The 60,948-nt window shown below is 51.1% G+C and overlaps 2 protein-coding genes across 3 annotated transcripts; both read right to left on the reverse strand.

Moving 5' to 3' along the window:
• Window positions 1-24,313: 24,313 nt before the first annotated feature.
• CPN2 (carboxypeptidase N subunit 2) lies at window positions 24,314-35,115 on the reverse strand. Its single transcript, XM_068545478.1, has 2 exons — window positions 35,057-35,115; window positions 24,314-26,248 (listed from the first exon to the last, which is right to left on the reverse strand). Exon 2 carries the CDS (start codon window positions 26,237-26,239, stop codon window positions 24,596-24,598), a length of 1,644 nt encoding a protein of 547 aa, XP_068401579.1. The 5' UTR covers window positions 26,240-26,248; window positions 35,057-35,115; the 3' UTR covers window positions 24,314-24,595.
• Window positions 35,116-36,211: 1,096 nt separating this feature from the next.
• LRRC15 (leucine rich repeat containing 15) lies at window positions 36,212-49,682 on the reverse strand. Of its 2 annotated transcripts, none has more exons than XM_068546458.1 (2): window positions 49,604-49,682; window positions 36,212-41,843 (listed from the first exon to the last, which is right to left on the reverse strand). In XM_068546458.1, the coding sequence occupies exon 2, from the start codon at window positions 41,836-41,838 to the stop codon at window positions 40,111-40,113; it is 1,728 nt and encodes a 575-aa protein (XP_068402559.1). In that variant the 5' UTR covers window positions 41,839-41,843; window positions 49,604-49,682; the 3' UTR covers window positions 36,212-40,110. The 2 variants fall into 2 exon arrangements, with proteins under 2 accessions (XP_068402559.1, XP_068402560.1); XM_068546459.1 differs by lacking the exon at window positions 49,604-49,682 and adding an exon at window positions 45,654-45,732.
• Window positions 49,683-60,948: the final 11,266 nt, after the last annotated feature.

Here is a 60,948-nt window from a genome sequence, read left to right on the forward strand (position 1 = left end):
AATATTTCCTGACCGCTTAAGTAAAAGTCTTTTGCATGGAGAAGAAGCACCAGGGTGCAGACAGAGATTTCCAAATTTACCTATGTATAAAAGACTTGTTAAAATACATATTCCCAGAAGCTCTGAATGAGCAGGTATGAAGTGGGCACAGGAAGTGCAGGGTCAATAGCAAAACATTTATCTCTTTGAAGTCTTGGTTCAAATGTCACTTTCTTGGTAACACCCGTCCTGACCATTATATTCAAAATGATAACCCACATACCACCTCCCCATTTCTCACCTCCTATCCCGGCTCTCCTTTCTGTCACAGCATTATCACCTTCTATTATACCATTATACTTTCTATTGTACCATTGCTACAGACTGAATGTTTGTGTCCTCTCACCCTCAGATTCATACCTTGAAGCCCTAACCCCTTGTGTGATAGAAGTCAGAGGCAGGGCCTTTGCGAGGTAATTAGGTTTAAATGAGGTCATGAGGGTGGAACCCTCAAGATGAGCTTAGTGCCCTTATGAGAAGAGGGAGAGACCAGCACTCTCTCTGCATCTGTAAGGACACAGCAAGAAGGTAGCCATCTGCAAACCATGAAGAGGGCCCTCACCAGACACCAAATGTGCTGGCACTTTGCTCTTGGACTTCTCAGCCTCCATAACAGTGGGAAATAAATGTTTGTTTAAGCCACCCGGACTGTGGTATTTTGTTACAGTCAAGCTGACTTAGACAACTATATAATTGACTTGGTTCTTATACGTGTCTTGGTCTCCCCAATCATGGAAGCTCTGTGAAGCTTCCTGGTGGCTCCCATGAGCCTGGAACAGCCTGGGTTGGTAACACCTGTGTAAAAGGACGGACTGAATGAGGAAGTGGTTCTAATGTAGGCGGCCCAGGGTACACTCGAGAAACCCTGGTGGAAGAAGAGCATGAGCGTTGGTACTAGCCAGACGAGAGTTTGGATCCCAACTCTATTCACTTCTGTGTGACTTCAGGCACTTTAGGCCCCCTGGGCATCAGCTTTCTCATCTGTGAAATGGAGGCAATACCTCCATCCTAGGGCTGCCACACAAGGACCCAGTACAGACCCTGCACACAGTACTGCTCCTCCAGCTAAATTCTTTCCTCCTTCCTCATCTTCTGGGTGGAATTTTGCATTCAGTGGCCTCTGAGCGGAAAATATGCCTGAAGCCTCCCAGGTAGGGGAGAAGAGCATTCGGCTTCTCATCCTGTGGAGAGAGGCACGGAGGAGGAGTAAATGGAGGCCAACCGTCAGGGGGAGTGGGTAAGTCATCCCTGCCGGCTCCCTCTGCAGCTCAGAGGACACGCGTTCACCTCCCTCCGTCCCCGCCATCCCTTCCCACCAGCAGGAATGAGCAAGCGCTTTCTGAGTAAACAGACCATAAATCACTAGCTGGGATCACACCGCGCCCCCCCCCCCCGCCCCCCGCCAAAAGCAGCAACATTCAAGACCTCAGGCAGAGAGAGCGCGTGCTTGGAGGCTGCGAAGTGGAAATAAGCATTCCTCGCAAAACGGCCCAGCCAGTTTCCCTGGGGCCCTTGGAGTAAGTCCCACGGACCCTGCCAGCTCCACCTGGAGGGACTTAAAATAGAGCATGGGAGCTTTGAGCGAGGTGGGAAGAGGATTTCCTGATGGTGATCCTGGAATAGGTGAACGAGGTTATAGAATTTTTTGCTCTGGGTTTTATGAAGCTGATAGGAATTGGAGGCAGAGACACAGAAAACAGGAAACGTCTACACACACACACACACACACACACACACACACACACACACATTACACACACATTACACAACCCAAAGAGAGAGAAAGCAGAGCCTCTGTCCACACGGAAAACTGGACAGTGGCGGGGACACACCACTCAGAGTCCAGAGCCTGCGTCCTAGCTCCACTCTGCTGCTGATTACCCGGTGACCTTGGGCCCGTCCCTCTCCTGCCCCCCCACCTCGTTCCTCTCCTGCCCCCCCACCTCGTTCCTTACCCACGAGACAAGAGCATGAATCTCCTTGGTCCTCCTCCAGCTGCTCTTTCATGAGTCCCTGACTTCCCGCTGGGCTCCGGGCAGATGCGCTGCTGAGGCAGTAGGGAAACTGGCCCAAATTCTGGCAGCAGGGAAACTGGCTGCCCCAGGCCCTTTTGAGATCCAATTCAAGGCTCAGACCTTTATTTTCAGAGGCTATGCTGGAAGGTGCAGGATCCATACTGACCTCCCACACCTCTTCCCTGGCTTTCTGTCCCCGGTGGTGCCTGGCAGGTGAAATCCCCTCTGAGCCCTGGGGCAGTTGTCTCCAGCCAGAGCCCCAGCTGGGTCTGCTGCCCCAGGGTCAGGCTGAGCCCTGGAAGGACCTCTGCCTCTGGCAAGGGGTCGATCATCGGGATTCAAGGAGAGATTAGTATTCCTCAGATTAAACCAAACCGGCTCCCTCTGGCACCCAGCGGTCAGTCCTTCAACGCTTCCTGATAGTGTTCAACCCGGCACCTAGTAGGAGCTCTGAGGGGCCCTGCCAGGGGCTTCTGAGGAATTAGCTTGTGAAGGGATCCGCTGCAGACCAGCTGTGTGACCCTGAGCAAGTCCTTTCCCTCTCTGGGCCTCGGTTTCCCCATCTGACTTGGCCTGGCTCCGTGCTACCTGCCCAGTGCTGCCGGTCTGTGTCCCTCTCCAACACCCCAGCAGCCTCTCCCCGTTCTGGGGCTGCAGGGAATGCCCACCTCACTGCTCTGTCATGGTTGGGAGCGGGCAGGGGTGTCAAATGGAAGGAACCAGGAATAGGCACTTGAGGTCAAGGTTCGAGCAGGAATCAAGCCTGCCTCCTGCTTCCCAGAATTCCCTCCCCTCCTCTTAGAATTATGAGCTGTTGAAACCCAGAGGGTCATCAGGCATCATCCAGACCAGAGGCGTTCAAGCTGCTTTTACCCACAAAGCCTTTCTCCAGATGAAATCTCACACAGAGGCCCAGAAGATCAAACACGGGGGAGGGGAGCAAGAGCAGGGGTGAAATGGAGCATTCATAATAAAGACAACTGTAATGGAGCATTTATGATAAAGGCAGTCCTGGCATCCTCACTGGGAAAAGCAACTCCAGGGATGTCCTCAGCCAGCAGGGGAAGCTAGACAGGAGAGCATTACTGTACCTGAGTGCACTCTCTCCTCCAGAATAAACTCCCACCCCTGCTTAAAGGAAAGAATTTTTTTTTTGAAACTAAAGTTTCATCAACAAGCAGAACTCACCTTACTCCTCCCCACCAACACAAACAACGTTCCTTACAAAGAGCACTGCCTTATCTGTCATATTAAACCAAGGCAATCTCTGGCCTCATCTCTTCCACTCCTGCTATGAGAACATATCAGCTTGAAATATCTGATCCACACACGTCAGATAAGAGAGAAGAGGAGCAGGCAGCAGGGCAGGAGCAGAGGAGAGCCAGGGAGAAGAGAAACTCAGAAGGAGAAAGAAAGCTAAGACTTGGTTCCTGCAGCTGACCTGGCAGATCCGAGGATCTGGCCTGGGGGACCCGGGTCCGGGGGATTTCCTGGGACCCTCAGGGTCCTGACAAGGCAGGGGAGGGGCAGGGAGCTGCCGGGGAAGATGGGAAAGGACATTGGTGCCCCAGCAGGGTGGAATCCGGGAGGGGCTTCCTCGTCATCCGAGGAGCGTGAACAACGGCTCGGTACCCAGGGTGAGCCTGGCGTCCTGCCTGGAGGAGGGGGGCAGCAGGGCTGGCCGGGTGAAGCAATTTGTACGCAGCGGCTGCAACGGCCGCCTCTCCCCAGCACGGAGCACAGCACTGACGTCAAGCGCGGTGGGGCCGCGGCCAGCACTAACTAGGTACAGATGCACGGGGGCTGGCCGCCTCGGCCAGGAGCCGCTCCCGCAGGCGCCCCCGCTCCTCCCCCCGCCCCGGAGCCGCTCCAGCCGCGGACTGGCAGGAGTCTGAGCCGCCCTGCGGCTGGCGTCCCAGGCGCCGCAACAGCGCACCCTAGTGGCCATAGCCCGGAGAGCGCGTCCAGGAGCCCCGCAGGCCTAGGTTGGGGCCTGACATCTTGGATACATTCTCTCATCGGGATCACATCACAATCATTTGCGGCGCTTTAAAAAATCCCAGTGCCCAGGAGGTACCCCATCTTAATTAAATTAGAACCCCTGGGAGCGGGACCCGGGCGCCAGTATTTTTTAAAACTCTCGGGCTTCCCTGGTGGCGCAGTGGTTGAGAGTCTGCCTGCCAATGCAGGGCACACGGGTTCGAGCCCTGGTCTGGGAAGATCCCACATGCCGCGGAGCAACTGGGCCCGTGAGCCACAGCTACTGAGCCTGCGCGTCTGGAGCCTGTGCTCCGCAGCAAGAGAGGCCGCGATAGTGAGAGGCCCGCGCACAGCGATGAAGAGTGGCCCCCGCTTGCCACGGCTAGAGAAGGCCCTCGCACAGAAATGAAGACCCAACGCAACCAAAAATAAAAATAACAAATAAATAAATAAATAAGTATATATATTAAAAACAAAACAAAACAAAACAAAACAAAAAAAACCTCTCGAGGTGCTTCCTATGTACAGCCAAGTACAGAACCGGTTCCCTTAAAACAGTGGTTCTACTGATTTGACCGTGCATCAAAATCACCTAGAAGGCTTTAAAACACGGATTGCCGGGCGCCACCCCAGAGCTTCTGCCCCAATAGGTCTGACTTCGTAGCTCTAGCAAGTCCCCAGGTGATGCTGAAGCTCCCGTTCCCAGGACCCACCTTGAGAACCAGGGCTAAACAGCCATGACTCAATGGGTGGACCAGCAACAGCACTGATAGCACCTGGGAACTTGCTAGAAATGAAGATTTGAGGCCCCACCTCGGATCCAGTGAATCAGAATCTACAGTTTACCTAGACGTAGGCGACTCGTTTGACATTAGGGTAAAGCGCTGCTCTAAACGCCATTTGGTCAGGCCTCATAGGATCAGGCTGTGCTGAGTGCTGGGAAAACCTCTCTACATCCTCCCCATAATCTCTGGATCAGAGAGCTGGATGGAACGTTCCAGATTACCTGATCCGATTCTCTTGCATACAGATGGGGGAAAGTGAGGCCCAGAGACGGGAAGGAACTTGCCTAGGGTCAATCGCTCTGGGCACCTCAAATTTCATATATTCATAAACATTCCCTCTCCTCCCCAGCGGGCAGCCCTTGTGAGTTATGATCTTATTCATCCACGGGTCAGGCACCTCATGAACTCAAGGAGGGGCCTGTGGAGGCCCAGGTCCTTCCTGTCCTGTCTGCTTGGGAGTGCACTGAGGCAGGGAGTGGAAACACAGGGAAACTGCAACAGAGAACACGGTGTGAGGGCGCCTGCCCAAGATGACTCAGGAGGGGCCAGGTTTGAGAGTTGAGTGTCAGCCACTGATTCCACCCATTGAGACTCACACCCATTTTTTGTTCATGATTATTCTTCTGACTTCTCAGGGAAGAGAGACAGATCAGAGGCCTATCTTACAGGCACCTATCTTATAGATGTGATACACTGAGCATCCTGTCCCCAAAGCAGGCTGGATGGCCAGCTCTGACCGCAGCTCAGGGTGAATTTCTATCCTTTTTTTGTCATTTTTCATGCAGGCACTCTGAGGGGCACACAGAGTCCGGGTGGAGAGACTAGAGAAACACAAATAAATGACCGTGAAGTCGGTATCACAGGATTGGAGGTTTTGATGTCCTGAGAGTTGAGGAGGGACGGCATTTGGAGCAGGTGGACATTGGAGGGATGCACAGCGTGGGTCAGGGGCCTCAGAGCGGGCTTCCTGGAGGCTGCGCGGCCATCACAGCCAGGGTAGGATGGAGCTTGGACGTGTCCAAATTTGGACCTCACACTCCTAACCACTCCTCTACCCTGTCCTCAAAAGGTACAGAGGTGAGACCCCACCCCATGTGCTGTCTGGGCTCTGTAAACAGGATGTCTGGCTGGAAAAGAGGCAGCTGAGGCTGAACAGAGAGGGGGACGGGGGACTTGAATTTAAAGTTGATGAGTCTGGGCTCTATCCAGGATCCCACGGGAAGCCATTTGAGTTGTGATGCAGGAAACAGACACTGATGGAAGTTTCGGGAAGACTGAGTCTTTCTAGAGTCCAGCAAATTGCTGATGTGCAAAGTCTTCCTACAGTCCAGCTTTAGGGCCTGTGGTGAGAGAATCACCAACGTTCTGTATAAGGTTATAGCAATTTTGAAGGGCTACATTTTAACATTCTGCCTTCATTTCCATTCATCCCCCCAAATCTGGGGGGGAATAAACAATTTGTAGTTAAGTAAAAATGGGTGGGTATTTGTTTTCCTCTTGTGGTCTTTTACATTCCCAGCTACACCACCCTATTATCTGCTTTACAGAAAACAAAGAAACTGAAATTAAACATTAACCAGGATCATTGAAAAGGTCACTGAAATGAACAGCCCTGGTGTTAGGGGAGGAGAGGCCCACTGAGTCTGGCCGATTGTTCAAACAGGAAAGGGACCTGGGCAGGCCCCATCGCCAAGGGCTTGGGAGGCCAGCTGATTCCAATAGCACTTTCCCTTCCAGCCAATAGAAGACTGACTGACCTCCTGCGTAAGGGCTAGGTGCCTGGGTAGAAGGAGGGCTCAGACAGGGTCCCAGCCCTGAGAAACTCACGTCTCATGTGAGAAGGACTCTTAGGGAGGCAGACCCAGGGCCATGGAAGGCAGAATGGGGAGTGATGTGTTTCACCCTAGAGGCGGTAGTATCTGCTGTAGGTCTTAGAAAATCAATAGACATTCACCAGGAGAAAAGACAGGGCGGTCCAGGCAGAAGGAACAGGTGAACACAGGTGGAGGGCCATAGGGTGCACGGTGGGAGCAGGGGGTGTGGAGGATGGCCAGGGCTGGAAGGTAGCATGGGACCAGATTGGGAAGGTTAGCTCTAAAGTCAGGCTTGACTGGGAACGTTCTGGGGACCTTGTCTAAAGCCCCCAGGCCACTGTGGGGAAGGTGGGCTGGCAGGGTGCCCTGGTGGAAGGCTGCTGGGGTCATCCTAGCCAGAGATGATAAGGACTTGCCCAGGGCTGCAGCAGATGGGAGGAGGTTTTTTTTTTGGGGGGTGGGGGGTGCTGGGCTCGAGAGGATTCCAGAGGCATAGTCTTCTGGCTCGGTGACTAGTTGGGTGAGGGGTAGGTGAGGTTGGTGACTGAACGCTCTGACTTGGTGCCATCCTCGGGTGAAGGAATGGTCTCAGTCAGGGGTCCAGCTGGGCAGCAGGAAGCACACTGGTATCTCAAACAGAGGGAATTTAATGCAGGGGATTGGTTGTATAGTGATGTAAAAGCTGAGAAGCTGCATAGGATGTTGAGGCAGCATAGAGGTTAGCAATGGGAAAAAAACCACTGGCACCATCTAGAGAAGAAGGGATGAAAAGAGGAGGCAGTATAACTAGAACCGGAAGGCCAGGAGCAACCCAGCCCAGCAGAAACCAGAGCAGCCCTGTGCAGTGGGAGTTGGGGCACAGAGGAGACCCAGGCCCTGCTGGAGACGCTTCCTAGAGCAGAGAGAGGGGAAGAAATACCCTGGTGTCTCTCCACCCACCTGCTATTGGCCAAGCCTACTTGAAAGCCCAGATACAGGAAATGCCTAGTGCAGGACCACTAGAGGCATCCAGGGTGAGCAAAGATGACGAGTGCAGATTTTAACATGGGAAGAGTAAGGGGCCTCCATGGAAGGGTATCTGGCATGCACCGGAAACACAGACTTGGAGTGCTGGAGAGGCAGGTGTGGAAGGATCAGCATGGCTCTGCTGGAGGTTTTCCAGCAGAGGCAAAAGCTGACTCATGCCTGAGTCACACTGTCCTGGCGCTGAGCCTCATGGGTGGGGCAGGGCAAGGTGGTATCAGGCAGGGCAAGGTGGTATCAGGTGGCTCAGTGATATGCCAGGCCCTGCATCAGGAGAAAGGATGCCAAGGTGGAAATGGGCTGGCCTGGAGAGGCTGTTAGACCCACATCATCATGCCCATTCTGATGGCGACTAGCTGTGTGACTTTGGGCGAGTGAACAATGGTCTCTGAGCCTTGGTTTCCCATCTGTCGAGTGGAGAGCATGCCTCCCCCATTGGGAGAATAGAATCCATACAGAAGCACTTAGTGAACAGTGAGGCTCTATCTATGCCAGGAAGGCCAGGGTGCCCAGAAGATGCCAGCAATAGCTGGGGCTCAGTGATGCCAGTGGCTGGGCAAAGGCATTTGGGTTGAGTCTGATGTGCTCCTGGGGACCCCTGAGATCACACACACCTGCGAGATCACTGGCAAGTGCAGGACCCAAGCTGGCTCCACAGAACACAGGACAGGAAGGGATCCTTTGAGGTCCCCTGCGGTTAGGGCCCTTGACGTGGGTCCCTGAAATGGTCCCTGTAAGTACTTTTTCCTGGGAGAGGGTCTGATTCTTGGAGGAACTGACAACCCCAGGGGCTCATGAACTGCAGGTTAAGCCCCTCCACGCTGCAGCCCCACCTCCCACCTGCCCGGCCCCTCACCAGCGGCCCCAGCATCACAGAACTTCTTGCAGTTGCCACCGACTCTCCATGCTTCTTCAAGTCCTCAGCCCTGGGTGGACGCTGCCTCTCCACCTGCAATCTCTCTCCTTTCCTCTCCTCTCACACATCTTATTTTCCCCAGTCTTTAAGACTCAGTTCAAGCATCACTCCCTCCAGAAAGCCTCCCCTGACCTCCCCAGCCCCCGTCCCGTCCCAGATGGACATGGCATTCGTATTCTCCAAAGACAGCCACTCGCATGTACTTATGCCATCCTGCAGGATCTCCTGGCAGTATGACGGACAGACACCCCTCCCACAGAGCGGTGAGTCTGTGTCCCCTCCCTTGGATCTGGGCGGGGGGGCCTCGTGACTGCCCTGACCAATGGGGCACAGTGATGCCCTGTGCCTTCAGGGTCCAGGTCAGAGAAAGGACAGCCCTCGGCCTGGTTCTCATTCATATTCTCTCTCTCCCCCTCAACACCTGTCCTTGGACCCCAGCCGCCACGCTCTGAGGACGTGGGGCCACAGGGAGAGCCAGTGCCCGCAGCCGGCACCCACGGTGAGTGTGGGCCTTCAGGTCATCCCCAGCAGGCCCCACTTGATGGTGTAGATGCAAACTGTCCCCACCACGCTCTGTCTGTGTGCTGGCCCGCAGACACCCACAGAGATAATAAATGATGACTGCTGCTTTAAGCCACTACATTTTAGGGTAATTTGCTGTGCAGCAACTGACAAAAATACTTGTCTGGGGTCCTGTGACCCCTGTGCTTCTCTCTGTCAGGCACTTTCCGCCAGAGTTGGAACTGTTGGCTGACAGCCCTGCCTTCCCTCCAGAGGCTGAGTACCCGGGGTGGGGACCAGGCACACTGCTTGCTACTCATGGAGCACCCCGCAAATGTGCATCCAACGAAACCCAGGAAGTAAGAAAGAGATGTTTGGGGGCATCAGAAATGAATTCCCAAGGGAGAGAAATATTTGAGCTACAGCTCTAAAGATGTAAAATATGTTTTTAAAATAAATGAAGTATTGGTGAGAATGTGTCCATTTAAAGCTTTAAGGTTTTATGAATTGGTCACCTTAGACCACGGTCTCTTATTACGGCACTTGCTGTGGAGTAAACAGATGAAAAGACATAAAGGGACCCAACAGCAATGACCCCCTTCAGCTTTTCAGCTCAGTGGCCTCATGGAACTACCAAGTGATACTCATTTCTGCTTCTCACACTGTGACTTCAGCTTGTCCTCCAACAAAAGGCAGCCTCCTTCTCAGGGAGCATCAGGTCCTCCCTCCCCACTCCCTGCTGGGGCTCTGCAGGGCCCCAGGCAGCCGCCGGGCCCAGGCCCCCCACCCCAGGCTGAATCCCTGGAGCCGCCTCCGCAGGGCCCCAAACACAGAATTGCTGCTCTGTTGCCCAGACCAGACATCTGGCCACTGCCTCTGGGTGGGCACTTCCTTCCCTGGAGGGCCCTCCAGGCAGAGATGTCATGATACAGACCTCACCAGGAGTGCTTTCCAGTTTTCAGAGCACTTCCCTCTGCCTCGTGTCCTCGATCTCCACAGGGTCATTGAGGCAGACCCAGCAGGGGTGACAAGGCCCATGGGATACAAGGAAGTGGCCTCACCAGGACTCTGACCTGGGCTTCTGGCTGCACACCACTGGCCCCTCACCCTGCTTGGGCCACTGTCAGTCAGGCTGCTGCTAATCACCGTGGTGGGTCCTGCTGTCTGTCCCTGGGGTGGACTGAATCATCCACAGACGTCTGACCATCTCAGTAACCATGTCAGTAAGCCCCTAGCACCCAGGACATTTCTGGACCTCCTTGACCCGCAGTGTCAGTTAAGAAAACAAAGCTCAGATAAATTAAATAGGATTAGACTGGTACTTCTGTTGCCAAAAGACACACACACAGCACAAACAAACCAAGAAGACAAACAAAAAACCTTTAGCGTATATTCCCCAAGCCAATTACAAAGAACCATTTTTGGATTACTCGCTGTTTGGGATTATTTGTGTTCCCTTGCCCTGTATCCAAAAAAAAAAAAACAAAAAAAAAAAACCGAATCCAGTTAGCCGTGCTGTGTCTATTTCACAAATGTCTGCTTATATAAATATTTAGGGGGTACAAGCACGTGTCCCGTGCACGCACACACACACCTCTCTCTGGATAAAGAGGTCTCAGGGTTAGGATGCATTCTGGAATCTCTCCTTCCACACCTCCCACGTCTGGTCACTGTCTTTGAGGCTGACATTCCTCAAGTTGAGGAATGGGCAGGCAGATGCTGCAGGCTGTGCGCCAGCCAGGTCAGCTTACGGCGAGCTGTCATCCCGTTTCTGACGCCCCAGCTAGGCCATAAATAACCGCAATGAAACTGCGGCAGGCCTCTGGGGCCCCCGCAAGGCGCTCCCCTCCATCAATCTCCCGTAATGACTGCTTGGCATTCAGGCTTCCGCCCGTGACCCGACCCCGGCCCCAAGCATTCTTTGGGGTGCAGCGTCCTTCCCAGGCATAGAATAGGTCAGCCGGGAGCACACAGCTTTGAGAGGTCCCCGCATCCTGCCAACATACTTTATGGATGCTAGAGACAGGCAGGAAAATTCTCATCACTCAGAAAGCCCCTCCTTCCAAGATGGGCTCGGGAGAGCAGAGCTACAGCCATCATCCACGTGGTCGATCTGGTCATGGTAGGTTCTAAAGTGCAAGTGAGCCCACACAGCTACAGCTTCCCTCACCATGGAACAGTAACTCTACGGGGAAAGCTGGCCTTTGTGCTCTTCGCAATGTGGGTGGGCAACAGCCAGAGGATACCGCTGCTCAACTGTTTACACTTCTTTTGTCCTGTCCTCAAGTGGCAATTATCTTTTATTCTTGCCGTTTGTTCTTAAGCCTGATTTGCCTCAACTATCTCACCACCCTAAAAACATCAACCTAGGGCATGTATCCAGAAGAGACAAAACTTGAACTCAAAAAGATACATGTACCCCTATGTTCACAGCAGCACTATGTACAGTAGCCAAGACATGGAAGCAACCTAAATGTCCATCGACAGATGAACGGATAAAGAAGACGTGGTGCAGATGTACAATGGAATTTTACTCAGTCATAAAAAAGAATGAACTAATGCCATTTGCAGCAACATGGATGGACCTAGAGATTATCATACTAAGTAAGTCAGAGAAAGACAAATACATGTGATATCACTTATATGTGGAATCTTCAAAAGTGATACACATGAACTTATTTACAAAACAGAAACAGACTCAGAGACAGAAAACAAACTTATGGTTACCAAAAGGGAAAGAGGGTGGGGGAGGGATAAATGAGGAGTTTGAGATTAACAGATACACACTACTATATATAAAATAGATAAACAACAATGTCCTACTGTATAGCATAGAAAACTATATTCAATATCTTGTAATAATCTATAATGGAAAAGAATCTGAAAAAGAATATATATATACTTATATATGTATGTATGTATGACTGAATCACTTTGCTGTACACCGGAAACATTGTAAATAACTATATTCCAATCTTAAAAAATCCACCTAAAATTACCTACCTGCCCCACCTCCTCTCTCTTTCTCGCTGGCACTACCCTCAACCTTTCTCCTTAGATCTTAGGACTGAATTTACAGAAGTAAAATGCTCCTAGGATTCCACCCTACCATCTCATTAAACAGTCTGTGTGTCTCATCAGCAACCTTATAATAGAATTTTAATCGTATATCTCTAGATAAGAAATGACAAATGACAACTAAAAAGTGCGTTCTCTCCGTATGCACACGCCACCACATCAGGCTTCAGTGACCACTGCGGGAGGCTGTCTTACAAGTCAATCCCCCTCATTAATACATGGGAAACTGAGGCCCTGTGGTCACAGGGCCCAGTGGAGGACTCAGGTCTCCTAGGGTCTTGTGCACTTGAGGGCAGGGGTAACCAGAACCAGCTCCTTCCCCCAGTGGATAGAGAGTAAACACAGCAAAACCACACCTTAGCCCAGCGCCGGGCTCACAGGAGGACCCAACTGTAGTGAACAACGGCAACGCTCCCAGATCCCCTGGGCCACCTTCACTGGTCCCGCGCACCCTTCCCCGGCCTCTGCGTGCTTTCACCCCTGACCAAGGCACCTGTGGCTCTTTGCAGAGCTGTCCTCCCACCACTGGGGCCGGCTGGGGCAAACTGGGAAATAATTTACACTCCAGAGCTTTCTTGCGGGCCGGGGCTGGGGCTGGTTCTCTGTCTGAGGTCGCATACTGCTAGACTTCCCACCACGTCCCTGTCACCTTCTCCCACTCTCTTACCAGCCTCTCCCAGGATCACTTCCTGATGAGAAATCACCCGCATCTGGGCCCTCACCTCAAGGTCTGCTTCTGGGGAGCCTGACCAAAGACACCCGGCAACATCTGGGGACGAGTGAAGGCATCGCGCCTCCAGAGAAGCGGCTGAAGGAGGCGGCAGTAGGAGTGGCACTGAAGTGTCCGGTGGGCTGACGCCGGGATTAACGAAAAGTCTCCAGGAGCCTCCGCTGAAAACAGCTCCCGTAGGCTCTGGCCCCGACAGGAGCACATCCGCCAGCACAGGAGCTCCCTCAACATTCCCAGGGACACTGCGAGCCCAGAGCCCTCATGAAGGACCATTCTGGATTGACTCGTCTTCTGGATAACTGAGCACACGCCCTGTTAATTGATAAGACGTTTAACATTTACTCCCCTTAGAGTTCGCAGCCGCTGCTGTAAACAGGCCGCTCGCAGCAGTCGCCTCCATCAGGGCCGTTTCTCAGCGGCAGCTTCCGGGTTCGGCGGGCTTTCCCTCCTCCGCCATCCTCGTGCCCACTTCCCGAAGCGGCGGCGGATGGGAGGTGGGGGTGGGAGCTGCTGGAGAAATGCTCCGCCTCCTAGAGTCGTTCTGGATGCTTCTCAGGCAGCCCTTCTGGAGTCAGCCGCGTTAGGCAGAGCAGCTTTCGCAGTCGTCCGTATGTTGGTTTTTCCTCCTTCCCTGTCGCATGCGCCTGCCTCCTGGGATCACCTCCCAATTAGACTGCATCCAAGCCCTTGCCCCAAGCTCTGCTTTCAGGGGACCGCAAATCAAGCCAGTGTTGTACGTAACGTGGACTTTTCCAGGCAGCTCGGGTCAACATTATCCATCAGGGCTTATTATTTACCTCCAGCTCTGCGCTGTAATACGTGTTGCCCTGGGAGCTACCCAAGTGCCCGCCACTAAATGGCCCAGCTCCTCCTCTTCGGGAATTCGTGTTTGATTCTGCCATTTTTGTGTCCCTTTGTTTGTTGCTAGCAAGTCTCCAGCAGGACCGCCACCCTCCTCCCAATTTACGATTTTTGCCTTTAATCTACTACAGTCTGGAAACCATATGACCAAACGTGATGGACTTGTGTCTAACATAAAAGTGAACAGACCCTGAGTGCAGGAATGTTTCCTTGAGCAAATGCACGCGCTTTCATCCAAGGCACTGGAAACTTATTTTGGCTGCTCGTGAGACATTTTTCTTTTTCCTGGTTAGAGCTCTAATTTGGAGAGTGTAGAGGTTGGATAGTGAAATTTTGTATGAACGAGTTCTTCTATTCCAGTTTAAATAGACGACGGGTTTGTGGGCAAAGGCAGTGGATCTAATAATACTTATTGCAAACGCCCTAAGGCAGCGGTCCCCAACCTTTTTGGCACTAGGGACCAGTTTCGTGGAAGACAATTTTTACGGGGGGGAGGGAGAGCGGGGGGCGTTAGGGGTTGCGGGGTGGGAGGTGGTTCAGGCGGTAATGTGAGCGATGGGGAGCCATGGGGAGCGGCAGGTGAAGCTTCGCTCCCGCCTCACGCTCGCTTCCTGCTGTGTGACCTGGTTCCTAACAGGCTGAGGACTGTCCCCGGCCTGGGGGTTGGGGACCCCTGCCCTAAGGCTTCGGCCTGCTGTTTATTAGGATATGCTAACTCCACAAATGCAAGTTTTAAGACTCTGAGGGTGTTCACAAGTTTGCCAGCTTCACAGATGCCAGAAGTATGATGTCTGACACACAGATTTTGGAGCAAAAATAGAATCCAACCAGGGATTGAATTAAAATGTCCTTGTTCAGCCTCCTAGGGTTCAGTCTAACCCCTTTCCTCTCCCAAGAAGTCGTATGTCCCCTACTGTGGGCAGGAGGAGGTGTGTGCCCACACTGGCTTCAGGTAATTCCATGGGATTCCTCCCATGGGAAGAGTTCTGTTCTGGGCTCGCCTCTCTCCCCGGCAACTTTCTCAGCCTCAGAGGCACCAGGGACAACCTGCGGGTACCAAGGCTGATGGCACAGCTGGGGAAAAGCCACCAAAGAGCTATACTTAAGGGACAGGCTGAGAACACACTGCAGCAGGTGTGTCGATGGTAAGCCACTGCAGCCCTGGGAGGGGCAGAGGGGAGAAACAAGGGGTCAGTGAGCTGAGTGTTTTCTGTGCTGCTGAGAACAGGGCTGGCAGAAGCATGTGGGTGTTGTTAGGGGAAAGGTTGATCGGGAGAGAGGGAGGCCTTGGCTGCAGAACCTCCCGGGACATGCAGTGAATGGTGAACGGGAGTTTCCTTCTTGGATGGGCTCAGCCCCACAGCGTGGCAGTGTGCTCCCTGCTGGAGAGGGACTAAATCTAGGCAGAGGGAAGCATATCCCACGGTGCCTCCGTCCCCGATCAGGCCATGGTTATGAAGACCGCAAAGACTGGTGTTCTGGGCAAGGTGGCAGTGACAGGAGGGCTAAAGTTTGAGGGTCACGGTTGCTCAGAGTTGATGAAGTGCCGTCACAGGGGTGGTCACTATGTGTGGTTTGAGGGCTGGAGTTCGCACAGGGGAGGCTGGCAAGGATGTGGCTGCAGGCAGGCGGGAGGCCAGGTGGTTGTCGGGTGGTCAGCAGGGCTGGCGCTTGATGTGCCTGAGGATGGTGCAGCCTCAGCGAGACCCGCTGTCCCTCTGAGATGCTGACAGCTGCACCCACCTGGGAATCCTCTGGGGCCATCTGGGAAAGAACCTCATGGATTAGAGCTTCGATGGGGATACAGAAGTCCCTTGAGGCAAGCTCACCACCGCGATGACTGCAGGGAGAGACTCCTCAAATTTGGCAAGAGAAGAAAACACGCCACCTTTAAAGAGGTGATTGAATTGGCTCCCACGCTGAAATCTGTGAATTTCCCAAATCCATGATTCCCCAAGGCAGAGGTGAAATCTGATTATGCGAAACGATCAACTTCTTGGTGAAGGGCGATTTGGCTGAACCACGGAGCTGGCAGGAGTTCAGACCCGGACCCCTGCTCCTGGGGGAGGGGCATCGCATAACTGGACCGGGAGTGTCGCGGCAGCCACTCGGCTCCTGGGTTCCTAGGATCTGAGGTCACCCCAACCCCGACCCTCTCACCTTTACCCTATTTCTACTGATGAGACTCCTGTGCAACCCCTGTCCCCCACTGGTGGTACCTTCAACCCCTACCAAAGACACTAGTGAACCCCCTCCCACCACAAATACTGACCCCCACGCAGGCACCCCCATCTCCTGGGCCCCCAGCCCCTGGCTGCTTTCCTGTAGCCCCTCCGCAGACCCCTCCCTGTCAACACTGATGGTGCCTTCCTGCTCTGGCCTGGCCCTGCGCCTGCCCTCTGCTGCCCCAGAGGATGGATCTTAACCATCCTCCTCATACCCTCCCTCCCCTCCCCCTCCGGCTGCCATAGGGGACAAAATTATCTATATTTTGTAGAGAGAACTCTATATCAGTAGGGGATGCAGGCTGGGTCCCTGTTGCTTGTATAAATTATACAGACCATGAAAAACAAAGCTGAGTTTCCTCCTGTGTGCTGGACTGGCCCGAAGAAGACAGAACATGGGAGCCACCCAGGAAGGTTGCTCTCCAAATTCATGACTTCCAGCTCAAGGAGTTTCCGGAAAAAAAATTCAGTCCCATTGTGCTGAACGTTCAGCTCAACATGGGACACTAGATTGTCCCGAATCCTGAGGGGTGGTATCCAATCCTGGTCCCTGCTAGCAGAAGGGCTTCAGTGGGACAATCTCTGAAAGGCTTTCCTGGTAAGGGCAAAGATCTCTCTCAACCATGGACACAAAAGTCAGCAGGAGCCTGGTCCCTTGAGCAGGAAGAAAATGTCAGTATTATTCCAGAACAGTTTCTCTAATTAGCAAGGTCATCAAACAGTCTCTTCTCCTCATTCCTTTGTCGTTCTCAGAACTGAGTTTCCGCTCCTGCAGCTGACAAGGTGAGGCCCCATGAAGCTCTAGCAGCCTGAGCACACCAGCCTTCCAGACCATCAGCACACCTGCTTCAAAGGCCTTGTAGGCAAATGCCACCTTTTTCAGCCTTGCAGGGTCATTAGTGCTCCCCACTCAACAAAAGGAATGTCTTTGACCATGAAGGATCTCTCTATGAAGGCTGACACCAGAGTCTCTGGAATTTCTATGAAATCCAGCTTGACGAGGAAAGCCTGGCAAGGCTGTTGTTGGGATAATCCATCCTACAGGAGTGGAACCAAAGCACACAGGCAGGCCAGCCACATGGTTCTGAGGAAGAAATAAAACAACCCCTGGTGTCAGCCATGGAGGGAACCTATCAGATGACGGCATCAGGAAAACGTCTTCTCTATCTACCAGGGGGGCCTCTGGCCCAGAGCCCAGCCCTGCAGGAAGGCGGTCAGGTCTACACTCCACACCTGTGGTCCATCCACAGCAGGAGGAGGGCACATCTTTCATGAGGGCTCCCAACCATGGCTTCTGTGAAGACCACACCCTGCGAGAAGCAGCTGCTTATGAGAAGTTGTGACTGGGGATGGTTACACTGGAGCTGGGATGACTGAAGGGCTGGGATGATTGAGGAGATGGGAAAGCTGCTTCCATTTCTGAAGGTCGCTGTGGGGACAGGAGTGTCCACTTGGCCAGGCCAGCAGGGAGGCCCATTTGGACGGTTGGAGCTGCCCAGGGAAGGTGGGCTGTGTCAGGAGAGAGTGAGCTGACCATCACTGGTCACAACCAGTAGGCAGTTCCTGAGGGGCCAGCCTGGAAGGCCCCGATGGCACTCTGCATGTCGAGGGCCCAAGGGCCCAGAGCTCTGAGAGCTTAGACTCTGGCTGGGCCCTCCTGCAGGTGCCCAGCATCCCCCAGGCCAGGTGAGCCTACCTTGGAGGGCCGGGGCAGGAGGTGAGACCTTCCACACACCCACCTGAAGAGGACATCAGTGCTCAAAACTTTCAGCCCCTGGTTACCAGATGAAGATTCAGAGGCCCAGGGAGGGCAAGTAACTTGCTCACAGTCGCAGAGCAAGGTTGAGACAGAGCGGATGCCACAAATGAGCCTTCCTAATCTTTTCTGTCTCTCCAAAGGCAACTTGAATCTCTACTCCCTTTTACAAAGCTTCTCTGCAACGGGGAAATGAGATGTACCATCACACAGTGTGGGAAAGGGGGCCACGGTCTCTGCCTGTGGGGAAAAGGTGCCAGGAAATAACTTCAAAACCTCCACTGACAGAGACTGTGATGGTTCATTTTACGTGTCAACTTGACTGGACTAAGGGATTCCCAGATAGCTGGTAAAACACTGTTTCTGGGTGTGTCTATGAGGATGTTTCCAGAAGAGATTAGCATTTGAATCCATAGACTGGGTAAAGATGGCCCTCACCAATGCAGGTGGGCACCATCCAATCCACTGAGGGCCTGAGCGGAACATAAAGGTGGAGGGAGGGCCAATTTACCCTTTTGCTTGAGTTGAGACATCTGTCTTCTCCTGCCTTTGGACATCAGAGCTCCTGGTTCTCCGGCCTTTGGACTCTGAAGCTTACAGACAGCAAATCGTGGGATCTCTCAGCCTCCATAACCGCGTGAGCCAATTCCTATAATAAATCTCCCTTCTCTCTCTCTCTCTCTCTCTCTCTCTGTATATATATATCCTCCTGGTTCTGTTTCTCTGGAGACCTTGACATCTAGCTTTTGCTCCTTCTGTTACTTTGGGACAGTGGAGCTCATCACCAACAGACCCAACGTCGCTTTTTTTTTTTTTTTTTTAAGATTACTGGCAACCTTTCGGTTTTTTTTTTTTTTTTAATTTTATTTATTGATTTATTTATGGCTGTGTTGGGTCTTCGTTTCTGTGCGAGGGCTTTCTCTAGTTGTGGCAAGTGGGGGCCACTCTTCATTGCGGTGCGCGGGCCTCTCACTGTCGCGGCCTCTCTTGTTGTGGAGCACAGGCTCCAGACGCGCAGGCTCAGTAGTTGTGGCTCACGGGCCCAGTTGCTCCGCGGCATGTGGGATCTTCCCAGACCAGGGCTCGAACCCGTGTACCCTGCATTGGCAGGCAGATTCTTAACCACCGCGCCACCAGGGAAGCCCCCCGAACACCGCTTTTAAAGCAAATAAATCTTAACACCCCCTTCAGTCTCCCGAAATAAATTTCGCAGATATCATCAGATCTCAAAGAGAATTTAAAAATCCAATGTTCTGACTGTCATAAACTAGAAACAAAAGGCAGTTTATAATAAAATAATATTCATTTTTTTGTGTAAATGCTTGGATAAGACTTCACCAGAGACTTGATGAAGTAGTTAGAGGCTTTCACCTACTAAATACTGAGTAAAGGATGAACTTAAGAGAAGTTGCTTTTCCTCTATACGCGACTTCTTGAAATAAGGGTTAAGAATTGCCAAGGGGGATTTTTTTCCAAAATCCTGAACAACTCTGAATAAAATTCCAAAAAAATAAAGCACAGTCTTCCCAGAATGTATATATACTAAGGGGCAGTCCTGGAAAAAGTGTGCAGACAACAAGGCAGAGACCACAACTTTGAGTGTATATGAACAGAGATCGTCACCGGCAGGATTTCACCCACAGCAGTGCCTGGAGGTTTGGAAGCCATGGGAGCCGCAAGACAACACACAGTCGTGCAGGATTCTCCCCCCCCCCCCCCCCCGCCCCCGCACCACCCCCGCCATGCAGAACATCACTGGGACAAATCTGAACGCCCGGCATGTCTAAACCTCCCGGGAGGTGCGCCCGGGACCTCAGCCTCCGCTCCAACTGCTCCCTGGGCGCGGGCATGTTCCAGAATCGCAGGAAACAGAAGCTCGGCAGGAGCTGCCAGCCGGGAAGCATCCATGTGGTCTGTTGTCCCTTCTGGAGCTCCCTGGTTGTGACTTCCCGGAAAGCCATTCTCCCAGTTGGTCACGCGGGGGCGCCCTGAGACCCAGAATCGGAACCTTTGCAGGTTTGTGAGATGTTGAACTGTCTGCGGATGCAAGAGATGGAGGCAGGCCGAAAACAGTGTGAGAAAGAATTCCTTACTGCACTAGTATTGTGCGAAATTGTCTATCTGTGGCAGCACCATCCACTTTTCCAGTATCCACTGTTAGCAATGAATAATTTTGTAAATGGCATTTCCAATCCTCCCAATAATATAATCTTGATATATAAACAGCAATGTCAACATCCTCCCAGAAACACCAATGAATACGGGTGAAACAGGTGCAATGGCCAAGAGATTGGCCAGTTCTTGCCTCCCCCCGCGCGCGCGCACACACACACACACACACACACACACACACACACACACACTTCTCTAGAAATAATAATAATAAGAGATAACATTTTTGAGAACTTACCACGTCTCATTGTTTTCGGTTCTTTCCATGAATGAATGTTTTATCTTCACCAGTAGTACTGTGAGGTGGGTACTATTACCCCCATGATAAACAGCATGGATGAGGAAACAGGCGCAGAGGGTTTCAGTAACTCGCCCAAGGTTACCTTGCTAGCAAGTGGTGGGGAAATCACTGAAGCACTGTGGACCATTCCAGGCATCAGGGCAAGGACTCCCATCTGCTCTGAGGTGCTTTGGAGGAACTAAGCCACCCTCGTACTGCAAGAAAACAAGCCAGCGTGCACTCAGCTTATTGTTTCTCCAAAATCTGAGAACACTGAGGATGATAAAATAAAACCAACATGCCAAAAAAAAAAAAAACCTGTGAGATATTTTGGGACACAGTGTTGTGGCTTATTTTGTTCATGAATTCATCCCAAGCATTACACCAGGTGGGTCTGATAAGGTGAGCATTTGCTCCACAACCCTGGGGCAGCTACAGATAGTGGGAAGACCTAGAACAGGACAAAATCGAGCCCTGAGTTTTCAAGCCTGGCTGAGCATTAGAATCACTGGGGGTGTTGTGTGTGTGTGTGTGTGTGTGTGTGTTTAAACTGATATCTGGGTCTCCCTAGGCCAGTTGAATCATTGTCTCTGGAAGTGGGAGCCTGTTGTCTTTCTTTTTTTCCTAATAAATTTATTTATTTATTTATTTATTTATTTATTTATTTATTTTTGGCTGTGTTGGGTCTTCGTTGCCGTGCGCGGGGTTTCTCTAGTTGCGGCAAGCAGGGGCTACTCTTCATTGTGGTGCGTGGGCTTCTCATTGTGGTGGCTTCTCTTGTTGCAGACCACGGGCTCTAGTTGCGTGCGGGCTTCAGTAGTTGTTGTGCGCAGGCTCAGTTTGGCTCGCGGGCTCTAGAGCTCAGGCTCGGTGGTTGTGGCGCACAGGCTCTAGAGCGCAGGCCCAGTAGTTGTGGCACACGGGCTTAGTTGCTCCGAGGCATGTGGAATCTTCCCAGACCAGGGCTCGAACCCATGTCCCCTGCATTGGCAGGCGGATTCTTAACCACTGTGCCACCAAGGAAGCCCCCTATTGTCTTTTTTAACTTCCCCCAGGTGATTCTAAGATTCAGTCAGCATTGAGAACCAACCTCCTTTGGCCCAGAGAGGAGCCACGATTTGCCAAAAGCCGAATGTTAAGGAAGGGGGAGCCAAGTGTCCTGAATTCTTTCCAGAACCCATCAAAAGCTCTACTGCTGCCCCAGACTGGGACCACCTCACAAGGAAACAGGCAGCAGGACCGAGGGCCCTGCGTGCACAGCACACTCAGAGCTGCCTCTTTGTCTGTGCACCTCGGTCTGGGGGGACGCTCAGCGCCCCCTGCTTCCTGTCAGCTCCAACCTCAAGACCCTAGCAGCCCTCAGTAGTCAGGGCCTGCACCACTGCAGGCTCAGGCCTGGCCTCCCTGGCCCTGAAGAGAACCCCCGAACCCCCATCTCCACCCCCATTGTTTCCCCACTTTCATCAGATGGTTGGGTCACCAAATAATATACCCAGTTAAATAAACTGCGAATCGCTTTTTTAGTATAAATATGTCCCTTGCAGCGTGTATGTGCTTATCCGTAAATCTGGCAACCCTACCCGAAGAGCACAGTGACTGATCTCATCCAACCAACTTGAAAGGGCCAGCAAGCAGCTTGCCCTGTCAGCCGGTGCTCTTTCCCCAGCACCATTCAGCACAGAGAAAAATTATTATATCTTAACCTAACAAAGAGTTATATCGGGAGGGAATATAATTAAGAGAAATGTCTGCTGGATTATCTTGTTCCTTTATCCCTGGCGGTAGACCCAAGGACTATTTGGACCAGGAGCTGTAGTTCAGACGGGCATCCATTTGATGGAGATTTGGGAAGCGCCTCCTGTGTGCTGGTGTGGTGATCCTTTCCCCAGACAGTGGACATCACAACCAGCTGGAAGCTAGCAGCCACTGCAGCCCAGCCTTGGGCCTGGGCAGTGAGGGCACAAACCTTGGGGGCTGGCATCACGGGACCCTCAGTCGCTCAGGGCCTCCTCCTTTCTGGGGAAGCAACGTTCCCCAGCCTTGGAGGACCTGGTCAGGATTATTCTTAAACCAGATGCTTTTGGGAACGGAACCCAGGGAATCTGAGAGAGAGTCTGTTCCTTTGGCACAGCTGCCAAACTACCTTCCATCACCTTAGAATTTAACTGGTTTGACACTCAGGAAGCATGTCTTTTTAAAAGGGCGTCACTGGACACGAGGGTGAAGTTGTACTTCCTTGTCTAAAGCTGGCATCTTGCTCCTCCCTTTCCCCAGAAATGCCCCTGCCCTTGGTCGATGGCTTCACTGTCCTCCCTGCCTCCCAGGAGAGAAAATTGAGAGTCACCCCAGGTTTCTCCCTCCCGCCATCTTCCAGCCCCACCCACTGGACCCCTGACTCCCTCACCAAACCCTTTCTTTGCCTCAGGCTTGCTCGTGTCCTTGGAGGAGTGGCTGCTCCAGCCAGCGGTACCTGGAGGCTCCCCTGGGCATAATCCAGCTTTCTAATATCCATGGGATTAATAGGTATGAAGTGATACCTATATTGTTTGAATTTGCATTTCTGAAATTATTTCAGTCTTTTAATCCATCTGTGTATGTGCTGTTCGGATGCTGAAAACTTTTCATTCTATTTCCTTGGCATCCTTGAGCTCTCAGCTCAAGCCAAGCAAGAATCCTTACTGTTTTCCCTGCCTCTTGCTCTCCTCAAACTTCACAGGCAGGAGCATGGCCCTCCTCTGCATAAAGTCCTTCAGTAACAGCTGGGCATCCTTAATGAACACGTGAACTCCTCCCTGGGCCTGTTGAGGCTCCAGCTAGCTTTCCAGCCTTACTTATCTCCCCATCTCCTCTCCCACCTGTAGCCTGTTCCAGAGGCCATGGCCCTGTCCTCACCCACTTGCCTGTCTCCATCCCTTGGCTCACACTCTTCTTGCACAGTCTCGAGGCCCAGGGATCAAATGCAGCTTCCCGCGGTCTGTGCTCACCCAGACCTCCACCTCCCCTGAACTCCCCAGCGCCTTCTTGGTGCCCACCCCGTCTTGCTTGTGTTTTCATCCCATGCATCCTTTTCTGATCTCTCCACCAGACTATGAGCTCCTGGAGGGCCTGCTGTACATCTGATTTATTTCTCCCTCCCATACCCCAGCACTTCAGCCAAGCCAGCCCACACTGCAGGCTGGGAAACCAGGAAGGGGGCTGGGTCATGGTTCAATCCAAGGAGACAAAGAGCTTCCCTGGGCTGGGAACAAGAAAGGAGAAATGGACAGAGGGGCACTCAGAAGCACTCAGTGACTGGTTGGCCAAGAGGAATAAGGGGAGGAGAGATTGAAGACCATTCCCAGCTCCTGGGCTTGGCGATTTGCTGGGATCCAGGAGGAGCTGGGGTCGGAGTCTGGTTTAGACGTGTTTGTGGCTGTCATGATAAAACACGGGGTTGCAGGCAGAGCAAGCAGATATCTCATCATGGAGCCAGAAACCTGAGTCCGAGATTTGGCTTAGGTTTTTGGAGATTTGAGGTCATCAGCGTAGAGGTGGCATCTGATCCCAAGGGCCTGCATAGGGATTACCCAGGGAGCCTGAATGACAGCCAGCCCCGAGGAGACCAGCGTGCAAGAGGTGGCTGGGTAAAACTGGGAGAGCAGCTGGGCTTGGGTAAGAGGGTGGTGTCCCCAGAACCAAGAGAGGACCATTTCAGTGAGTGAGCAGCCCACAGACGCCGACACTTAGAACTGAAGGGCATCGGTCCCAGCCCACCCAGCTCCCTGTCCTCCCCCCTCTCCTCAGGGAGCAGCCATCCCGTCGGCTGAACAGGCAAAGCGTTTCCCCTCCAGAGAGCCCCTGTCATCTGACTTCTCCTGGAAGCGCTGGAGTGGGGCACGAACGGCGTGAGTCCCCGGAATGCGGAGTCAGACCCCCGCCCCTCATCTTTCTGGTCACCTCTGCTTTTATCCTCTCCCCTATTTGTCTTTATCAATTAAAACCACAGTTCCAGGCAGAGAAATAGAAACAGACATTGGCTCTTGAACTGGATGTCAAGAGAGGGTGGCCTCCACCTTGTGGAAATGGAGCACTGGTAAGAGGGTATCTCAGGGTGGGGATGAGATTAGGGTGGGTATTAAATAATAGAGAAACACCAGGGGAACGGCATTAGTTTATTCTCCGGACCACGATGCAGCTTTAACGGGTGCTTTGCAGAGTTTGAGGAAGGCCCTGTTAGGTCTCAGACTCCGAGACTGGGGGGGATGAAGGAGGAGGGGGAGGCGGAGACTCGGGGGTCCAGCCTCCTCCCCCTTCCTCCACCCGGGAGATGCAAGTCCATCCCTTGCATCTGAAGAACCAAAGCTTCAGCTCCCCTCACCGGCTCTTGCCTGGTTGGGCCCGGAGGCTGTCTGCCCAGGCTCCCAGCCCATCTGCTCTGCACCTAGGGCTCCCCTGCCAGAGCCTCGATCGACACAGTGACCCTCACAGAGCCACAGCCGGACTTCAAGTCCCACTCCTGACTGGCATTGAACGTCAGTCCCGGGGAGGCCAAGCCCTGCCTGGGAGACAGCTGGACGTTCAGCCAGCGACACCGGGCCTCATCACAAGCCAGCACCACGGTGCCCTCGGGGGTGCTGTAGGTGCACCGGCTCCAGGTCGCCTTCTCCTTCATGGCCGGATCCCAGCCGCCCCCTGGCTCCCTGTCCTCCGGCCCCAGGGCCTGGAAGCCCAGGTGGTCCTGGGTGACCGGGCACACCAGCTGCTCCTCCCTCAAGGCAGGCACCACCTGACCCTTCAGGTAGGCGGGGCCAGCGCAGTAGGTCTGGCTGTTGAAGAGCCGGTCGCTATACCAGTGCAGCCACCTGAAGAGATAGGCCAGGTGGCAGTCGCACTGCCAGGGGTTGCCGTGCAGAGCCAGGTTGAACAGGTTGTAATTGGTGTCAAAGATGCCCTGGGGCAGCGTGGTCAGGAGGTTCCTGGAGAGGCTGAGCAGCTCAAGCGTGGACAGGTTCTGGAAGAGGGCTGGGTGCAGGGCCGTCAGGTTGTTGCTGCCCAGATAGAGCTTGACCAGCCCCTCGAGGCCCCTGAAGACGCCAGCCGGCAGATGGGTGAGGGCGTTGTGCGAGAGCGTGAGGGACCCGAGGCTGGATAGGTTGGCAAAGGCTCCCTCGGGGATGGTCTCCAGCTGGTTGTGGGACAGGGACAGGCTGACCAGGCCCGGGGAATGGGCGAAGAGGCTGGCAGGCAGCGTCCGCAGCGCATTGCCCTGCAAGCTCAGGAAGGTCAGTTTGCCCAGGGAGGAGAAGATGGACCGGGGCAGGTGGCCGATGGTGTTGCGCTGCAGCCACAGCTTCTCCAGGCGGGAGAGCCCCGCGAATGCTTGCGAGGGCAGCTCGGAGATGGAGTTGCCGTCCAGGAAGAGTTCCTGCAGGCCGCCCAGGTGGCTGAACAGCCCTCGGGGCAGGCCGGCCAGTGCGTTGTTGCTCAGCCTCAGGGTCTGCAGGCTGCAGAGGGGGGCGAACAGTTCCTCGGGCAGCTGGGCCAGGAGGTTCTGAGCGAGGTTGAGGGTCTTCAGACGTCTCAGAGGCTGGAAGAGCCTCACGGGCAGGGTCTGGAGCCGATTGCCCTGCAGCTGGAGGGACTCCAGGGCATCCATGTGCTGGAAGAGGCCCTCGGGCAGAGCCTCCAGCATGTTGAAGTTGAGGGTGAGCTTGCCCAGCGAGGTCAGGTTGGAGAAGATGTCAGTGCTGAGGTTGGAGAAGGCACCGCCAGTGATCTCCAGGTCCTGGAGCCCCGGCAGCCCCCCGAAGGCATCCGGCCCGAAGTGGCACACCTGGGTGTTGAGGAAGACCACCTTGGTCAGGTTGGGGCTGCCACTGAAGGTCCTGGCTCCCACCATGGTGAACGAGGTCTCCACGAAGATGATGTCTGTGGCGTGTGGCGGGATGTCCAGCGGGATGGCGGCCAGCTCCTCATCGGAGCAAAACACCTCCCGGGTGAAGCAGTCACACCCCTTGGGGCAGGGCTGGGTAGGCGTGGCCAGGAGCAGGAGGCAGGCCCAGCGTAGCCAGGCTCTGGGCAGCATCTCCTGGATCTGAGCGGGAAGAGAAAACAGAAGTGGCACCTTCGTCAAGGGCAGGCAGCCCGGTGACCAGCACACTGGTCAGAGAGCCAGGAGATGGGAAGCTAGTTTATGGTTTTGTTTTGTTTTGTTTTTGTTTTTTAATTAATTAATTAATTTTTGGCTGCATTGGGTCTTCGTTGCTGAGCGCAGGCTTTCTCTAGTTGCGGTGAGTGGGGGCTACTCTTCGTTGTGGTGCCCTGGCTTCTCATTGCAGTGGCTTCTCTTGTTGCGGAGCACTGGCTCTAGGCGCGCGGGCTTCAGTAGTTGTGGCTCGCGGGCTCCAGAGCGCAGGCTCAGTAGTTGCGGCGCACGGGCTTAGCTGCTCCGCGGCATGTGGGATCTTCCCTGACCAGGGCTCAAACCCGTGTCCCCTGCATTGGCAGGCAGATTCTTAACCACTGCGCCACCAGGGAAGCCCGCTAGTTTATGTTTTTAATTGTTGTTTTCATACCACCTCACAGCAGCCTTGCAAGGTCAATAGGACCAGAGTTCTAACCTTCTGACAGCAAGGGTGTCTCGTGGCCAATCCACAGTCCCACCCCGCAGGTTAGTGGCAGGACCAAGACCCTGGTCTCGTGGACTTGACGTGTTCTTTCCAGATTGGAGAAAGAGGTGGGACCGAGACCAAAAGGCATGGAACAGGGGTATAAAAGGAGACCATGGGTACTGTGGAATTTTTAAGATAGTATGTAAAATATGGGCAGATTATTCCTGAGTTGGAAATTTTTTAACCGTAACTCTTCCTGAGTTTTCAAATCTCAGCACATTGCAGAGCCTAATTATGAGGAGATCTTACCCTCAGCTCTTTGCACCGCTGAGGCTGAGAGCAGCCACAGGGACAAGACGGGCTCTTATCTTGAAATGAGTCCGCCTTCTCTTCAGTGCTGCTACCAAAATGCTCCCCTCCTGCCGGCCACCCCTATCACCAGCCTGGAGCCCATGGAACTTTCCAACACTGTGTGGACAGGCAGGTCCCAGATGAGGGGATTCCACAGACCTGTAGGTTTTTGTTTTAAATAAGGGAAGGGGACCAAATTTTTAGTTCACTAAATATTAATTTTTTTTAAACGCCAGCATCTACCACAGGTCACGAATTGGTGACACAGCTTAGAAGCACATTTTACTTACCACTCAGTCTTTTTTTTTTTAAAGATTGATTGATTGATTGATTGCTATGTTGGGTCTTCTTTTCTGTGCTAGGGCTTTCTCTAGTTGCGGCAAGCGGGGGCCACTCTTCATCGCGGTGCGCGGGCCTCTCATTATCGTGGCCTCGCTTGTTGCAGAGCACAGGCTCCAGACGTGCAGGCTCAGTACTTGTGGCTCACAGGCCTAGTTGCTCCACAGCATGTGGGATCTTCCCAGAGCAGGGCTCGAACCCGTGTCCCCTGCATTAGCAGGCAGATTCTCAACCACTGCGCCACCAGGGAAGCCCCACTCAGTCTTTTTTATGTCTGAACCACTAGCCAGCATGTAGAAACTGAGAAATAGCACATTAAATGTTTCCAGATTTCAGGATGATTTAGGGGCATTGGGTTCACATTCCCACATGACGAGATCAACGGGGCCTTAATTGTCCCATTAGGGGGTCTGTACCCCCCACGTCTCTACTGCTCCCACCCGCATCATCATTTACATGGCTTCTAGTGGTTCAAGTTCCGTGAGTTGGAATACCAGCTCCATCACGTTCTAGCTATGTGACCTTGGGCATGTGCTTCAATTTTCGTATCTGTAAAATGAGGATAATATTCGTGCTAACCGTGTTGGGGTAATTGGAGGATTAAATGAGTAAATATAGGTAAAGGTTTTAGAACAGTGTCTGACATAGTGTGAGCAATTAATAAGCTATGTTAACCATTGTTAAAGGTCGCAAACCACCATCATTACAGAAAAGATTATTTGAGCATCAAAAAAGTAGGAAGAACAAAATGCCCTTTAGCTAGAATATATTTAGCTTCAAAGAAAGAAAGCAGACAGAAAGAAGGAAAGGCAGAAAGAAAGAGAAAATCCTCATGCAATATAATCGTAATTTTTCTCAATTTACCTGTCCTCAGCAAGAACTCAGCTGGCTCCCTGTTGGGGAATCTTGGCCCCAAGCACCCGTTGCTGCCTGCCTCTCTGCTGCTCTCTGCTGGCTGCTTCTTCCACCGCAAGATTCAGCTTCAGCCAAAAGGCTCCACATGCAAGCACAGTGCTTACAAAAAGCCCCCTGTACCCTCTTCCCATTCAGACACTCAATAACTCTCAGTTTTTCCAGGAACTTTTCTGCCTAATCAATAGAGAAGGAACAATTTCTCCCTGAAAAAGCGCTGCCTCTCCCTTGAGGCTCCTCTGATGGCCACATAGGTAAGCCACAGCAGGTGGATTATACACCATGGTTGGGAAGGTCTATAACAGTGATGGTGCTTGCTGCCACTCAGGACACACTAGGGAAAGGGACAAGCCTCCTGGGCCTGCCACCCCATAGACCAGCATTACAGAGTTCAGCTTTAGCGTGAGACTTTATTCTCTTGATACTGCATGCACAGAATACAGATAAGAAGAAGAGGGCCTGGCTGAAGAAGGATGACGTAGCCATGGTCCCACCCATACCTGCTACCTGGGCTGTCCCTAGGCTCCTACACGAAACCCCTGGGCATCCTGACAGAAGCCTTCTCTGACTCCTGATATGTTTCTCTATCTTAGCACCTGGCATCGTCCTCCAGATGACGGGTTCTCACAGCTGTCCTTTCTGTGAGAAGAGGCGTGTGGTCCTCTCTACGCTCGTGTTGATTCATGATAGGGTCTGTTGAACTGAACCGTCCATGGCTGAGAAGAGCAGCTTGAGAGGCAGAGCTGCCCTTCCCTGGAATGATTCCAGCCCGGAGTGAATGACCGTAGCCAGGTGTGAGCATGGCCTTGAGCCCTCCCTCCTCCTTCCCCCACCGAGAGTAAGAGAGGAGCAATTCCTATTTGTAAAGTGCCATAATATTATCAACATGCCAGTCCCCTTCCTGCTAACCCCTTTGGTCCTTGGTTCTCAAAGGCAGTTTCCAGAAGAAATCCCACTAGAAGGGACATGAGGACCCTAGGGACCATCTGGCCAGCCTCATTGAGAGGGCGAGGCCAGGCCCCCAGGTGTCTGCAGTGGGGCCTGGGTTAGAACCCAGATCTCCTGGTTTCCTTGATCACTCCTGCTGGGAGAGCTGGGACCAAAGCAAGAGGCGCAGGTGAAAGGAAAAGCCTCATGGGGACACTGTGCCTCACCCGCCCCTGCCGTACCTCTAACTTCTAACCCACTGTCACTTGGAAATAATATGCTTTAGAAGTAATCTATAGATTCAATGCAATCCCTGTCATATTACCAATGGCATTTTTTACAGAACTGGAACAAAAAATCTTAAAATTTGCATGGAGACACAGAAGACTCCGAATAGCCAAAGCAATCTTAGGGAAAAAAACAGAGCTGGAGGAATCAGACTCCCTGACTGCAGACTATACTACAAAGCTACAGTAATCAAGACAATATGGTACTGGCACAAAAACAGAAATATAGATCAATGGAACAGGATAGAAAGCCCAGAGATAAACCCACACACCTATGGTCAACTATTCTATGACAAAGGAGGCAAGGATATACAATGGAGAAAAGACTGTCTCTTCAATAAGTGGTGCTGGGAAAACTGGGCAGCTACATGTAAAAGAATGAAATTAGAACACCCCCTAACACCATACACAAAAATAAACTCAAAATGGATTAAAGACCTAAATGTAAGACCAGACACTATAAAACTCTTGGAGGAAAACATAGGAAGAACACTCTTTAACATAAATCACAGCAAGATCTTCTTTGACCCACCTCCTAGAGAAATGGAAATAAAAACAAACATAAACAAATGGGACCTAATGAAACTTCAAAGCTTTTGCACAGCAAAGGAAACTATAAACAAGACAAAAAGACAACCCTCAGAATGGGAGAAAATATTTGCAAATGAATCAACGGACAAAGGATTAATCTCCAAAATACATAAACAGCTCACGCAGCTCGATATTAAAAAAGCAAACAACCTAATCAAAAAATGGGCAGAAGACCTAAATAGACATTTCTCCAAAGAAGACATACAGATAGCCAAGAGGCACATGAAAAGCTGCTCAAAATCACTAATTATTAGAGAAATGCTAATCAAAACTACCATGAGGTATCACCTCACACCAGTTAGAATGGGCATCATCAGAAAATCTACAAACAACAAATGCTGGAGAGGGTGTGGAGAAAAGGGAAACTTCTCGCACTGTTGGTGGGAATGTAAACTGATACAGCCACTATGGAGAACAGTATGGTGGTTCCTTAAAAAACTAAAAATAGTACTACCATACGACCCAGCATACACACAGAGAAAAATATAATTCAAAAAGACACACGCACCCCAATGTTCATTGCAGCACTATTTACAATAGCCAGGTCATGGAAGCAACCTAAATGCCCATCGACAGACGAATGGATAAAGAAGATATGGTACATATATACAATGGACTATTACTCAGCCATAAAAAGGAATGAAATTGGGTCATTTGTAGAGACGTGGATGGACCTAGAGACTGTCATACAGAGTGAAGTAAGTCAGAAGGAGAAAGACAAATATCGTATATTAACTCATATATGTGGAACCTAGAAAAATGGTACAGATGAACTGTTTTGCAAGGCAGAAATAGAGACACAGATGTAGAGAACAAACGTATGGACACCAAGGGGGGAAAGCGGGGGCAGGGGGTGGTGGTGGGATGAATTGGGAGATTGGGACTTACATATATACACTAATATGTGTAAAATAGATAACTAATAAAATAATTATAGTTATACAGAAAAAAAAAGAAATAATATACTTTAGAATTTTCCAACAAAGGGATGTAACTGGAGAATTCAGGACTTGAGTCAAAACTATGGCATCAGCAGCACAGAAAATCAAGTGTAGACAAATCAGCTTGGGCTCAGGCAGTGGCCGGTGGGAGAGGTGGGAGCAGCTTCTCTGATGTGGGGGGCTGAGCTAGGGGGCGAGACCCACCTGCCAGCTCCCAAAGCTCTCACACCTGTATCTTGATCCTCAGAGCACATCGAGAAATTTCCAGGACAGGGAAACTGGGGGTCCCAGAGCTACAGCAATGGGTCCAAGGGCACACGACTAAGAAGTGTGGGGCTAGGATCCGTCCTGATGGCCTGAGCTGTCAGCAAGGTGCTTGCAGTGACACCACAAGGCTTCTGGAACAGGAATACCCATCCTCACATTTTCAGGACCCAAGGTGAACATACACAAGGGACCTTGCCTACCGCCTGTCCCCTTCTCTTCCCACCGGACTCTCTCCGGTACTGTGAGTAGAGATCCCACCCACGGCTGTGTCCCAGCACCTCACAAGCCTAAGGGAATGCACTTCTGTGACGGGGTCAGCCTAGAGAAGATGGACCTCGGGAGGCATGCCACACAAGCCCTGGGTCCTGGGTACCTGAATCAGGATTTGAAATGGGGACACAGCCTCCAGATGGGCATGTCCCTTTGATCACGCAAACTTCTCACCCCTTGGGGGTGTCATGGTGGGAGGGGAGCCAGAACAGAGCCTCTAAAGTTCAGGGCAAGACCCTCTTGCCCCAGTCCACTGGGGCAAAGGAAGTGGTAGATGGTACTCACAGTGAGGGTGTGGAACACTGATAATTTCCAAATGTTCCGCTCCCAGCCCAAGACTTACTCTCACATCACTCTAGAATGGCTAAGAGTTTGTGCTGTGGTGTCAGACAGCCTCGGTTCAAATCTTGTCTCCGTCCCTTACTAGCTGTGTGGCTTTGGCTGAATTACTTAACCTCTCCGTGCTTCAATTTCCTCATCTTCAAAACAGCAAGTTTCAATACTACCTTCCTCAAGGGGTGGTTCCGAGGGTTGAATGAGAAAATGCGTTGAAAGCTCCAAACCCAGAGCCGTGTACACAGAGAGCACTCAGCTACATCAGCCCAGGCCAGCCCCAGCTCTGTTGTAAAGTAATCACAGGAGTCAGCTAAGGAAAAACTGGTGAGCTCATTCAAACACCTCATTTATGGGCCAGCCGGATGTCTCGCTACAGCACTTTCTGGCTCTTCTGGCCAAGGGAAACGGGTCACTGTTTTGTCCTTGGTTTAGTGGAGCTCAGATTCTGATGTGGCCAGGATGCCCTGGACTTGGGCCTCTTCCCTGAGCCACCCTCCAGAGCAGGTCACCACAGGCTCTGAAGACCGGGAACATCCCCACCTAGGTACTGTGAAGGATGGCAGCAGAGGGGACAGTGGGGCGGCAGCCAGAAGATTCCAGCTTGTCATCTGAGAAACCACCTCTGCATCTGCGCAGAGACCAGCAAATGCCCACAAAAATGTTCCATGCCTTCAGCAAGCCAAGGAAGCCTGGCTTTTTGTGGAGGAGGGTGGAAGGGGTGACTGATTGCGAATGGACTCTTTCCTCTTCTCAGATTACTTTTGGATTGGTACATTTCTGTACCACAGCCCATCTGTCATCCACCACAGAGCCAACCCTCCTTCCAGAGGGTGACGGGAGCCCAGAGCCCGGCCCGACACCCCCAGGGGACTTGTCCCTGGACCTGGGGTATCCACATCAGGATCTGTCTCACCAACGTGGCTGGATTTTGCCCCTCGGGCTCTAGTACATCTGGGAGCAGGAAGAGGGGCTTCCAAGGCTTATCTGGAGCCCCTGACTGCCTCACCCAAGTCTCCAGGACCCCAGTCTCCTTTCCTCTCAATCAGGGAAATAAGCCAAGTGGCTGAGGCAGTGGGACCTGGGCTGGCCCCCTCCCCAGCCAGCCTGCCCTCCCCACCCTGCTGCCCAGGGCATCCCAAGCAGTGAAGTAATCCCTCAGAGTCCAAGTTTCCACATTTGTAGATTGAGAACAATCATGATTAATAATAATAATAATAATAATAATAATAATAATAATAACACCCGCATTACCGTGCATTAGGGTCATTGTGGCAATTAAATGAAATAACTGGCCGTGGGTTTATGATACTCTGATATAATAAATTTATATTTGGTCTTCCTGGTTCCTGGCACAGAGCTCCAAAAACCCTTGGAATATCCTGAGTGATGAGAGGAACGTCTTTTGTTATTCGTAATAAGCTCTTTTCAACCCACACCTGAGTTTATGTCACTGAAGTGACTTTGATGGTCCCCTAGAGAGCTTCAGACGGTACACAAAACATTTGCAGTGGTTATCTCTGAAGAATAGAATTAATTGCAGGTGATTTTAATTTTTTCCTTTGGCTTAATAATGTATTTTCAACTTTTAAAAATAATAAATAGGTGTCACTGTTGTAATAAGGTTGAAAGTTATTATAAAAATAATATAGGGAATTCCCTGGCAGTCCAGTGGTTAGGAATCTGTTCTTCCAATGTAGGGGGCACAGGTTCGATCCCTGGTCAGGGAACTAAGATCCCACATGCTGCACAGCGCAGCCAAAAAAATTTAAAAATTTAAAACATTTTTTAGATCATGTAAGACACACAGCACAGTTCCAAGTACCTAATAGGGGCTTCCTTGATTCCTTTCCTTCCTTGCAATTACATTGCAGAGGCTCAAGGAAACTTTATCCACTGTCATAGCTTCCTGAAGGGAACTAACATTCTGAAATAAGAGGAGGTTGTGAACCGGGCACTGTCCTTTCTCCAAATGCTCCCCATGGGCCCCACCTCTAGCCCTCTCTCAGGCAGCCCCCTCCACTAGAATGCCCTTGCTGACCTTTCCCTGTTGCTACCATTCTCCCTACCTTCCAGGCCAGCACAAGTCACACGTCCCCCGGGAAGCCTTCCTGGACTGCGCCTCTTTTGGATCCTGCAGGTACTTGTCTTCTGTTGAACACGTGGGCCCTTCTGCTCTGCCTTCTAGTCAGTTGCACCACCTGACTAGGAGGCCCTGGGAGGTGGCAGTCCTGTGACTGCAGCATCTCTTACCTGGCCACGCACCCCAGCACCTGGCCCAGGGCTGAGCCAGAGAGGTGCTCAGGCCCTGGGTGCCGAACTGAACAGAATGTATTTGTGGCTCTCGTGAGCCTGTATCCAGGGTCTTATTCTTCATCCTGCTTCATGGATTAGGGCGCTGTCATTGCTGTACCCTGGGTTTAAATTCTGACACCGCTATCTACTAGCTGTGTGGGATTGGGCAGGTCACTCCCTCTGTAAGCCTCAGTTTCCCAATACCTGGTTATAACCCCATCCCTTAGTGTTAAAATTAGCACTCAGTTGGATGATAAATATGCTAAATTAGATGGTAAATAATAAAGCACTTAATGCAGTGCCTGGCAAATAATAAATGTTTGCTAAAACGTAGCCACATACATGTTTTATTCCTACTTTATCATCGAAACCAGGACACTTCTGAGAATAAAAGGAGAGCTCTTGATAATTATGCCAGGATGACAGGCATAAACAAGGGTGGGACCAGGAAAACCTAGACATATGGTCACACTACTTTATCCCCACCATCCACTAGAAGGTGTCTGTGCCCAGGGACTGGGACACCTTCATCTCAGAATCCCGCACCGTGACCTGCCTCCAGCCCCAGCCCAGCACCACCCTGGCTGAGTACCTCAGGGGCTTCTCCTGACCGGGCGAGGGGACACGGAAGGTGCAGCCTGCATGGAGTTGGGGACATGCTCTGAAACCTGGGACAAGTGGCCAGCCCATCTCCTGCCCCCAAGCTGGGATCCCAGGCCAGATTCCTCCCACGTCCCCACAGACCCCCAGAGCCCTGTAGTGACCCCAGGAAACCTACCACGAGGGGCTCACGGTTGGGGACCAGCTGCCCTGGCTCTTCCTCAGGAGCAGAAGGGCTTCTGGTGTGGTCAGTGGTCAGCATGAACCCAGCAGTCTTGGTGCTGATCAAAGTTCCAGGCAGTGGTTCCTCCCCTCACGTGGCCTGAGCATTCCCGGAATGTCACCAGGGTCACAGGACAGCAGAAGAGAATCTAGGCAAGGCCTCTGAAGATTACAAAATGACCCTGAACTGTTCCCATGGACGGATCCACGTTGGGGCCAGAATCCAGCTAAGGTTATGGTCTTGGCAACTTTAGGACCCTAAGGGCAGCCACTAGGCCCTAGAAAGTTTCCAGTAAGTTGCTCTGGGCTGAGGACTGGGATCGGGGCTGCACACCCACATCCCCTCCAGTGCAAGGCCAGACTGACCGCAGCTGGACAGCCGGCCACACGCACCAGTGGGCTCTCAGTGCCAGGAGAAGTTCTAAGAGGGTTGTGGGTTTGCTGTCCTTTTGTGTTTGTTTCTTTATTTAATGCTTATTTAAGTTTGTAAACCCTTTCTGAGTTAAGAGGAGGAAATGATATAGGGAGGTGAATTTTGGCCCAATATGGAGAGAGAAGCTTTAACCACTGGGATTATCCAAGGATGAAAGCAGTTGCTTGAGGAGGGAGTGAACAGCCCTGAAGGTGTTCATCCAGGGGCTTCAGAACAAAGTGAAGAGTGTGTGTGTGTGTGTGTGTGTGTGTGTGTGTGTGTGTGTGTGTGCGCGCGCGCGTGCGCACATGCATGCGTGCAGGCACTTTAATGAATGCTGAGTGAACTTCACTGCCTTTCTGAGACACAGAAGAAACTCCAGCCTGGGAGTCTGGAAGCCTGGTTGTCTTGCAAGCTCAGCCACTAGTTCACTAGGTGACTAGGGGAAATAAGATTGGGACATTTCCTGTCCCAATCTTACTTTCTTCATCTATAAAATGGGTTGAACCTATTCTTAAGGCCCCTTCTGGTCACAGTGACCTATAGACATCATTTTGGTCCCCGCTCACTTTCCAAAGACCTTTCCCAGCCTGGAATTGGTCTCTGTGGGGGGCTGTCCAGGTCAGCCTTGCATTCGTGCGACAAGCGTAGAATCAACAGTGAGATCCCCCAGCCAAGGCGCCCACAGTATCACACGTGTCTTGTGTATACCATTTATTGCTGATTCTGCACACCAAATCTGTTACAAGCAGCATCCAGCAAAGACAGACCCCCAACCTTGCCCACCAGGGCTCACACTCTATAAAACCTCGGGGGCCTAGAAAGCTCTAAATGCATCACCAAGCACCTGGGACTATTTGCAGTGATTCTTTAAGCCAGGCAAAACTGATCTACTTTTGAAGGCAGCACGAAGGCAACAGGTTTGTGAGAACAATCTCTCCTTAGGTCAAGGAGAGAGCTCAGACTGGGAGGAGTTTGGCCTGGAGGAGTGTCTGCCCCATGCCTCTCTGAACCACAGCGAAGACCTGCTCCCCAAGACCACCACCACCGGCTCCCCAGCAGCCCCGATTCAGTTCCGACTGTGGGATCTGTAGGCTGAATTCTTTGAGTGATTCATAGCTAAAGGCCGGGCTACCTCCAGTGTCTCTTTAGCAACTCTAGTTATCTAGTTGTCTCTAGCTGTCTGCTCGCCACAAGCTTCCTGAGTTTGGAAATGATTCCCATCACTGCACTACACAGACATCTGTGACAATTGTATTGTTGCCCAGGAAGAGTTCTGAGAAGGGTGTTGTGCCTTTAAATTCTAACGAGGAGGAACAATATACACTCAGCCCAACAGTTCCCTTGAGAGAAGCCAGTTTTTCTTTAACTGGTGGAGGAGTTTAATTTTTTCCTGTATTCACAAAGCTTTGGATCCACACAGTAGCAGGTGAGGTTCCAATGGCTAAGACTGCGGAGCAACAGGACAGTGACCCCCGTTTTCCTTGGTTTAACGATGAAAGCCCAGGACAGGCCATGAGGTCTTGTACAAAGCTTAAAGAGAGAAGGTAAACCCACAGCCTATCGAATGATGTTGCGGAAGACAAGTGGTTTTAGACCCTCTCACATGTACTACTCATGCGCAGGGGTGCTGTGAGGGTTAAAAAGAAAATGGCTCTTAAGTGCTTTGAAGGGTATCCATGCACAGTAAGCATTTTTGAAAAACAGGGGTTCTAGCGGGCTTTTATTATCTTTCCTCCAACATTGACCCTCCACTCCAAATGGAGTACTGGCAAGGGGAACTAGAGGCCAGTGAGCAAAGGGAGAAAGTGAACTCAACTTTTGGGGGACCAAGCAGCTCACTCCAGCCCCAAGAAGTGAGCAAATGCATCATCCTGTTGGAAAGGAAACTCCACCCACATTCTCTGGCAGCTCCCTGACCAGACAACGTGGTTCAGAAAGACCAAAACGCCTGCCAAGGAAGAGGAGGCCCAATGGCTCTTCCAGTCCACTCTGGTGGGAGAAAGGAACAGGCAAGCTCAGAAGGTCAGGTAAAGGGTCCACCACCCCCACCCAGGGTGCTCCTCTGGGGAGTCATCTGAGGACAGCCGCCCTCAGGCCAGCCTTTGGCCTGGAGACACGTGTGATATCCTGGGCCAGTGAGGAAGATATTCCAAGGGCATGGCCAATGCCATCAATACCCAGGGGTTCTGGGTTCAGCTTGGCAGTACACACTGGATGAAGAGGACTCCTTCCTCACCTCTCTGCCATCTCTGGCCCACTTGTACCCTTGCACAAGGAGACATTGGAGCCTACTTACAAGGAGCATCTTGAGGAATGCAGTGCCAAACCATGCTTCCTGTCTGGAGGAGACCAAGCCAAGCTGCCCCTTTGGGCCCCAGGATCAATATGGCAGGCCACCATCAGTGGAATGATGCCCATGACCCAAGTTCTGGACTCACATCCTTTTGGACCCTGGCAAGCCTTGATACATGTCCGCCAGGTGCTATAAATAATTTGAAAACATTTTGGAGACCCAAATTTACCTTGGGGATACTATGTCTTTTGCCTTAACAGGCCCCATCTCTCCCAGATTCCCTGTGACAGAGAGTGAAAAGCTACAAAATGCACAAGTTCTTACACACTCGTTTTGTTGGGACCTTTCAGCATCATGCTGTTAAGGCCCAAGGGGATTTCTTATTTGTCTCGTGGGGCAGAGGGAACTAGTAAAGGCCAGTCAGGATTGATCGCAGATTTCCAAATCCCTGTAGTGTTGGATGCAGCTCTTTCCTGGGCAGACACAGACACCTGAAATTCTCCATTTCACTGTTTCTACTTCTAAACTGGTATACCAGTTGTCCAGAGAAAGACATGCATTGTCCTGAGTGTACTTTCTTTACCAGTGTGAATATATATGTAGCAGGAAGGATGGCGAGGGCAGGTATTCATGTGACTGCAACTCTGGACCAAACAACTCAACTCTTGTAACCAGACCACAGGCAGGGAGAGGCTCCACAGAGGGCCCTGACCCAGTGTGACCTATCTGTGTACCCATGTTGCCTGCTGTGGATGAGGATGCTGAAGTTCAGTGTCTAGCTGACCGTAATGTCGATGGAGAATTTTACCACAACCAGAGGGATTGCTGGGTTCCATTACACTTGGCTGTCCAATTAAAGGATCTCATCTCTGAGCTATTTCACTTTCCCAAATGGAGAGTGAAAATTAAAAACAGATACAGGCATATCATGCCCATAAAAGGCCCAGGCAGAAGAGCCTCCAATGAGCAACAGACAGCTTGCTGGCAGGGTAGAGTGTGTGGTTGCATGGGCCTCTCTAGTTGAGATGCCTCTGACCTGGCCAAGCCTGGTGCTTCAAGGTCTGGGATTTAATACAATTTCCCATCCAGGCCAGAGTGTACCTACATCTTCTCCTCCAACCCTGGCAGCTGGGCCTTTGCAAGGGCTGGCTGCAGGTGGAGAACAGTGAGGGGCTCATCCTGACCCATGGGGAGCCAGTTCCCAGGTAAGTTCATGCCACCTCCACAAGCCCCAGTCTTCTCCAGTAAAAGCTCAGGATGGAGGATCCTGGCGATGTCTCGTTTCTTGATTTGGGTGCTGATTACACAGGTGTGTAAAGTTTGTGAAAATCCATCAAACTATACACTATCATGCTCCTGCTTTTCTGTACGCATATTACACTTCCATAAAAAGTTAAAAGAGAAGAATCCTGGGGGTGAACACAAGGACCCCCAGGCACCAAGTTGCTTTCTCCATCCAGTACCAATAAGCTGATTTTCAAGTTTTTTTGGGGGGGTGAGAAATTCTACATGATTTTATTCCTTAAAGGACTAAAATTTTCAAAGCAAAGTTTGCAGTTCAGAAATATCATTCTCTAAGCGGCTAAACTTGTTGCACCGGTGCCTTTCTTCCTTTTCCAGATAAAAATCACAAGAGATGCTGATGATAGTCCGGCCTCCAGGACCTGAGCAGCCTCATTTTTCGCTTCTCTCTTTCATAGCATCCTGAAAGCCAGGGCACTTGGCACTTCTTAAGAGATAGCTAAACGGTTTGAAGCCTTCTTCGAGGAGAGAAGTCACCTTGCCTTCAGGAGTAGGAAGTGAAGGGAGACCTTTCATTGAGGGGACAGGGTAGAGCCATGTCACAAACAAGAGGAGCAAAGAAGGGGAATCAACTTACATAATACTTGGGAGCGGGGCTGTCCCAGTGGAGAACTAGTCCCACAAAGTGGCAGGTGTGTAATAATTGCGTCTATAGAGGTTGGCAGGGGTGCAGACACAGGGAAGGTGGTGTTTGGAGGAGCGCTGGTGAGGCTTTAGAGGAGGGGCTTTCTTGAGAGAAGCCCAGGGATGTGAATTGGGAACACCGCAGGGTTTTTGCCACAGTGGGTTAGGTCTCCCTGTTGGTAAGAAGGCTCTGCAAGAGCCTCTTCTACAGGAGAACCAGGCAGGTCAGGAAAAGGTGGGGGCACCTTTCTCTCGGGGACCGGAGAGAGGGGGAGCAGGGGATGGCTCTGTGGACCCAGGGGTGGAGGCAGAACAATGAAATCCCGGATCCTCTGGGGTCCCGCCGTTCCCCAGCCCTGGCTCCAGCCTGCCTCTCTTAACACTCGTTGGGTGCCTTCATCTGCATCAGGACTGCATGGCTCCTCTTCTTGCAGCAGCAGCAGCAGATGCAGGCAGCCAGGGAGCAGGCCAGGGCAATGATGCCGATCACAATGGCAGCAATGGCCAGCCCGCTCTGGGTAGGGGTTGTGTCCCGTGTCTCACGGTTATCGATGGTCCCGATGGTGGTCAGACTGGTGTAGTCCTGCGTAGTGCTGGCGAATTCAGTGGTGGAGGAGATGCAGGTGGTGTCAGAGTAGCTGGGTGTCTTTGGTTGGGTGGGCACCACTGGACCCTGGACACTGGAGACAACAACATTGACGTCGATGATGATGAGGGACTGGCCTCGGACACTGGCTGGGCTGAAACACACCGGGAGCGTGTCTGTCCCCAGCCTGGCCTTGTTGAGTAGGAGCCAATTGTGGAGCGGAAGGATGTCTGAGTCACACCTCCAGGGGTTGTCATAGAGCCGCAGCTCACACAGCTTCCCCAGGTGATCGAAGACGCCCAAGGGCAGGTTCTCCAGCTGGTTGTTCTGCAGCTGGATGGTCATGAGGGCATTGGCGTTGGCGAAGATATTGCCTGGCAGCTGTCTGAGGCGGTTGTTCTGCAGGGAGATGTTCTGCAGATTGGCCAACATGCGGAAGACAGTCCCGTCCAGCTCCTGCAGCGCATTGGTGTGGAGGGACAGCTCCCGCATCTCCACCAGCCCATTGAAGGCATCCGGAGAGATGTAGCTGATCTGATTGTGGCTGAGGCCCAGGACCTGCAACTGGCGGAGGCTGCTGAAGACATTGTCCGGGAGGGAGGTGATGTGGTTGTCATAGAGCCAAAGCTCACGCAGGTTGTGCATGGGTCCAAAGATGCCCGGAGAGAGCTCCTTCAGGGAATTCCCGAACAGCGTGAGCCGGTTGAGCTGGGGCAGCTGCATGAAGATGCCGGAGGGCAGCTGGGAGATGTGGTTGTTGGACAGGTAGAGCTTCTGGAGGTTACGGTTGTTGTGGAAGAGGCCAGGAGACAGCATACTAATCTGGTTCTGCTGCAGGGCCAGCTCCTGGAGGTTGCCAAGCCCGTCAAAACAGCCCATGGGGAGGTCTGAAATCCTGTTCTCATACAGCCGGAGGACCTGGAGGTTGCTCAGGTGCTGGAAGACCCTGGGTGAGAGGTGGGTGAGGCTATTCTTGCCCAGATTGAGCTTGATGAGGCCCACCAGGTGGTCGAAGACTCCGTCGGGGATAAATTCCAGGTGGTTGCCGTGCAGCTGCAGTTCCTTGAGGTTGCTGAAGTGGGTGAAGTGAGTCGGCTGGATCTGCACCAGCTGGTTGCTGGACAAGAGGAGTGACTCTAGGTTGTCCAGGCCCTGGAAGAGGCTGACGGGCAGAACCTGAAGCTTGTTGTTGGCGAGGCTGAGGTAGCGCAGCGAGCCCAGATTACGGAAGGCACTGGGCGCGATGTGGGACAGCTCATTCTTCTCAATCCGCAGGGCGATCAGGGCCGAGATGTTGAGGAACGGGGATTCGTTGAGCTCGGTGATGTGCGTGTTGAGGATCTGCAGGCTCATGGCGTTCCAGGGCAGCGGGGTGGGTACCACCATGATGCGCGCCCCCGTGCACTCCACCTGGGAGGCCCTGGAGCAGGTGCACTCTCTAGGGCAGCCATGGTAGGCCCAGCCCACGGCCCAGGCTTGGCAGCCCACCAGCAAAAGGAGATAATGTCTCAGCGGCATGGCCTCTGCAAGGAGAGAAAGGGCACGAGTCAGGACCGCCTCACTGACGCTTCAGCTGTTTTTAAGCCAGCGTCAACGTTGGGTGCCAAACACTGGCTTGCCTTTGAACCCCATCACCACATACCCATCTCATGCTACCTGTGGTCTGGTCTGCAGCCTCTTCGTTTTCCCCCAGGCCTTCCTATTTCCATGCCTTTGCCCAAGCAATTCGCCCCACTTGGAGGGCTCGTCATCCTCATCCAAATCTTCCCCACACTTCTAAGTCTAGCTCACAGCCAGTCACCCCTAGGAAGCTTTCCAGGATTCCATGAGTCAGCTTCAGTTACCCTCCCGTGCAGGTGATTTCCCCAACTTCCATTATGGCCTAAGCCACAGCAGCCACACATGGCATTCACTGTGTCCCCGTCCGTCTCCTTCACTAGTCAACAGGCTTTGCAAGGGCAGGGATGTTCGTGTCCCGTCCCTGTGAGTTCCTTAAGTCAGGGGCAGTATCTTATCCATCTCTGTGTCTCTCAGAGCACCTGGACTTGCTAGTTGAACGTGGCTTCCTCAGGAGGAAAAGATAGGAAACGAGAGCAAATAAACAGGGCCTGAACCTGGGGGAAGATGCGGAGGCCACAGACATGAACGCCTGTGGGGAGGAGCAGCAGAAGCCAGCAGAGCAGGGCCACACTGCGACCGGGTGGAAAAGACGGCAGGGAAGCTCAGCCTGCCCTCTCCCTGGGCCCCGCCGCACACCGACCAGCACTGCCCCATCGCCACCACCACCAACCTGCCCCTGTGTTAACCCTTGCACAGGGGCTTCATCTAGGTTTAATCCAAACCACCTTCCCAATAAAAGGAAACTATCCACACCACTTCCTGTCTCTCTGGAAGGGGCTGCTGTGGGTCGGCCGAACGTCTGGGGTCCGCCTTCTGGGTACCAGTCCCAGTTTCCAAAAGAAACATTGGGTGGCCTTGAGTAAGTCCCAGAAAACTTAGGATGTACTTTGAGCTGAACGTTGGTAGGCCCAGACGCTCCCGCAGACATGGTGCTGATCTGGGAATGGAGTCAAAGTCACGGAAGGTTTGGTGTTTGAGATCAGGTCCATACAAATAGAAAGTGGAGATGGGGGGCATGGGGACTGGGCCCTACGTGAATATTTAAGGACCACAGATCAGCTGTTTGACTCGAATGAAGCGTGGGGCCTCCAGGCTCAGCTTCCTCATCTGTGAAGTGAGAGTGATAACCTCTGCCCCCTCCTGAGGCCGTTGTGAGGAGCAAGTTGAAGAAAGGCTGTGAGGGTGTTCTGTGCAAACGTGTGAGCAAGTGCCAAGCTCCCCTACGACATGGCCCTTGTAGACTCTTGGAGGCAGGAAGGCCTCAAGGTGCTTTTAATCTTGGCATTCTTAGTCAAGGGACTATGGATTTCTGTGTATGTGTAGAACGTCTGTAACTTCCATCCGAGATTCAAAGGGGTCTCTAACTCCCAAAGGGTTAAGAACTGCTGTTCATGCATGCCCATCACTTTGGGGGAATGCAGGAAGCAGGGAAGCTGAGGCTCAGAGCTTAAAGCCAGCATCTCCAGATTCCTGGATGAGAACTGTGAGTGTTACGGCAGTGTCTGTCCTTTTAATGAGCAGAAGTCCTGAGTCAGAAGAAGGAATTTCAAATGATGGCCTATAAGGCATAAACTGGCTGGGTGGAGAAGGTATTTCTCTGGCCTTTCTTTGTTCCCCTGAACTCACGGAGTCCTGAGTCTGGCCCATAACTCAGAATAATCCAGGCTTCCCAACCTGGCCTCAACTCAATGCACCCCTCCCCTGCCCCCAACAAGCTTACTCTGAGGACAGAACCCAAGTTCAACCCCCACCCACCCAGGCCTTGATTGTTGCCCTAGTTACAGCCCATCCAAGCCCTGACCTGCTGTACCTTCCATCAAAGACTCAAATAAGTATGTAGAACTGTGGAGAAATGAAAGAAAAATAACAACTTGACAATGGAGTCTAGATTCAAAGGAAGGGGGCCAGATTAAGCTATGGACGCATCTGAAAGAATGAACTTGTATAGATAAATGTTGGATCCAAAACTTGAGAGCGGAAAATGAACAGCTTAGAAAGGAGGCACTGAAAAAGTGACTTAACATCCACCCTGAGATGTTAGGGCTTTTTATTGATGGTAGCAGAGAAAGAAGACTGCTCACAAAAGCTAACGTGATCTTAGACTGCATTAATAGAAGTATTAAGTATGGAACAAAGGAGGTGATAGTATTGCTCTACACTGCCCTCATCAGTCCACATCTATAGTGCTGTTCTCAGTTTCACCCTGAACTGCAAGAAGGCCAAAGACAAACTGGTCTATTGAAGGCCTTCTAGAGAAGAGTAAGAGGATGGTGAGGGGATGCAGAAACCAGACCATCTGAGCATCCATTGAAGGAACTGTGGATGAATAGCGGAACGAAGAGAAGATGCGATAAGCCTGCAAGCACTTTCTTGGTGTACGTGAAGGGCTGCCCTGGGATAAAGAAAACAGCCTTAGTGTGGCTCTCGAGGTCGAAACTAGTACACAGAAGCTATGGGGTCGTGCATTTTAGTTCATCACCAAAGACAGCTTGTCTGAATCAGAATGGACAACCTCATAAGGCAGTAAGCTCCCCATCCCTGAAAGTGTTCAAGCAGAAACTAAGCAGAAACATGGTAAGGAAGCTGGAGAGAAGATTCTACACCTGGTAGAGTATTGGACTAGATGACAGCTGTCCATCACCAAGACGATAGGATTCTAAGGCTGAGTCCCAGGGCAAGGATATGAGATCCATCAACCAGGACAATTGTGCCTGTGCTCCCAGGGGGTCCACGCAGACAGCTGTGGGTGTTTGCCCATCCCCTTGATATATGTGTGAGAGAGATCTACCCCCTGGACTGACTGACAAAAGGTGAAGCATCACTCCTGGTGATAAGCCATCTAGCACTTAATTTCTATGTACACTCCTATGCCCAGGATGCTTCAAAACGGTGTTGTAGCCCAAGTATTAGGTACTAAATTAAAGTGCCCATCACCTGAAAAGCCCAGGGCAGTCTCTGTCTAGTCTCCCCATCTATAAATGAGGGTGTGGGCCAAGGAACCCTCTGAAGACCCATCTCAGACCTCTCTGAGTTTGCACTCCCCAGCTGGGGAGGCGGCATCAAGCCAGCCCCAGGAAGGGCCCATGGCCGGGGGTGGTGCCTCATGGCTTGGGAAGAGGAGGAAAAAGATAACTCCCTTATGGGAACAGAGCCACTGTTGTTTAAAACGAACCACACTCAGCTTAACGAACATTGCAAGAATTTGCAGATTTTCTCTTTTATGAATCCTCGTGTCTGCAGAGCCCACTCCAGCACCACACGCACTGCTTTCCTACTTTCCGGCACTTGTTACCGCCACGGCTGGCACTGACTGCTGCAAAGGACCTCCAGGGAGCCTACCCCAAACCCAGCTGCAGAGCCCTCAGGGGAGGGCGGGGCCGCAGGAGCAGGGTGGACAACCAGCCGGGCCCTTGGATTTCCAGCAAGTGTGGCCGGCGTCCGCGGCAGCCTGAGGCCCTCAGGAGCCCAGCACGCAGTGGACTAATAATCCACGCTGCCCTGTGCCGCTTGGCAGCCGTGACAAACACCAGTTAAAGACCCACAAAGCTGCCCTAATTACACCCTCCTCCTCCAGGCAGCCAAACGCGTCCTTAGTCACTGCAGCGACTTGGTCCAGCCCCTGTCCTGGGAGGAGGGGGCAGCGTCGCGTCTGTCGCTGGCCCAGGGAATTCACTGAGCCCGCAGACACACGGAAGGACAGACAGACAGCTCACCTGGGCACTCTGACGTGGTCCCTCCCCAGGAGTGGAAGCGCTTGGACCAGGCGCTCTGGCTCTGGTCTCTCTAGCAAAAACAGCCTCTATGACTCATGGGCAAACACATAATTAGCCCCGAAGCCCTGAGCTTTGTTGGTTGGTGGGTTGGGACTTTTGGGTTTAATACCATCATCACATTCCCGAAACACGAGGTTCCCTGGGAGGAGACGCCTTCTTATTTCAATGCCATGGAGCAAAGCTTTTGGAAAGAACCTCGGAGACGGATGTGCTACTCTGTCTTAACTCTGAGTTGCAGTGGAGTTTAGGTAAATTCTCCAGACCTCAGTTTGCCCTACTGTAGAGACTCCCAGGGGCCCTTGGCAGCTCTGATATCTTACCAGAGACAGAGAGGAGATTTGGCCTGAAGCCCCGCCATTCCCACCATCCCCTATAGGTCACGTGGAACCACCAGCAGTGCCACCTTCACATGGAGGCTTGAGGACATTGTATCCATCTTTTCAGGCCCTTGCTTGCTTTGAACCTTGCTTCAAAAGTTTTCCAGGCAGGGCAATCCCACTTGTTAACTGACGCATCTTCACATGGCCAAGAGCCATTTCATGGATCAGGGAGCTGAGAGGGGCACCTCAGGGAGGGCCCCTCCCAGCGCACCTGGGGAAACTGAGGCCCAGACAGGAAATCTCCCTCCCTGACCTGTGCCCTCCCCGCACAGAGGTCTCCCAAAACATGGCCTCATCAGCGTTGAGACGTTGCCCCGTCCACCGAGGGAGATGCCAGGCATGGGGCTGTGTTGTCTCCTCTGTACACAGCCGGCGTCAGCCTCAATCAAGCCGCTCCTCTCTGCGCGGTCCAGCGGGTCTGAAGCCACTGTCTGAATGAGAGGCTCACTGTATCCTGACCTCCCCGTCTCTCTTGAAGGGGGTAACCACTGTGTTCCCCAGATCAGTACATAAATGTCGCCTGGAAGTGCCTGGGAAACTCGCTTAGTAGAACCGAACTCACAGCACTGCAGTGATGAGGATTATACGAGTTAATGCATGTAAAGCACTTAGGCTTGTTCTTGGCCCAAAATGAGCACCCGATTAATGTTACTTACAATTATTGTTCATCTTGCTGAGTAAGATCAGAATCTCTGGAGGCTCCACCCACAGAGCTCCTGATCCCTAGGTCTGGGGGGTAGGGGGAACGGCCCAGGACCCTGCACATTTAACAAACTCCCCAAGTGACTCTGATGCAGGGTCCCACAGCCCGCAGTCGGAAGCACCACTTGAGGCCTAGACCAGCTGGGACCCCATGCTCCTGACCTATGTCATTTACTGCCAAGACAGAGAGACTGAACCCTGGATTGGGGAGGCTGAAGGTCGGGCCATAGACAGGGTCCAGCCCCCTCTGTCGATATCTCCTTCAGTGGCCCTTTCTCCGTCCCTGTCAGAAATCTGGGGTCTGTGCTAAGTTGAACCCAGCAGTAGAGGCTGCTCCCAGAAGCAGAACTTAGAGCCCAGGGCATCAGAGATGCCAAGGCCTTTTGAGCCCATCTGGTCAAACCATCTGGTCATTTTGTAGATGGGAAAACTAAGGGGCCCAGAGGGAGGAGGGGCCTTGCCTGGGCTCACACAGTCAGTGGAAGATTCCAGACACCCAGATCAGGGCTCTACCTAACCACAGAGCTTGGTGACCCCCCTGAACCTTACCATGAGGCTTTAGGACCTCGTCAACCACGTGTCCAGCTGTGCCTGGATGCGGGGAAGAGGTGGCTTCTCTCCCTCCATTCTAAAATGATCTCAGGCTCATCTACAATCCACCCTCCAGCTGCCCAGCATGATTAGTCAAGGTCAAGTGCCTCTCCCAACTCCCAGGCTGCATGGTTTGAGGGATGTTCTTCCTCAAGGCTGCTCTGATGCTCGTGTTTGCTCAGTTTCACCTGAGTGGCTTGGAGGAGTGGATGGAAGAACAGAAGAGGTTGTTCAACCGGAAGGGGGTGATCCCATCATCTCAACGCACAGCCCGGCTCAGGGCTCCACCCCAGACACATCCTGGAGCCCCAAGGGAAGAGCAGCCACACGCTTATCCGCCGCCTGGCTCAGTCACTGACCCCATCTCTCACGGCCCATCAAGGTCAAAGTTCAGTCCATTTGTTTAGAAAAGGAAATGAGTACGAGGAAACAAGTCCTTTCCAGCCCTGGGGTTAGGGGAGGTAGGGCTTCTGGCAGAGGCCAGAGCAAGGCTGTAATTAGCTTGGCAGAAGTGGCGGGACATACTGACAAACTTGCCAACCGAGCAGGGGGACGCTTCCACTTGGGGCTTTTATTTTAAAAGCCATGGGCTACAGCCCCCTTCTCAGGGTAACACCTGGGGGGCCCAACTTAGATAAAATGGACCAGCCCCTCATCAAAGCATCTTGACAGAAGTTCCTAAATCCTGTGTCCCCAAAGCCCAGGGAGGCAGTGAAACCAGAAGCTGCCGTCAGTCTTTCGCGGTCAGGATTTAGGGAGGAAAACTGCCACGTGTAGTCACAGCCCCGGGAGTGTTTGCTGGCAGGACCGAGCTGGAACAGCTTCTCTCCCAGCTCTCCTTATTTCTCCACATCTGGATCTACTTCCACTGGCAGCCCCGCCCCCCCTCCATTTACTGAGCAAGCCCAGGTAGTGTCCCCAGCCCTGGGAGAGCCTTCCGTGCCCTGACTTTCTGCAGGGTCTGTTCAGAAGCCTTCCCCGCACCCCGACCTCTCTCACATTCTTGTCTCATCCCTGCAGAGCCCGCCCAGCTGACTCAAGACCACAGGCAAATAGGACTGTCTGGCCCTGAATGTACCCCAGATGTTCAATCGATTCAAAGTATTAGAAGTGACAGCCATTACAGAATTTCTAAATTACAGAGCCAGTGGCACCAACACCGGTTGCTATGGTGATATAATCCTAAAGGAGAAGCCAGAGCGTGACAGACAGGCATCTAGCACCTTTAGTCTGAGAGATGTGTCATCCAAGAGAGAGTCGCAGCCTGCCCTGAGGTCACACATTTGGCCCTGGAGGTAGACTGGCTCTCTCACACTTGGCACGGTGGGAAGCTCTAGAAAAGTTCTGGTTTTCCACAGGTGGTTCCTTGGCCCCGCTCCTGCCTCTACATTTGAGCAGAGAATCTGGTAAAGGTACAACAGTCACAATTTTAAATGCAAACCAGCCTCATCACAAATCCATCTCCAGCCCTGACTCTCCCTACCCAAAGCCATTAGTGGCCAAGGCAAGAGGGGAAAGCTGCCAGAATGAAGTCGCCTAAGCCACACACAAACTTAGAATCTGGAAAACCCTGAGTCCACAGCTGAATTCCAAATTGGAAATCCAAACCAGGCGCCAGCACATCTGCTGAAGCCACTTTTGTAGCAACTAGAAGTCAGTCTATGAAAAGAGGATAGCTCTGTCACCTGGGATACCCCCATTGGTCCTCAACAGACCCAAATACAGGACAGGCTGCTGGTGGCCACCATAGTAAGTGCTGGGGAAGAGGACTTGGGTTCAGATAACCTGGATCTTAAAAAGAGAAACTCTTCTCCCAGTGGAGCTAGTATCCCGAAAGAGGTAAACTCGGTGGGTAACTGGTGTGATATTCAGTCAACTTTCAAAGTCAACTTTTTGCCGGTCTAAAACATCTTCTCAGCGTCCCAGGTCGACATCCAGGACGGGTCAGGACAAAAAGAGTAAGAGGCTGGTCAGGGATCCGCAGAGAGGGGCTGTGGCCCCAGGCACCTGGGCAGCGTGAGCTCGGCCACGTGCCCCTCCAGCGCAGGCTCCACCGGCCGCGTTCTGAGAGCATCCCCAGGCACCGCGCCAGCCCTGCCCCTTCTGGACGCTCTTCCCGGGGGAGCGGGGTCAGCAAAAAAGGAGGGGGAGGCTAGCCGGGTCCTTCCAGGCCGGTGGGAGGGAGGGAGGAGGCAGGAGGCCAGCCCTCCTACTTACCAGCAGCACAGCGCCCGCCCGGCCGCCGTCAACCAGAGGGAGCCAGAGAGGAGGACGTGGGACGGCTCACGGCTGCTGCATGAGTGCGGCTCGCCGGGCCCTCCCCGTATTTAAAGGATGCCCGGCGTGAGTCACCGCCAGGGGCAGTGTCGGCGCGGTGGTGGGGAGGGGCACGCGCGCCACTGCAGCGCCCCGACGTGCGAGGACAGAGGTGCGGCGTCACCCAAGGAGGCAAGCCTGTGCGCTCAACGGAAGGGGTTTCCTTCTGCCAGTTTTTTGGACTTTTTTTTTTTTTTCTTTTTTAAGAACACATTTTCCTCTAGTCTCTTTTCCTCCAGTGTTTCTTTTGGACTCTCTCCGCTGCATGGGCCGCTGCGGTTCTAGAAAAGACATCCGTTCTTTTCCTTTTAAACTTTCAGTTCGGAAGCAATTTCAAATTTACAGAACATTTGCAGGAACAATACAAGGAACCCTCTTATTTGCTTAACCCGCTTCACCTGTTGTTAAGGTTTTGGAAAAATTCCGAGGAAAGATAAAGTTACCCCCAGTGTCCCTCCTAAAAACAATGTTTCTTTTATTTTATTTATTTATTTTTTTTAATTTTTCGGCCGTGCCACGGGGCATGTGGGATCTTAGTTCCACCACCAGGGATCGAACCTGTGCCCCCTCCAGAGGAAGCCTGGAGTCTTAACCACTGGACGGCCAGGGAAGTCCATAAAAACAATGTTTCGATTGCCTTCTGACATCATGCTCTGTCCCCTCACTGCCCCCTCCCAGAAGTGGTGACACATGGCAGTGAAGGGATATATCAGAATGCGGAGCTCCCTATGCCCTGCACCTCTGCATTGGAGCTGTCGCCCTGCTGCCCCAGTAGGAAATAAGAAACCACTTCTACTCGTGGTATCACCAAGAGGGCCTGGGAAGGAGAGAAAGAAGTCATAGTTGGAGGGGCAGGGAGGCTGTTAAACCCCAACTTCTCCAAGGTGGAGCCTCAACAAGGTATGAGCCACACTGGATTAAGCCACCTGCCCTCCCCTGGCTCAGTTTACCCTCTCAGCCAAGTGAGGAGACTAATGTTTACACACAGTGCCTCACGGCATGCTGAAAGCCTTAATTAATGTTTGCACTGTGCTTTGAGAGCTGTGATGAAAGGAAAACATAAAAGTGCATAGTGTTATTACTGAAATAGTCATTTGGGGAGCTTGCCATGGTCAAGCCCTTCAGCCTGAATCATGCCACATTCCTCCTCACCGTGGCCCCATGATTCAGAGGCAGAAACAAAAAGTGCCCTGTCCATTAAGTGATGCTGGCACAAAAGGGGCAGGGTACTTGGAGGGGGTCTCCACAAAGCTCCCAGCCCATCTCTTCAGCCACCAGCCTTCCTTCCAAATAATAGTCCACGTGGAAAACTCCCTCCCTCTTACTCCCCTGGAGCCTCCATATCCCCACATTCGGGTCTTCAACTGCCTTTCCATAGAACCTGAAAGAATAAGAATATTCCCTCTTTACCTTCTTTCCTTCCTTCCCAATCCTGATATTCAGCTGCCCTGTGCTAGGCCTTATGCTGGGAGCTCCAGACAACACAGGGATTAATCAGATACGTTTCCTGCCCGTAAAGAGCTGACACTCAGTGGGCAGGAAGAAAGAAAGGCTGTTCGTGAAGCACCTACTGTGAGCCAGAAAGCCCACAGCACCTTATTACTTTACTTCATCTACACCGGCTTTCTCAGCCTCACCACTATTGACATTTGGGACCAGAGGATTCTTTGTCGTAGGGAGCTGTCCTATATATCATAGGGTACTTAGAGCATCCCTGGCCTCTACCCACTAGATGCCAGTAGCATCCCTCCCAAGTTGTGACAACCAAAAATGTCTCTACACAGGGCCAAATGCCCCCTGTGGAGTCAACACACGCACACACACACACACACACACACACACACAACTGAGAACCACTGATTACCAAATAATCCTGCGAGTGGGAGTAATTGCCCCCACTTTACAGACAGGAAAACTGAGGCCCTGGGCAGTTAACTAATTTCCCCAAGATCACACACTAAGTGGCAGAACTAGGATTCAAATCCTAGACTGTGGATTGTATGCTATTTCCACCACATTGTGTGCTCGGACACACATAATACTGTAGATAGAAGTGCGGTTGTGTTGGGATTGGTGGAGAGGAAGGATTAGGCGGGGACAAGGGGAGTGAAGTCACTGACAGAAGCTTCCTTGGGGTAAGGTTGATACCTGTGGGTGCGTTTGAAGGGATAGGGCTTGAGTTTCATGTAAAAGGTGGCTTGAAAAGATGAGCAGGGGGAATTCCCTGGCGGTCCAGTGGTTAGGACTCGGCACCTTCACTGCCGCGGCCCAGGTTCAATCCCTGATTGGGGAACTAAGATCCTGCAAGCCAAGTGGCGCAGCCAAAATAAAGAAAGAAATAAATTTGTTAAATTAAAGAAAAAAAAAAAGATGCACAGGATCTGGAAATGAGGGGGCAGTTAAGGAAAAGCACGGAGTCAGAGCAAGAAGGCGAGAGAGCTCACAACCAAACACTGTGTGTGGCTAGAGCCCAGGGTGTGTGACAGACCCAGCTGGGAGGGCTGGGATGCGTCCCTGAGGAGTGGGATGTCCCTCTGCAGGCAGAAGGGAGCCACCGAAGGTCTTGGAGGAGGAGAGAGGCACAGTCAGAGCCACGCTGCAGGACGTGCAGTACCACAGGGTTTCCAGGTTTCATGGAGGACCCTTGGGTGCTTGCAGTTTTCAAAGCACTTCTATCATTTTCTTTGGTCCTCATGAAAAGACACGGGTTTCAATACAGTAACCAGGCCGTGCAGGAAGGACCGTTCCCCAGATTAAGAGTGTAAAGATTTATTGTATAGCACAGGGAACTAAATTCAATATCTTGTACTCACCGATAATGGAAAAGAATTGAAAAAAAAGAGAATATAGATATATACATATATATGTGTATAACCGAATCACTTTGCTATATACAATTGAAAGTAACACAATATTGTAAATCAACTATACTTCAATTAAAAAAATTAAAAAATAAGAGCGTCTGTCAGGATCCAGCTATAGGACCTCAGAGCTTCCGCTCACTGAGCCCCTCTCTTTCATGGAGAAGCATACTCTCTTCTACAGAGAAAGCAAAATGACTCCACTCAGTCCCCAGAAGTGAAATCTATTATTGGTGAAAGTAAAAGCCTGATTCACTACCCGCAGGTCCTGTAAACCTCAGGGTTCACTTTCTAGCCCCTCTGGGAGAACCAGAAGGACCAGGTTGCCTCGGGGTTCAGAGAACTCAGCACTCCCACCCACGCATGTTTCTCTAGTTTGGTGAATAAGCACAGAATCCAGGGAACTGCAAGCCATACCATCCAGCCTCCCCGCTGGGGAGGAAGCCCCTCCACCTCACCCTCAAAAGGTGAAGTTATGACCCACTTGGTCTACTTCCAGGATGGGGCTGTCAGTACTGCACAATGAGGTCCTCTGGTAGATTGGCAGAATAAAAAAGATGGAGACACCCAGGCTTGGCAAGGATGCTGGTGGTCTCACGCACTGTTAACGGGAATATAAATTGGTGGAGCAGTAGATATCAAAACTCAAAACATGTAAACCAGCGTCAGTGCCACGTTCACTGACAGGACCATGTGGGCACGAAGCTATATGTTCAAGCATTGTTGGCAATAACAGATCTTTGTAAACAATGCAGAGGTCCGTCCATAAGACAATGATTCCCTGCATCATGAAAACCCATACCAAGTAGCTAATATAAAAGAGGGGGTTCACCTCTATTTGCTGAGAAAGAAAAATGTATATGATGTTTTAAGCAGGCTAATATATATAATATGGTTGCACTTATTGGTTTTAGGAAAGCACTCTTTCCGTTTGTTGATCACGATCACACAAAAAGCCGGATGGTACAAAACTTCAGTTTTCCCATCGCATGGCCCTTTCAGTGCCCACGGAGTCAGCCTGAGATGGGCACCCATGGCTCTTGTCTCTGCCTGCCCCCAACTTCTCACCTTCCCCAGGTGGCCCTGTTCTGCCCCCACCTGCTGCTCCCCTCCCGGTGGCCCAGCTGTCTTGGAGGCAGAGAAGGCCACGCCCCTGAGCTCCAGATGAGTGGCTGTGGTTCCCAGCTCATTCCCACAGCCCCAGCTGTTCTCTGAAGGAGGAATTTTAGGTTGTTCCTCAGAGCAGTGAATCTCAAAGACAAACAGGCATCCCTTGTGCTCACGTAGACAGCCTCTCCTAACAGGACTGGGATGTGGCCGCCACCTAAGTCTCTGTCCATTTACTCCGTTTTATAAAAAACCTTTCCCAGCACAGATAAGGAAGAACAAGAGAGAAGAGCGCAGGTGAGAGAAAATTTCAAACAGCTATACATCTGTGTGTGTGTGTGTGTGTGTTTACATGTACACACAAGTATATCTTTGTCTATATCTATTATATAAATGCACAGAAAAAGATCTAGAAGGATACACACAAAACTGCTCCAGTAGTGGGGGTAGGGAGTAGTGATGAATGAGGATTTTTTAGAACTATCTGTTGCTTTATGTTTCATTAAAAAAAAAAAAAAAAAAAAAAGACAAAAATGAACTTATTTCCAAAACAGAAAGAGACTCACAAACACAGAAAACAAACTTATGGTTACCAAAGGGGAAAGGGGGGTTGGGGGAGGAATAAATTAAGAGGCTGGGATTAACATATACACACTACTCTGTATAAAATAGACAACCAACAAGGACTTACTGTACAGCACAGTGAACTATTCTCAATATTCTGTAATAACCTGTAAGGGAAAAGAATCCGAAAAAGAATATATATATAACTGAATCACTGTGCTGTACACCTGAAACTTACACAATATTGTAAATCCAACTATACTTCAATTTAAAATTTTTTTAAATAAATAAATAAACATACATTCCTGAATTTCATCTAATTGATCATTAGGACAACTATTTTAAGACAAAAAACGAAATTCTATTTTTTTTAATGTTTCTTTTTATTACATTGAATCCTGGCTCCCTGGACCCTCTACAGATGGTTCTTTTCCCCACTTCAGGCCCCATCGTCCCTGCCCCCGCCCATAGGCCAGCCCCTCAGACATTTGGGATCCATGATCAGGCTCACCTCATTCCAAGCCCTTTCCTCTCCTGCACCTTTGGACACATCATATAGTTCCTTCCCTCCGCCAGCCTGGTTTCTCAGCTTGGAGCCCCAGCTCAGCAAACCAAGCGTTCATTAAAGGTCAGGCCCAGCCAAGGGCCCGTATACAGAAGTGAATTTGTCTGAAGGGGACTCAAATACGTGAACAGTCATATTCAAGTGTAAGGCATGTATGAGATGGGGCCACACAAGGGAGCCGCCCGGCCTGCCTGAGCCATGGGAGGAAGGCTTCCCCAAGGAGGTGACCCTTGGTCTAAGCCTGGTAGGATGAGCAGGCATTTGGGCACACTGGGAAGAACAAATAGCATTTGCAAAAGTTAAAAGGCATCAAGGACCATGGCACATCGAGCATGTGTCAAATAGTTCCAGATAACCAGAGGGCAGGGTGTGTGTGAGGGCTCTGCAGGAACACCATCCAGGGGGAATGCAGGATGTACTGTCTGAAGGGTCCCACCAACTGGACTCATTCTGTAGGCAATGGAGGGCCATGGAAGGGTTCAGCCAAGGAGAGATGTGGTCAGGTTGCTGTAGGGCAGTGGTTTTCAACCAAGGGTGATTTTGCCACCCTCTCAGGGGACATTTGGTAATGACTGAAGACATTTTTGGTTGTCACAAGTTGGAGAATGCAAGTAGCGTTAAGTGAGTACAGGCCAGAGATGTTGCTACACAGCTTCCAGTGCCCAGGACAGCCCTCCACAACAAAGAGTAATCTGGGCTGAGATGTCAAGAGTGCTGAGGTTGAGAAACACTGGTGTAGAGGATGGATGGTTCTGGCAGCAGTACGGAAGATGGATTGCTTGGGAGGAGGGGGTGTCGGTACAGAGACCTAATTAAAAAAGTATAGCAATAGCTCAGATGGGAGATGATGAAAGCCTAAGCTAAGACCAGACAGTGAGGACTGAAAGAGGAGACTGAATCAAAAGTTATGTAAGGAGTAAAACTGGTAAAACATGGTGATGGATTGATTACGGTGGTAGGTGGGGTAACACAATGGGGCTGTCACTATATGGGTTAGGTCACAACAAAGTGAGCCCCAAAAAGCAAGAGCTTAAATAAGATGAAGGTTTATTTTCCATCTAGAGCTGGAATGGTGGTATATCAGGGACTGAGATCCCATCTATCTAATTGCTCTGCCATCTCAATCCATGGTTGCCATCTCATGGCTGAAATGGCTGCTTCATCCCCTGCCTTCACATTCATATTCCAGCCAAAGGAAAGGAGGAAGGGCTCAGTCCTTCTTTTTCAAGGCATGACCTAGGAGCTATACATATCACTTCTGTTCACTTTCTGTCGGTCAGAACTTAGTCGTATGGCTGCCCCTATTGCAAGGGAAATGTAGTCTTGAGCTGAACGCCATGTACAAAAGTAAAACACTTATAACTATGAAAGTAGGTGTGCACAGTCACTGGGGGGCTCTTAGCAGTCCATGCCACAGGTGATGAAAGAGAAAAAACTCATGAAGGAAAGCAACCAGGTTTTCAGCATGGTGCATACCATTAAGAGGGGGAGAAGACACAGGGGAGGGCGTTGGGAGCAAGGTGGCAGACTCACCTGGACAGGCTGCATTTGAGCCCCATGGGACCACAATGTAGACTGTCCGGCGGAGTCTGAAATCAGGGTCTGAGCTCAGGAAAGGGTCTGGGTGCTGATGGAGGTCTAAGGAGCCATAGATGAGGACGTTGTCCAGAAATGGTGTTAATCTGGAGTCCAAGAACCTCACTGATTAAAGCAGGCTCTACACCTAAAGGATGAGAGGGAGAGGCAGTGGGCGACTCCGTGAGATAGCGTGTCAGTGCATGTGCTGTGCATGGGCGATTTTCTAGAGAAAAAAAAAAAAAATCTCATGACTTTCGTCAGATTCTCAAGGGGTCTGGGTACAGAGTGAGGTAAGAAGAAGGTTCAGAAAGGCAGCCTGGGGCTTCCCAATATTACTGAGGCAGACAAAGGCAGAGCAGCCAACTGCAGGGACCAAAAAGAGCAGTGAGGGAGGTGGTAGGAGCAGCATGATGCAGCGTTTGAGGGGTGGGGCAGAGTTTACGACAATGTGGCGGCCGACGGAGGAGCCCGTGGGCGAGGCGGTGGTGCAGCCCGTGGGCATGGCGGTGCTGTGGGGGCAGTAGAATGAGCAGGCGGAGGAGGCAGGGTCCCGGAGCAAGGGATGGGAGAGAAGGCTCATCCTGGAGGGGACACCGGGCTTTTGGGGTGACAAGATTCAACATGTCAGAGGTTGAGTGGAAATGTCCAGCAGAGAGGGAGGAATTGTGAAGAAATAGAGCGAATGATATTTTCTTGAAACAGGTTCCTGACACCAAATTCAGGTGTGGTCCCAGCACCAGGAGCAGAAGTGCCTGCTGTCACAGAAAGGGCTCAGGCTTCTGGGGTGCTTGCCACCTTTACCTGTCTCTGGCTGGGTCCTTCGTGAGTTCGTCACCTCTCCAAGCCTCCCTGTCCCCGTGTGTGAACTCAGTAACAACCTGCCTGACATGACTGATGAAAGGATGAGAAGAAAAATCATGTGAGAAGGGCCCAGCTCAGTCTTGATCACAGTAGATGCTCAGTAGGTGGGCGGGCCCTTCTCTCTTCCCCACCCTCCTCTTCTTATAGAAGAGGATGGCTGCTTTTTACTTCTCAGGAAAAGGGCAGTCTTTGAAAAAAATGACTTTCTAATCTTCCTACTTGTCCCAAAGTGGCACGATTTGGGCCATGTAAAGTATTGCACACCAGCCTCATGAGGGAAGAATGAAACACTTAAAATATGCAGAATAATATTAATGGAACAAACAAGCAGAAAGTCACCTTCTTTTTTCTCTTTTCCATCATAGCTTTTTACAAGATATTGAATATAGTTCCCTGTGCTATACAGTAGGTCCTTACTGTTTATTTTATGTATAGTAGTGTGTATCTGTGAATCCCAAACTCCTAACTTATCCCTCCCCACCCTTTCCCCTTTGGTAACTAACTTTGTTTTCTATGTCTGTGAGTCTGTTTCTGTTTCTATGTCTGTGAGTCTGTTTCTGTCTGAGCTTATTCTGTACAAATAAGCTCATTTGTATCATTTTTTAAGATTCCACATATAAATGATATCATATATTTGTCTGACTTACTTCACTTAGTATGATAATCTCTAGGTCCATCCATGTTGCTGCAAATGGCATTATTTCACTCTTTTTTTAATGGCTGAGTAATATTCCATTGCATATATATACACCACATCTTCTTTGTCCATTCCTCTGTTGATGGACATTTAGGTTGCTCCCATGTCTTGGCTCTTGTAAATAGTGCTGCTATGAACATAGGGGTGTATGTATCTTTTCAAATTAGAGTTTTGTCTGGATATATGCCCGTGGGATTGCTGGATCATATGGTAGCTCTATTTTTAGTTTTTTAAGGAACCTCCATACTGTTCTCCATAGTGGCTGCACCAATTTACGTTCCCACCAACAGTGTAGGAGGATTCTGAAAGTCACCTTCTTAAAATCCCCAGTGACAGCTCCCAGACTCATCTCCACCTATACCAGGTTATTAATGGTGTTTCTCCAAAGGCAGGTGTCATGAGATGGTTTTTCAACCTGGAGTTCTGTTCCTGATGATGATGGTGATGTGTTTTGAGGCATGAGTGTCCCAAGGAGGCTGTTTGGTCAGAGGTTGTCAAGCCTGGGAGCAGAGAGGATTTCACATGTGAAAAAGCAGTCTTCAAACAAACAACCCAATTAAAACACAGGCAAAGGACTTGAGTATACATTTCTCCAGGAAGATATACAAATGGCCAATAAGCACATGAATAGATGCTCAACATCACTAGTCATCAGAGAATTGCAAACCAAAACCATAGTAAGATATTACTTCACACCCATTAAGATGGCTTCTATGCCCAAAATAGAACCTAGTAAATGCTGAAGAGGATGTGGAGAAATTGGAACACTTGTGTGTTGCTGGTGAGAATGTAAAATGGTGCAACTGTTATGGAGAACAGTATGTTGGTTCCTTAAAAGTTAAACATAGCCAGGGAACTCTATTCAATGCTCTGTAATAACCTATATGGGAAAAGAATCTGAAAAAGAATAGATATATGTATATGTACAAATGAGTCACTTTGCTGTACACCTGAAACTAACACAACATTGTAAATCAACTATACTCCAATATAAAATAAAAATTAAAAAAATTTAACATAGCATTACCATATGAACCAACAATGTCACTTCCAGGTGTATGTACGTATATGTACATATAGATAGATAGGTAGATAGATATAGATAGATAAACGTACACCCATGTTAATAGCAGCATTATTCATAATAGCCAAAAGGGAGAAGCAACCCAAGTGTGCAAAAGGACAAATACTGTATGATACAACTTATATGAAGTGCCTAAAGTATTCATATTCACAGAGACAGAAAGTAGAATGGTGGCTGTCAGGGGCTGAGGGAGGGAGAAATGGGGAGCTAATGCCTGATGGGTACAGAGTTTCAGTTTGGGACAATTAAAAAGTTCTAGAGATGGATGGTGATGACGGTTACATATGAATATGCTTAATGCCACAGAACTGTACCCTTAAAAATGGTATGCTAAACAGAGTTGAAGATGATTATTTAACTGGTGAAATGTTTTTTCTATGAAATTAAAAATTAGGCCTTTCTGAAAACATTATCCGAAATAAAGAACACAGAAACCCAGTCTAAGTGAGCTGGTTCCTGGTTCACCCAGACGCGGACAGGTCACAGAAGCCACCCCCCTGCTCTGGCCTGAACTCATCTCCCCTCGCCCAGCAGACATGTCTGAGCCTTGGAGGAAGACTGGCCTGCCTCTGGGTGACGGGAATAAGAACCATCTTTCCCTCCCCTAAAATTTTGTCTTTTATATTTTTTCCACATTTTCTGAAATTGATTTGACGATTTTTATAATGAAGAAAACATTCCTGAAATTCCCCATATTTTAAAGACCCCATCCTCCATGCCAGCCCCTGTGAGCGAGGGCTCAGTGTTTCTCAGGAGGGACCTCCACTGCCCAGGACCAGCCCCCAGGTGAAATGCTGTTTTCCTAAGTGAGTCATGCAGGTAGGATCATAGGGATGGGCTCGGCTCACAGTCCAGATGAACAAATGTCCCAGCAAAGCTTAGTGGCCATCAGCTGGGCTCCAGGTAGGCGCTCTGCTAGGGACAAACTGTCTGCAGAGACCATCTGGAATGACCTTCAGCCCCCATCCTCAGAGCTCAGTCTCAGGGGCCTGAGACACATAAACAACCAACATAAAGCATCCCCAACTAAAAACAGGTCCTGACCTCATGCAAGCATTGTGTCCAGAAGGGACAGAGGAGGGGAACGTTCTCCAGCCGAGATAGATCAAGGAAGGCATGGCAGGGTGGATGCAGGGCTTTTGAGGATGAATGGGATTTTGAAAGAGTTTGAAGGGGGTGGGTGGACATTCCAGACAAGGGCCATGGGGTGAGCAAAGGCCCAAAGGCAAGAAAGGGTACTTGTTCGAGGGTGTGAGCTTTTATAGGTAACTGGATGGTGAAGCCCTTGTATGCCAGGCTGAGAGACTTTTTTGGACTTTTTTCCATAGCTGACTGCAAACCAGGAAGGGTCGTGGTTGTTATGGTTTCATTTACTTTATCAAGAGACCAGCCCATGTAGACCAAGAGGCCTCAGAGTCTGCTTTCTTGTCCCAGCAGCCTCAAGTCACGCAGGTAGGACAGTTTGAGCCTAACCAGTAGCTATCTCTGAAATCTACAGACTGACGCCGGTAAGCTTACCAAATGTCTTTTTAAACACTGTTTTTCAAAGAGCCCAATCATCTAGTTACCTCAAAGGGATTCAGGGAGTTTGAAAATAGACAGTTAACAGATGGGGGTGGGAAGGGGACAGGGCTGGTCACAGGAAGAAGGGTAAAGTTCTCTTTGGCCTAAAGCAATTTATTCGAGTTATATTTAATTGTACATTTTCATATGAGACTTCCAAATTTTATGCCACAATGAAACAGAGCAGCCTTTGAAATGATTAAACTAACAACTTCGTGGTCCTCACGGCTAGAGCAGCTTCCAGCGCGTCACCACACCTAATTAAAGGTCAGAGATGAGCGCTGTAATAGCTGCTGTGTTTTCCTTAATTATTACATGAAGGAACAAGTCTGTTTTGAATGACCTACATGACCGAAGTTTGCGCAA

Source organism: Eschrichtius robustus, chromosome 6, assembly GCF_028021215.1.
Source record: "Eschrichtius robustus isolate mEscRob2 chromosome 6, mEscRob2.pri, whole genome shotgun sequence".
In the NCBI taxonomy this organism is placed as follows: domain Eukaryota; kingdom Metazoa; phylum Chordata; class Mammalia; order Artiodactyla; family Eschrichtiidae; genus Eschrichtius; species Eschrichtius robustus.

Bases quoted from the DNA above. Each gene is read 5' to 3' on its own strand.
- CPN2 (XM_068545478.1), bottom strand. From the start codon at position 26,239: ATGCTGCCCAGAGCCTGGCTACGCTGGGCCTGCCTCCTGCTCCTGGCC.
- LRRC15 (XM_068546458.1), bottom strand. From the start codon at position 41,838: ATGCCGCTGAGACATTATCTCCTTTTGCTGGTGGGCTGCCAAGCCTGG.